The 72,089-nt window shown below is 36.9% G+C and overlaps 1 protein-coding gene and 2 pseudogenes across 1 annotated transcript; 1 reads left to right on the plus strand and 2 right to left on the minus strand.

Moving 5' to 3' along the window:
• The first annotated feature begins 2,482 nt into the window (after positions 1-2,482).
• Positions 2,483-6,153, plus strand: OTOR (otoraplin). The gene is made up of 4 exons (XM_016122010.2): positions 2,483-2,968; positions 3,347-3,486; positions 4,356-4,466; positions 5,454-6,153. The coding sequence occupies exons 1-4, from the start codon at positions 2,854-2,856 to the stop codon at positions 5,475-5,477; spliced, it is 390 nt and encodes a 129-aa protein (XP_015977496.1). The 5' UTR covers positions 2,483-2,853; the 3' UTR covers positions 5,478-6,153.
• A 9,331-nt stretch (positions 6,154-15,484) lies between these two features.
• Positions 15,485-15,603, minus strand: LOC118610473 (annotated as a pseudogene).
• A 7,613-nt stretch (positions 15,604-23,216) lies between these two features.
• Positions 23,217-23,335, minus strand: LOC118610586 (annotated as a pseudogene).
• Positions 23,336-72,089: the final 48,754 nt, after the last annotated feature.

Below are 72,089 nucleotides of genomic sequence, written 5' to 3' on the forward strand. Positions count from 1 at the left end.
TCGGTGGCAAGACCCCTGGGTCTCTGCCCCAGTAATTTAGTCAGTGAGTCTTAATTTGTGGGGTATAAGCCTCTTTTTAAATCTTATAGAACCTAGGGACTTTTCTTTTTGCCCATGTATACGCCAAAGCATACGATTTCAGAAGAATCATGCATTTATTCAATAAATGCTTTATGAGTATTTTTTCTGGGTGCTAATTGTAGAGTGATGAACAAAATAGATAAGATCTCCACTTCGTGGAACTTTGATTGTAGTGTCAGGGGACAAAACACTACCATGGACAATAAGGCATGTCACATAGTGATACATGTGTTAGGACAGCGTACCATGGTCATGTGATGAATGGATTGGATTGGAGGCATGCAGGGAGTGGTCGGGTAAACTGGTCTGTGGAGACATCTTGGCCAGATTGCTAAATGACAGCATCTGGAGGGAAAGCATCTCAGGCAATAAGCTCAAAGGGCCTGAGGTGGAAATGAGTTCAGAATTTTCAAAAGACAGCAGCTGGTATGATGAGAAGAGAGTGAGGGAGGGAGTGACAGGAGGGGCAGAGGGGCCAGATCACGGGGGGCCTTGTATGTAATGGCAAAGAGTCTGTTTCCACTTGCCCAACCTCTTGTTAGACCTTAAAGGAGTCACAGCCTCCTTTTTAAGAACTCCAGATGGAGATGCCAATTTAGGAATGCAAGGAAAAAAAAATTCTTTGGGAGATGAAAGGCTCAAAGAACACATCCAAAGATCCAAAGGAAGGAGATATGCAAGCTCAGGACAGAGCCCTTCTCTGGACTCCCAGATCAGCAGGGGCTTGGGCATAGCTGCCTGGCACAACTGCTTGCTGAATTATTGCAAGTTTAAGTTCCTATTTGCAAACAAAATTTTACAAAGAGGCCTCTTGTGTCCATCCTGCCTTTGCCCACTGCAGAATGCTAGGACATTTCAGGCCTATCCAAAATGACATCTCTCCTTTACTTCTCCACCTTTGAATGGCCAATGATGACTTTGTGTTAGCATCAGCCTTACTTTGCTGAGTTGTAGTGAGGGCTTGAGTGTGGCTTTATTAAATGTTTCACTCTGCTTTGGGGAGCCTATATACCGTGTGGCAACCTGAGTTTGTGCTGTCTGCATTTCTTAAAGTGCCTCTTAAATGGCAATTGTCTTTTAGTTCTGTGTAGAAGGCTGGCCTGAGACTGTAACAGTCTCTAAACAGCTGCCCCATCAGGATTAAGAAGGCTTAATTAATACTTTACTATTTCCAGAGATCCTCTTAGGAGCCTACATTATAGGAAGGAAAATTCACTGACATTCTGTTTTCAAAATGATTTCTAATTCATCCTTTCCTTGAAGTGAAGCAGAAAATAAAGGAATTAAAATCCCAATTCTAATTTGACAGCACATGAATGGAAGCAGCACTGAACCACAATCCCACTGGGCAACTTTTAGATTGGGTGATTAAGCAAGGTGGCTCTGGCCGTTGCTGGGCCTCAGTTTCCTCATCTATGATGAAGATATGGAATTAAAGAAGCTTCCAAATCAGGGTGAGCTGTACACGAGATCTTCCCCTGAAAAAAACACCCTTTACACACACACACACACACACACACACACAAAACTTTATCACGCACACAACTCAATCAAATTTTTGAATTATACTGTAAGTATATTGTGCTTTACAAGTCTATTCCTTGGGAAACTGTTTTGCATAAAATTATTTTGTAAGTCGAATGCTTGGCCTTAATTTTGTGTGGTGACCGTATTTGTGAAGAGGAAGGAGGAGGCGCTGCTCTGAAACCTCCTCCACCAAGTTGGCCAGGGCATCCTGACCTCTATTCTAGAAACAGAGAGGGAAGGTCACCTTATGAGAGAGATGCCAGCCCCAAACGCTATAAAAAGCAGCGATCTATTATTTGTCTCTTCTAATAGAAATTAAATCCTTGGGACCAGAGCCTTTTTTTTTTTTTTTTAATTAACTGCTATATTTCTCATGCCTGGAATGGTGTCTGGCACATAGTAGGTATTCGATAAATATTTGTTAAATAGACGGAGCCAGGTATTAGTGCTTCAACGTTGGTGGATTCTAGCAGTGCCACACTTTCCATGGGAAAGATGCCTGAGAGCAAGAAAGGGGTGGGGGTGGGAACACAAACCTTGAGCTTTACTCTTTTTCCTATGATCCATAATCCATGAGAATTTTGAGACCAACTTTCAAACGCCTCAGATGAAGGAGATGGAGAAAAATTTTTTCCATTTTTTTCAATCCGCCTTTCCTTTCCATTCTCCATTAGTAGGGTCTGAATGTGACAACTAGTGTGTTACAATCCACGTCTGCTCTAAGACAGACAACGATTACTAAAAATTCTGTCATGAATGATTTGTAAACTTTAACATCCTTTATCTATTAAATAAATCTAGATATTTAATTAGATTTGTTTAAATCAAAATCATTTGTACTACATATATAGTTCTTACATTTGGAACAATTAGCACATCTTTGCTTAAAAGTTGAAAGAATATGGGAGTTGAACTTAAAAATTGTTTTAAAGATTTAAAATTCTCAGTTCTTTCAATGATGCCCTACCAATGCAATAAACCATTGCTAAAGTGGTTTCAACAATGGTGGACCATTTGGAAATCATTCGTGTATACAAAAGACATAGAGTTTGAGCCTCTTTGGAAAATCAGATGCTAAATAGCTCTGCAGCCAAGAAGCTGTTATGAAAGCAGAGAAACAGTAGGCACCTTCCCATTGGCTGAGGGCATTTACCCAGATGTCTGGCTACACATAAAAGACAGGAACCACTGAAGTCAGCTTCCACGTCTACTTGAAGGGCGATAGTATAAACAGGAAAAAGGAAGATGGCAAGACTCTTGTTACTTTTTCTTGCAGGTCTTGTGGCCGTAGGTGCGGTGCATGGAATATTTATGGACAGACTTGCTTCCAAGAAGCTCTGTGCAGATGACGAGTGTGTCTGTAAGGACTTTTTTATGCCTTTTATTATCATCTTTCTATTAAATAACTGAAAAAAACTATCTGCTAGCAGCATTAAATCTAATTGTTTTTTGAAGTGAATCTTCTCTAATGTATATGTGTTAGCATTGTTTCTCCTGGTCTACACCTCTGGAGTCTCACCATGGAGAATTCACCTTGGCTAAGATTCTGTTGGATGCACGTTAATGCTTTGAATTTCTCACTCTTCTTTAACTGAACACAAGCTGTAAGTGGGGAGGTATTAGTCACTCTAATTTCCTAGTTTTCTGATCATGTTTTGCCTTTTTTACTGTTTTAAAATCCAGGAGCCTAAATGGTAGTCATTCAATGTATGTGTGTGTGTGTGTTTTTTTCTTCCAGATACTATTTCTCTGGCCAGAGCTCAAGAAGATTATAATGCCCCAGACTGTAGATTCATTAATGTTAAAAAAGGGCAGCAGATCTATGTTTACTCAAAACTGGTAAAAGAAAATGAAGCTGGAGAATTTTGGGCTGGCAGTGTAAGATGAGATTATTAAAAATATACACACATCTTGACATATGTTGCTCTTAATTTTTTTTCTATTACTTATCTTCAACTCATTTTAATGAATTGTTAAGGACAATTGTAGAGATGGTAGATGAAAATGCAAAAATTCATGTATATTTGTTTTCATTGCATTTCGAAGAAACACAACGAAAATGTCATAACAAAACCAAATGTAGACTTATGTAATGTTTTGACAAGAAAAATCAGAAAAATCATTGGAACTTGAACATCCCCAAATGTTTGAAATTGACTCAAAACAGCTTGAGCAGATTTGCCAGATAAAGGCATGTATGTTGGCAGTCGGTCTACATTTCAATATTTTAAAAGAAACTTTAGCACCTTCTTTAATTTCAAAGAATCTGCTTGATTTAGTTAAAATGTGCAGGCGTGGACCCTGGGGAGAGCTGAAGCGGGATTGATTTACTGTTCTCATCTGCAGCCCCACAGATAGATTCTCAAGTAACAAAGAATTAAATCTTAAATTCACTCAAGTATCTGTTCATTTAAATTTTAAAAAACTGAGAAATATGAGTTCTTTAAAAGTGTCTATTACTGACTTTATGGTTCCAAAAAGATTTCAGGCAGCTCACAGGATTGCACAAAATAATGGAATGCTAAGCTGAAGTGAGTTCAGTAAGACTGGGCCACAAAAGAACAGGTATGCAGTTTCTGTGAGTTGACTTACTTGCTGTAAGTGAACTTCAAATTTGGGACTGTGCCCCCTGAATCTGGACTAGAAAGTGAGCCATTCGCAGTTATGTAATTCTCATTAACAGCAGCGAGGATGCCTGAGGACTCAGATCAGCTTTCCTCTGACTGTTAATGCTTCTGGGCACTCAGGTGTATGGCGATCACCAGGAGGACGAGATGGGAACAGTGGGCTATTTCCCCAGCAACTTGGTCGCGGAGCAACATGTGTACCAGGAAGCCACAAAGGAAGTCCCTACCACAGTAAGTGGCTCAGACAGGGTGAGAGAAGAACTTAGATCTCGGGGTAATGCAGGCTGGAGTTAAAAATGCATCATGTGGCTTATAAGATGTATGGAGCAAAGCCCCCAGGTTCCAATGGAAATTGAGACGGTCAGGTTTGGGAGAATGTTTATACCTACTATCAATGTCGAAAGAGCATTAGACTTTCTCCACTGATCCCCTTGTTTCAGATGAGTTATTCATGTCACAAAGGAAACCAAAATAGTATTAACCGACTCTTAGTGATGGTTACATACTTATTTGCTAAAGAGTTGGGCTGGGAAAAACATCACTTACCTGTATTTAATAAAATCATAAAATCAAAATATTCTGGAAAAATCTTTGAATGCCTTATTTTTGTGGTGGATAGAGTCCACTTATGTATGAAAAATATTACACTCTTTCCAATGCCTTAGGGTCTTGTAAACCCAGGACAGAAATAAAAGATCCCCCTGGAGCTGCTTCGAGAAGTGGTTGTTTTGAAGCTATTCTCCTGGAGCTAATTGCTGTGCTAAATAACTTCAAAGCATTTCCCAGCCTTCACAAATAGGACTCACTTGTCATCACTGCTTAGCACTGAACTTGAATGAGTCGAATAATCATAAATTGAAAGCATATTTGCCTCAGCTGTAGGCAGCGGCCTAGGTTGTCTTGTACCTAAGCAAGTGTGGCACTGCTGGGAAACAGCAGCCAGTAGCTCGTCGGCATTTTGGCCCTTGTTCATGCCAACTCTGTTGTTTAATATACCAAGTGCCGGCATAGTTGGAAAAAAAAAAAAGTATATTTGAAAACCTTCACTTTAAGTAATGTTTTCTTTAAAATGATAATTATATTATAACCATTGGGGTTCAACCTTTATTTATTTTAAATCCAAATTTCCTTTTGATTTTAAATAAAGAACAGACATCTGTTTTTCTGGCCCTGCCTGCTCAGTTCAATCTATTTTTGCTTTTTTTTTTTTTTTTCTAGGATATCGACTTCTTCTGCGAGTAACAAATTAGACAAATCTTCAGATAGAAAGGAAACACCAAAAATAAAGAAAAAAGCGAACATAACCAAAAAATACATGTCTGACTTTTGCTTCCCATTATGTTACTTTACAGGAGGGCTGGGGTTTGGGGCTGGGGGTGGCAGGTAAAGGCAGGGCTTCAACTCAAGTCTTGTTTTCTGCTGGCCTGGTCGTCCCACCACCTAAGCAGGGCGGCATTTGGTTCAAGTGGACAGATTAAATGCAAATTATCTTTCAGGCTTTTTATACATAGGGATGCATATAGAAGATGGTTGGTTTATTTGTAAGCTATTCCTAAATAGTAGTTCTTCCCAGCTCTTTGTCTTCCTGTATAAAGTTGGCAGATAACAGATATTCCCTTTGGCTATGATGTTTTCTACTTACTTGTCTCTGGCCAATTGGAGTGTTATAATGTATCTGAAGGGTCTATATTATCAAGGAGTAGTATTCTAGGATTGTTACTTTTAATATTTGATGCCTTGGGATGTGAAGCTGTTAGAGAAAAATATAAGAGCTGTTTGGATTTGTAGATGTTTGGACTATGCTTTTAAATTTCTCTTTGACAAAAGTCTCAGAAATTATTTCAATTGGGTAATTTTATCCTCTGATCAATTTACTTCTCTCTACATTTTAAATATATATGTGTGTTTATATAGTCGAGGTAGGACAGTTTATGAAATATTTTGAATAAAATAGTTTCTTTTTATTATGTGCTGTCCCTGGATATTATTTGAGCCTCAAGTCAAAAGACACACACCCACACACAAAAAAATATCTGGGTTATTTCCTCTACTTCTATTTCAAGCTTGCATTTCCACTTTCTGTGCAAATTCCCCCAGTCAAGGATGATGTGTCAAGAATATCCGGTGAAGGGATGCAGCTTTTGTGGTTCCGATGGACTCACAATTTTTAAAATATATTCGACTGGAAATCTGCTTTGATTGTATATTACTAATGCAATTCTTTTGATGTAGTTATGAGTTTGTTTACACATAATTAAAATGCCTATACTAGACTAAAAAAATTACAATTTCTGAGTTAAAAAAACATTTTTCACATTGAGATATAAAAAATAGGTGGGTGGGGGGCTTTGGGAATGCAGTTTGTTCCTCAGTTTTCTGCGGTCTGGTCCTCTCACAGCTATTTAAGACAAGTTGGAGACTTGGACTCCAGGGTCGTTTTTCATGTACCCGCTGTACTTTAGGTGAATATATTTTTGCCAAATGCTTATGGAGTTCAGTCAAGTAAATGATACCCCCCTCAAAAAAAAAAAAAAAAAAAAAGCCTGAGAAACCCAAACCCACTAGTTCCTTTTTTCTATCTCACTTTATTCCATAAAAGGTTTCAGTAGCATCTAGGGCTTTCAACACAATTTTAAGGTAAGAGGCGTTTATCCTACCTCCGTTTTCATCTGCCCCTCACTTGCTGGCTCTCCCATTCCAGCTATCTCATCACTCCTTGAGACACCTAGAACCCCTGTTGTGCCTTCAGTTTCCCCAAAGTCCCCCATCTGGCCGCATGCATTCAGCCTCACTTCCCAAGCACAGGTCTTCCAACTGTAGGTTCCCTCCTTGCCCCAGTCGGCCCCTACTCACCAGCATTGGTATCTACCTAGAGAAAAGGGGATTGAGTAGTGGAGGGTTTGGGGAGCAATGAGGCCTCTGGGACCCATTTCCACTTGGGGAATCTTTCTTCCTTCTTTTCCACTAAGAGCAAGGACATCTTAACACCTCTAAGAGGCTGTCAACTGCTGAGGCTGACATTTTTGGTTCACAAGTTCAGGAGTTCCCAGGTTAAATCGGAAACTGACACCCCATGCCCAGAGGGCAAGGATAGATAAAGGAAAGAGGAAGTTCACTCCTGATCTTAGATAGTAGGTTAAGAAGCAAGGGAATTTAGTATGAGGTCTTAAGACCTCTCAGTATGACTAAGTTCAGCAGCAGTTTTTGTGCTGTAAAGGTTTAGAAAACCCTAGCATATTTCATATTCTTAGAAGAAAAAATATGTCAAAGATGTCAGTGACTTTAGCATCACCTACTCCTGACCCAAGATAAATGTGGGCATTTATTGCTGTTTGTGATTATTGGCTGAGACACTTGCATCCTCGTGGATCCTATCCAATACAGGGAAATATTAAGCTCATTTGTGTAGCATTTGAACAAATCTCTGGAGGGAATGGGTATTTAGGCTCTGAGTGGAGAGAAGAAATAGAACTGAGCACTAGGAAGAAAATCTCATTTCTTCCGCCATCAGCCTCACTTATCTAAAATGTGAAAAGAAATAAGAGACAAAATTACAGAAGTTAATACAATTCCATGTTGTACTCTTGAAATGCAATTTTTGTGACTTAAAGTCCTTTCCATGCTACAGTGTCTTCTCAGCTGTGTCACCTACAAATACCGGGCATATGAGCAATTTAATCAGGAAATGACATATTGATTCACATGCTTTATATAATCTACTCTCTAACCCATTATTAACAGAGACAGAGAATGCTCCCCAACTCATGATTTAAATATTTTTCTAAATGAAAATGACTTTTCTGTCACATGTGAGCAATTGTTTTAATCATTTTTCTCAAGCGTATGCTAGGCTAAAGCCAGTGTGTTTGGGAGGTAAAAAATGAGGTGATGCTCTTCTCTTCTCATCCTCCCTCTCTCCTTTTCTTATTTGCTTCAGCATGTGTATTTATTTTGACCAAATGAACTAGCAAAGATGAGAATGGCACTTTGAGCAATAATATGTCAAGTTTGGGAGAAAAAATGGAATTCTCTGTTCCTTCTCCTCGCCTCTGCCCTTCACGACTCCAAAATGACTTAAGGGACTTCTTATCTGTTTCTAGATCTTTTTCTGAGCTTTAAATTACTACCCTTACTGCAACCACAAATGGAAAAACAAGCAAAGCTTGAGCTTTGACCCTCAAGGACCGTACACAGACTCAATGGTTCCTGGGAAGCAGTCTCAACCAAGCTCAAAGGACAATCGAATAGGTCAGCTGGACAGACTCACAATACTGGTCTGTCCTTCAGGAAACGGTGGAGGGGTGCAGGGGCCATGCTAGGTAACATGTGTTCCCAAGTTTCAGATACCTCAAGCAGACAGATAGATACTTGTGGGAGAAAGGGATCAATGATTTTTTGAGCATCGACTGTAAACCAGTATCTTAGATGGGGTTCCCTAAAAGCAGACTCAAGATGAAGATTTATGGAAGAATAACTCCCAGGGGAAACAGAAGGGCCAGCAGGATAGGGTAGGGGGTTAACAAGGGTGAAACCTTAGGCAAGGCCTAACAGTGCTAACTAATGCCTAATCCCACTGTGACCTCAGAGTGCATGTGTTACACCTCAGAGGCTATCTGGATTTGTTCAAGGAAGCCGAGCTTCCCTCTGGCTCCGTGGTCACTGATTACGGGTTACTGTGAGGGACATGATCCCCAGGTAGTTCTGGCCCTCACTGTATATGGACAATGCAGATTCAAAGAGGCTGTAGGTGCTGAGGGTGTGCGACAACACTAAAGGGGCATTCAAGGTCATTTTGGGGAGCACTGACTTTATCTGCTATAGCCCAGCTCTGTACAGGTGCTTTTCACTTCATTTCGTCCTCCTAACAATCTGTGAGCATGCACAAGCCCCTACCACATCCTTTACAGGGAGAGAAGCAGCAATTTTGGTCTCAGACTTCCTCCCTGATATCATCTTCCATGGATTCTGAAATTTTGTGTGCAAGTTAGCTGCCGTGAGAAACTTCAGTGGGACCAGGCTGACATCCAGTGGTAAGCTTGGGAACTGGCATACAGAAAGCTATTTCTAAACAAGTAGGCAACCCAGGGTGTGAGCATCCTTCGTAGCATTTAGAATCATCAAAACCAGGGCCACGTCCTCAGACCAACTTCATATGCCCTGTCCCTCACCTTCAACACACACAGTCTTAAAACCTACTTGTCACATGGCATAGAAGAGGGGATTAATATGCATTTATTGCTGACATTAAAATAAATTCGACTGATTTGAAAATTCACGCATTAGGAAAGAGCTGACATTTTACTTTCAGACCTGTTTTGCATGTTTGCCTTGGATTTGGAGCCCTGCAGAGTTTATAGATTGTTTCAGCTGATTTAATTCATTTGCAGAAAAGCAGCAATAGCTTGGAGAGTTGAAGCTTCTCTAGAGAACAATTAACGCCAACCCCAACACCCTCCAGGGGTGTCATGAGGTGGCTGAAAGGCACAGGACTTGGTGTCCCAGATCACTCACTTATAAAGCATGGGAGCAGGGACCTGCAGCTAGACAAACTGGCTTCAAGATCACAAGCTCTCCACAAAACCAGAAAAGAAAATCTGAATTTCTACTTTGTCTAACAGAGCAATACTCTATAGGGGCGATTTTGATCCCATTTCCCCACCTCCTCCCAGAAATATTTGTCAGTGTCTGGAGACATTTTTGATTGTCATAATGAAGGGAGAGGCACTACTGGCATCGATTCGGTAAAGGGCAGCGATGCTGGTAAACATCCTATAATGCAGAAGAGAGGCTCCAACCAGGAGTGATCTGGACCCCAACGTCAACAATGTCCAGGTTGGGAAAGCCTCCTCTCTCAAGGGTGTTAGTAATCAATAAGTAAACTTTGAAAGAATGACAAATGCTAGGAAGGCCGAAGCAATTATGTGACTTGTTTTGTGCGTTTATTCTTCAAGTCCAATCTGGGGTGTAATTTGTTTTGTAATGAACTATTAGGTAGAACTGTATAGACCTGCGCATAGGTCTGTGCAAACTTATCCTGACACATGTATGCCACACCTTCTGTGTTATGACACAGCACAGAGAACCCGCAGCTTGCAACCGAGCATCAGTAATTCTCTCTACCCGATTTCAAACGCTGTCCTTTTGTTTTCCGCTCTCATTGTGTGCATTCTTATTCCTGAAGTAACATTTCACCAAATGCCCTTCATCAGCTCCAAGAGGGCTCAAGGCTCATGAAGAGCTGACACATGATGGGGGCTTAAGGCTCTTTGCATTTCTTCCCACGTCCATTTTCAGTCTCCTCTAGGAGACTGCTTAATTGCTTCTCAGGCAGCTATCACGTCCTCTTTCCTAGCTTTACAGCTTCTTCCAGAAGATGATTACAATGTTCTATTATTTTTCAAGCAAAAATAGCACTTCCTTCCCCCTTGTAATGTATGCATTGTCAATTTCAATAGCACTAGCTGTCTTTCCCTGACATGGATCTCTTTTCCCTTTATTTCCTCTCTTTTGCTATTGTCATACTGTTTAACCTTTCTTCGGAGAGTTTCCTAGGCACACTATTGTATTTATAGAGTCTCTGTACATTTGTGGATACCATTAAAATTTATATACTGCACATTTAGTCCACTGTTGACATTTCTCATTCCTTAGTGGGAGAATTTACTTAAACATTAATAACTAAATGCGTGATGTACTTTTCAGTGTGTACTTCAGTTCTGAGAAGGGGAAAAGATATCACGCAGTTCCCATCTATTAGAATTGTGGCTTTGTTTAAAAGAAGTATATAATTGAAGACCTAAAACCTAATTTGAAATTTGTTATTTTTATCTCATACTGGAAGCAGAGATGAATGTAGATTTTTGAATAAAACCTAACTTAACCCTTGTGTGTTATGGTTCACAAGCTTGAATGGGGCTTGCATAATTTATTTATTTATTTATTTTTTTGCAGTTGCTGTTGAATTTAAGTTTAAAAGAGAGAAAACACCCTTGCCCTCAAGTAACATGGTGTTGCATTTTTCAAAATAGATAATTTGAGCAACATGAGAGTAAAAGATGGCTAAAATATACACCAGAGGCTGGAATTTGGGTTTGGGTGATCAAAATCCTATACTTCCATGCTTTCTCACCTTCTGAGATGCCTGACAAGGGAGAGGGTTCCACTAGTTCAAAAGACCACGTGATTTGAAAATACCAGCTCAATTAAGCTTAACCAAGCAAGCATCAGAAAATGCCCCATCTCATAGGTTGGACTAGACAATGTGGCTCAGACTGGGAAGTCTGCATAAGGTTTCCTACTTCCTACATCCTTGAGTCTTGGTCACCTGGGTCTGTGGCACAGGATTTAACTAGCCAGATGGACAAATGCCTGACTCTACTCAACTGCAGATGGAGAAATTACAACAACAGAGAGATGTAAGAGCAGATGCCCTTGAAACCTGGTCTGTGACATCTGCATCTCTTTGCCCGATGACATTTATAGTCACAGGAGTTTTCTCTACCCTTCCAGGGCAGTCTGGAAGCATCTAAGAATGAACACCTCCTGGGAGGAGCCCTTAATCAGTCACTTACAGGTGGCGGTGTGTGATAAGTCAGCACCGCCACACTGGAGGGGATTACTCTTACCTGTGTAGTCTACAGTGTTTCCCAGATACCCAGGTGCCTTTCTTGATAACATACCCCTTGTGGCTGTCTTCTCCTTCTTGCCTCACTTTCCCACTGTCCTAGGATGTTCCTTGGAATCACCTCCCAAAGAAATTACTTCTACTCATAGCCTTCGTTCTGTGTCTGTTTTTTGAAAAACCCAGACTAAGACAAAAAGTGTGACTAGTTCTGTCCAAAGAAAGATTTGACAGAGATGAATGTCTTCCAAGCCCAGTGATCCCACCCAGTAGTGGAGCTTGGCCCAGTAAGTGTCTTGGATTCTGACCAATAGGTATGCAATTCCTTCTTCATTGTTAGTGAAAGGCAGAGTGGTAGGTTTAGATTTTTCCCTCGGGTTCCCATCCCTCCCCAAATAAAAATTTTAAAAAGCCCCAACAAAAAGCTTCCCCTCCCAACAGTTCAGGTTTATCCCAGGTGTCTCCCATTTTACAGTGGAAGATACTCTAAGTTGCCTATGGTCAGAACTGCCTGAAAGCTCATATCCCTTTAGAAAGAAAAAAGAATCTCTATTTTATATTCAAAGCTTCCTGGTAATTCCCAGCCACCCATCATTTTCAGATTCATCATACAGGACCTAATTCAAATAAGACAGTTCTTAAATTCCTCTACTTCCTGGAATGAACACGACTCAGTTATGAAAAACTTGTACTGCAGCCTTTCGGGTGTATTTTATTAAAAGGTAAGATTATGCTTGAAGCAAAGGTTAGGCAAACATTTGCTTAACACCTTAGAACTCAACAATCAGGGAACATTTTCTCTTAAGTTGGGAAACTGAATAAAATGGCTGCTGAGTGAAGAAAGGCTTTTGCTTAAAGGTCAAAACCAAAATATACTGGGAAAGGTAAAAACGGTTTGAAATAGGATTTTTTTTTAACGGAGACTGGCTCTAAGTGAAGATTTGTTTCCTCTTTCGAAGTTTCAAAAGTTCATATGTCAGTTTTTGCAACACCATTATTCTCAGAAACAAATGTGTAATGGAAGGAGTGCAGCCTCAGAGTTAAATGGGAGGAAAGCAACCGAGTATTTGGAGGAGCCAACCTCTCCCCTCCCAGCACAACCCAATAAAGAGCCCTGCTCCTTCATGTCACCTGCTCCCCCAGGCATCCCATATTTCTGATTGCCAGGCCCAGGATTTGATTTCCAAAAGGAACAGGTGGATCGGGGAATAGAGCAGCCATTTTTGAACCTGCTATGGGCCAGAAACTCTGCATTTCACAGGTGCAAATCACACAGAGAATTTCTGCCAGAGGAAGGAACTGCAGAGCTTGGCAGGTTGCTGTGGATTATACTCAGGTTTGAGAAGCTCCTAGACTTTCCTATAGCCTCACATGTGGGAGGTCGTCAATACTAGGAGCAGGCTCTAGGCATGTGTACCTCTTCCATGACCAAATAAATGAAGAGGCGGCAATGCCTTTGGTTCTTTCCCAAGCCTTTGGCTATGCTCTCCCGTAGGAAGTCCCGACACCTCTTCTCATCCCATCTGGTATAATTCGTCCCTCTCAGAAACCTGTTTAGACTTGTTACACAGTATAAAAATAACATTCCGATATACTTGATTTAACAGATGGTTATTTCTCACTGAGATTTATGGCAGGTTGTTAACTCCTCCAAGACTCTTTGGTACTAGTTACATTTTTGAAATACTGCTTTACTAGTTGGTACATAATTATTTCCCTGAAGCCCCTCTAATGTCCCTTCACTGCCACCCCTGCCTCATGAGCCTATCCCTTGGGATTGTCAGGGACTCCAACAGCTGCAGGGTTAATCCTAGAACAGCCTCTGTCCTCAGGACTCTGCTGCTCAATTCTGATGGGCTGGTGCCCACAACTCTTTGCTATACTGGTCTGGTGGAACTCAGGTCTCCACATTTCCCTTCTTCCTAGGATCTGGCACAATTTCTCACTGCTGTGGTCACTCTCTGATGGCTCAAACATATGTCACGTATTTGTCCAGCTTTTTTTGTTGTTGTTCTTGGTGAGAAGGTTGTACAATAAGCTAATTTCTTACTACTGGAAGCAAAACCATCTGTGGATTGTTTATGTGAGACAGATAAATCACTATTTGTTAAACTACTGATGGTTCAGTTCTTTGCAGCTCAATGAATTTCTAACTGATAAGTTCGCTATTGCGAGGACCATGCCATGTGAGTGATCTGTGCTCGGTTATCTGTGAAAGGGTTCAGGCATGTGGTGTAAAGAGAAGGAGGCTGAGCAGACTGCATTGAACAAAGTTGAGAAACATAAGAAGTAGAATCTTGGGAAAAGTAAGTTCTTCAGGGTAATCAGAGAAGAATAATTTGGATTTCTTCATTTTGGAAAAAAAGGGAAGAAATCTATAAAGTGTACTAACAAGATGAAAAGGTTATTAGAGAGAAAACTTTGGAAACCGCTGAGTGGTGATATTTCTAACCCAAGTTAATAACTTGCTGGAAACCCAAGAGGAAGGCATTTCATCTTAGCTTTGCCATTAAGCACAAAGCTGAAACTTTTGGTATATGATTTATAACCCTCAAATCTCTTCAGATTTCATTAAAAAGTACTAAATAAAGGCTGACACTACTCAAGATGTCACAGAGCCTGAGATATTAGAGGTAAGAAGCTTTTTCCAAGGTCAGACTCTAGGCAGCAGAGAGCCCATGGAAGTGGGTAGGGTAAAGGAGAAGAATAATCAACGCACGCACACATGCACACACACACTCACAATACGGGTAGTTGGTAGAAATAATCTACATAAATCTCATGTCCCCTGTGGCAGATTGTATTTTCCAGAGATAACTCCATCAACATGTCTCATCTCTCATGCTCTCCTTACAATGGGCACAGAGGTGTGTGTGTGGAGGGGGGGTGTTGTATCTTTATTCTTTCCCTTTGCCTCTGAGTAGGCCTGTGACAATAGTAAAGTGATGCCATGTGACTTCCAAGGATAAATCATAAAGGGCAATACAACTTTCTCTGGCTTTCTTGGAATTTTTGACCTGGGAATCCCGTCACCAGCCACATAGAAAGGCCCCTGCAGGTATTCTGACAACAGACCTAACTGACAGCTAGCACTGACCACTTGTCATCAATATCATAAGCCATGGCCATGTGAGTGAGCAAGGCTTCAGAAGGTTCTAGCTCCTAGCCTTTGCGCTACCCCAGTGGATGCCACATGGGACTGTCCCCGCCAAGCACTTCCCACACTGTGGGTTCCCAGGAAAAAGAAGTATTGTTACAAGCCATTACGTTTAAGAGTGATTTGTTATGCAGCAATAACTAGCCCTCCTCCTCTACTGCTGAGAGTTGCTCGGATGTCATTCACAACAAAGAATATACCTGAAGAGACACAGAGTCTATCAAATACATTAGCTGGTCCAAGTGAGTGCGTGAAAGCTTTGGGTGTTAACAGAACCCCAATCTGGCATGATACCTTTCCTTGTGGAGATGTTGACAGAAATGCCAAGTGCTGTTCTGGTCCCAACCTACCTACTTTCTTTCCTTCCTTCTTTCCTTCCTTCCTTCTTTCCTTCCTTCCTTCCTTCCTTCCTTCCTTCCTTCCTTCCTTCCTTCCTTCCTTCCTTCCTTCCTTCCTTTCTTTCTTTCTTTCTTCCTACAGTACCTGGTCTTCCTAGCTGGTCTCCCATCTAAGTATTAACCAGGCCCAACCCTGCTTAGCTTCTGAGATCAGATGGGATCTGTCATGTTCAGGGTGGCACAGTCGTAGACTAGCTCCAACCTTTAAATCCTACTGGTTTTAGTTTCCATGTTGGTGGCTTTATTAAGAAAGAAATATTAAAAAGTCAAGGAGTACATGACAGAGATCCCCAATTGATCCCTCACATCTGCTTTCTCCCCTTTCTTTTAGTAGCAAGTTCCTGAATTTTAGCAGTACATAGACCACTCAGAACAAAGATGCCTGTTGCAGGTGCTTGTGAGGCCTCATGCTACTACTCCTCAGTGGTCCATCTAATTTCACTGTAGCCCTAGAGATGGGTCGATGCACTGTTCCTTTGTTCTGCATCAAGTGTACATGTTGTCTTTCTACTCTTCATTCCCTAAGGCTGCAGAAAGACAGGTATAGGCATGACCCAGTTATGCAGGGGCAACTGCTCTGGGGACAGCCCTTGGTCAATGAGGGATGGAAGTTGGTGGATAAGTCCCACAACCTCTCATCTTCAGATGGAATAATTCTGAGCTATGTTTTACAATGTGTCCGAGCGAATCCTTGTAGGACCAAACCCCAGTTGCCCAGAATAGTAAACTGTTCGTTAAAGCTCCTTCCACTGGCTTTTCTCTTTATCTTGTCCACTTCCCCTACTCATCCACTTCTATCTTTTGGGATTGTCTCTCAAATAGACTGTTTGTGGCCAAGGCCTTATCTCAGTGTCTGTTTTTGAAGGAACCTAAGTTAAGACCATTACATTTTCCAGAATCCCTTGCAAAACAAAACCACAATCTGCCTGGCCTGCACAGCTACTACTTAAACTTTGATTTCTCTTTTGTTTTGCTTGGTCAACAACATCGAGATGTGACCTATTGTCTGAACTTTCTTAGCATAGCAATTACAACTGTGACTCTAGAGCCCTTAGAGCCAGACTTCTCTGTTGTACTGATCTGGTGGAACAGCTGATTCTAGCTCTGCCATTTAACAGCTATCTGACCTTGGGAAGACCACTTACCTTGCTGTGTTTGTTTTCTTATCTATGAGAAAAAGATGATGATGATGATGATAGTATTCTGACTGTGGGTGTTTGATGAGAAAAATATATGCAAAGTGGTGAGAAAAGTACCTGATAGATAACATTAAATCACAAAAGTACAATTTTATGTATTCTTAATAAAATATCTAACTACTTTCCAATGAATAAAGAATAGGTTGATTGGCATTCCTGCTCGCAGATGCACAATAGCATGAATGAATCAAGTATCAAGGTACATGCTCCCTCTCTGGAATCAAACCAGGAGAATGCCCAAACTGCAGTTAGGCTAATAATGCCCAGAAGACAATAGTTTGCTGTTGTGAAGCAAACTTCCTGAAGATTAACCTCATACAATTCCTGTAGAAATAGGCACAGGTGGAGGTCCCAAGGTTAGGAAGGAGGAACAAGTGCTGATGGTGCCAGGTAGTACCAAGGGACTCATGAAACTGGTCATGTGATCAGGAACCTCTTGCTTGGCCCTGCTTGCCATAATGTTTATGTAGTTTGTAATGTCTGTGTGACATAAGCAGAGGTAACTAACTCCGAAAATAAAGGTGGTTTCTTTGTTATTTTCCATGGGGTGCTCACACCTTGTCCATAGGTACAGAGACACAACAAGTCAGCTTGATTTCAAAGGTGCTTATTTTATCTCTGCATTAAATCCATCGAAAATATCAGCTTAGGATTCTTTGAAAAAAAATGTCATTGGACAGATCACATTTTGGAAAAAGGACTGGAAAAGACAACTTTCTTAAAAGGTGGAAGATATTTTGAAAGTGTGGCAGACAAAGCTGTAAGTGATGAATCAAAACTTAGTAGCAAAAGCTGATTGATGTATACACTCCATACTTCACTCAGAAATTTCTTCACGTAGTGGCTTTTTTTCAATAGGAGCTGGAAAACTACTTGGGCTAATGGGGTCTTACTGTTTTCATTGTGTGAAAATAATCATGAATTCATTTTTAATGCTTTGGATGATAACTAACGACAGGGTATTTACTAAGTACTAGCACTGTCTCGCCTCATTAAATCTCAAATTGATTCTATGAGATGGGTGATTTTACAATTTTCATTGCACAGATAGTAATTTTGAGGCATAAAGCTTAAACAACTTAATGACGTCACACAAGTAGGATTTGATCTCAGGTAGTCAAGCTATAAGCTCATTATCATAGCTGCTATTCTATAATAAGGCAATCGTGGATCAGAATGTATTTCATTTTAAAGTCTTTTCATTATATTTTCTGAAAAATTTGAAATTCTGAATTTAAAATATTTAAATTTTGTATTCCTACGAGACACTTAATGATCTTCTTAATTGTTTTCTATGACATATTCATTTTTCTATTCTCATTTTTATTTGAAATAAAATTCACAGAACATAAAGTTCATCATTTTAATCATTGAAAAATGTGCAGTTCCAGAGTTTGTGGTATGTTCACAATACTGTGCAATGATCACTACTATCTAATTCCAGAGTATATCACCCAAAAAGATACCCTGTGCCTTTAAGCATTACCCTCCATTCTATCATGCTCCTGGCCTTTGACTAACACAACCTGCTATTCTCCATGGATTTGCCTATTCTGGCCATTTTCTATAAATGGAATTAAATAATATGTGGCTCTCTTTTTTTATTTTGGTCTAGCATTTTCATTTAGCATATTTTCTTATAAAATTTAGGATGAGCTTGTTTATTTCTACCAAAATAAAACAGTTGAAATTTCAATGGGGATTAAATTGAATCTGTAGATCAGTTGTGAGAATATTGCCATCTTGAGAATTGTCTTCCAATCCAGACTATGAGTTTTTTTTCCCATTTATGTGGGTCTTCTTTTATTTCTTAAATAATATTTCGTAGTTTTCAATGTAGAGGTCTCGCAATTGCTTAAATTTATTCCTAGTTATTTTAATTTTTTGCTGATTTAAAAAATTTTTGATTAAAATATAGCTGACATATAGTATTGTATTAGTTTCAGGTATACATCACAGTTATTCAACATCTATATACCTAAAGAAGTGATCACAATGACAAGTCCAGCAACCATCTGGAAACATATAGCACTATCACAACATCATTGACTATATTCCTTATACCGTACACCACATCTCATGACTTATTTGTTTTATACATGGTAATTGGAACTTCTTATTCCTCTCCACCTTTTCCCTTTTGATTTTTCAATTAGACCTGACATTCAATGTTATTTTATATTAGTTTTGGGTGTACAGCATAGGGGTTAAGTTAGGCATTTATATAATGTAAGAAGAGATCACCTTGATCTAGTAGCTGCCTGGCCCCATATGTAGCTATTAAAATCTTATTGATTATATTCTGTATGCTGTATTTCACATCCCCATGACTATTTTGTAACTACCAATTTGTACTTCTTAATCCCTTCACTTTATTCAGCCAGGCCCTCTCTCAACCCTCCTCTCATCTGGCAATTACCAGTTTGTTTTCTGTATTTTGTTTTGTTTGTTTGTTTATTTTGTTCTTTAGATTACACATATAAGTGAAATCATATAGTATTTGACTTTCTCTGTCTGACTTATTTCACTTAGCATAATACTTAGCATAATATCCTTTAGGTGCATTCATTTTGTTGCAAACAGTAAAGATTTTATTTTTTTATAGCTAAGTAATATTCATTGTATATATGTATCACTTCTTTATCCAGTCGTTGATTGAAAGTAGTGCTGCTGTGAACATAGGGGTGTCTGTATTTTTCCAAATTAGAATTTTGGCTTTCTTTGGATAAATATCCATAAGTGCAATTGCTGGGTCATAAGATAGTTGTATTTTTAGGTTTTTGAGGAACCTCCAAACTGTTTTCTCTGTTTTCCATAGTGGTCCTGTATCAATCTGCAATCATACCAAGAGTGCAGGAGGGTTCCCTTTTCTTCACATCCTCACCAACACTTGTTGATTGTTGACTTATTGATGATGGTCATTCTGACAGCTGTGAGGTCATATCTCATTGTAGTTTTAATTTACATTGCTCTGATGTTTAGTGGCATTAAACACCTTTTCAAATGTCCGTTGGCCGTCTGTGTGTCCTCTTTGGAGAAATGCCTATTCAGGTCCTCTGAGCAATTTTTAGTTGGATTTGTGTGTGTGTGTGTGTGTGTGTTGGGTTGTATGAGTTTTTAAATAAATTTTGGATACATCATTGGCAAATATCTTCTTCCATTTGGTAGGTTCTGTTTTTGTTTTGTTGATGGTTTTCTTTGCAGCACAAAAAATTTTTAGTTTGATGTAGTCCCACTTGTTTGTTTTTCCTTTTGTTTCTACCACCCAAGGCTGCATATCAGAAAAAAATATTTTAAGAGCAATGTCAGAATTTATTGCTTATGTTTTCTTCTAGGAGTTTTATGGTTTCAGGTCTTACTTTTAAGTATTTCATCCATTTTGAGTTTATTTTTTGTATGTGAAGTAAGAAGGCAGTCAAGATTTTAAAATTTTTTTTTGCATGTATCTGTCCAGTTTTCCCAACACCATTTTTTGAATAGACTGTCTTTACCCCATTGTATATTTTTGCCCTTTTTTTCATGGATTAATTGGCCATCTAGGTTTGGGTTTATTTCTGGGCTCTCTATTCTGTTCCATTGATTTATATGCCTGTTTTTATGCCAGTACCATGTTGTTTTGATTATTATTGCTTTGTAGTATAGTTTGATATCAGGTACTATAATGCCTCCAACGTTGTGGCTATTTGGGGACTTTCGAGGTTCCATATAAATTTTAGGATTATTTGTTCTAGTTATTTGAAAAATGCCATTAGTAGTTTGACAGGAATTGCACTGAATCTATAGATTGTTTTAGGTAATATGGACATTTTAACAATGTTAATTCTTCCTATTCATGAGCACAGTATACGCTTCTATTTATTTGTATCTTCTTCAATTCCTTTCTTTAATGTCTTATAATTTTCCAAGTACAAGTCTTTTACCTTTTTTGGTTAAATTTATTCATAGGTATTTTATTTTTTATTTTTTTGATCCAATTGTAAATGAAATTGTTTTCTTAATTTCTCTTTCAGATAATTCATTATTGTATAAAAATATAACTGATTTCTGAATATTAGTTTTGTATCTTGTTACTATCGAATTCATTTATCAGTTCTAATAGTTTTTTTGATGAAAACTTTAGGGATCTCTCTATATAGTATCATGTTATCTGCATATAACAACAGTTTTACTTCTTTTCCAATTTGAATGTTTTTTATTTCTTTCTCTTGTCTGATTGCTGTGGCTAGAACTTACAATATTATATTGAATAAAAATGGTGAAAGTGGACATCCTTGTCTCTTCCTGATTGTAAGGAAAATGCTTTTAGCTTTTTCTCATTGAGTATGATGTTAGCTGTGGGTTTGTTACACATGGTCTTTATCATGTTGAAGTGTGTTCCCTCTATTCCAACTTTGCTGAGAATTTTTACCACAAACGAATGCTGGATTTTGTCAAATGCTTTTTTCTGTATCTATTGATATTATCATATGATTTTTATCCTTCATTTGTTTATGTTGTTTATCATGTTAATTTGTGGATACTGAAACAATCTTGCACCTCAGGAATAAAATCAACTTGATCAAGGCATATGACCTTTTTAATGTATTGCTTAATATGGTTTGCTAATATTTTGTTGAGGTTTTGCATCAATATTTATCAGGGTTATTGGCCTACAAGTTTCCTTTTTTTTTTTTTTTTTTTTGCAAAGTCTTTGGCTTTGGAATCAGGGTAAAGATAATGTTGATTTTCTGTCTGGAATATCTGTACATTAATGTTAAAATCCCCTGCTATAACTGTATTGCTGTCAATTTCTCTTCTTATGTTAGTTAACAAATATTTGCTTTCTGTATTTAGGTGCTCCTATGTTGGGTGCATAAATATTTACAAGGGTTATATCTTCTTGTTGGATCGATCCCTTTATCATTATGCAATGTCCCTCTTTGTTTCTTCTTATAACCTTTGTTTTAAAGTCTGTTTTGTCTGATATCAGTATTGATAACCTAGGTTTTTTTGTTTTCGTTTGCATGAAATATCTTTTTCCATCCCTTTACTTTCAGAATGTGTATCTTTCCATCCTACGTTGGTCACTTACAGACAGTGTAGTATGGGTCTTGTTTTCTTATTCATTCAGCTACCTTATATCTTTGATTGGAACATTTAATCTATATACATTTAAAGTAATTGATAGATGTGTAGTCACTGCTATTTTATTACTTGTATTCTTGATTTTTTTTTCTTCTTAAAGAAATTTCTTTAACATTTGTTGCAGTACTGGTTTGGAGGTGATAAATTCCTTTAGCTTTTTCCTATCCGGGATGCTATTTATATCTCCTTCAATTTTAAATGATAGTTTTTCTGTGTAGAGTTGTCTTGGTTGTAGTTCCTTACTTTTCATCACTTTGAATATTTCATGACAATCTCTTCTGGCCTGCAAAGTTACTTTTGAGAATTTAGCTGACATTCTTATAGGGACTTCCTTGTAGGTAAACCAACTGCCTTTCTTTTGCTGCTTTTGAGATTCTTTCTTTTTCTTTAATTATTATGTGTCTTAGTGTGGGACTCTTTGGGTTCATCTTGTATGGGAGTCTCTGCAGTTCCTGGACTTCTACGTCTATCTTTTTCACCAGGTTAGGGAGTTTTTCTCTCATTATTTCTTCAAATAGGTTCTTAATCCCTTGTTCTCTCTCTTCTTTTTCTGGTACCCTAATGATGTGAAAGTTGTTATGCTTGATATTGTTCCAGAGGTTCCTTACACTATTATCATTTTAAAAAATTCTTTGTTCTTGTTACTGTTCTGATTAGGTGTTTTCTGTTACTTTGTTTTCTAAATCACTGATTCAATCCTCTGCTTCATTACATCTGCTGTTGATTCTTTCTAGCATATTTTTCATTTCAGCCTTAGAAAGAGCCTTAGAAGATATGGGTGTTATGAAAGTTGGGTAGGGCAAGTTCTCAGCAAGTCACCAGTGTCACAAGTCACAAGTGGTGTTTAACAGATAAATGCAGATTCAAATTTCATGCCAGTGCTGAGTCTGGGGCCACTCCACAAAAGTCTCAGAGTCCACCTCCGTCAGCTGCTGCCCTTCCAGCGCCACAGACCCCCAACAATCATCCAAGAAAGACTGTAGCATGGGCTGACATTGCCTATCTGCCAGCCAGGAAAAAACCTCTTGTGGTGTGCAAATCAGGTGGGGTGTAGTCCCATGGAGTCACTACCAGGCCAATGAAAGTTCAGATTTGGCCATGTTGTGGGGAGGGCTTAACACAGGAATGATGATATCTGCCTGCTGGCTATATGGGAAGAGGGCTCAGAGCAAGGACAATGATGGCATTCCCTCCAAGCTTTGCCCTGAAGCCACACAACATGGTCTCTCCTTGTATGTTTCTGGCACCTCCCAGCTACTGTCCTTGTGCCAGAGCCCAGGATGAGCTCCTGGAAGTGAGAAAGTCTGTATGCAGGCCATTTAAGGAGACACCTGGTTTTCCAGAAACCTTCTGTCTAATCTGGAAAGATAGAATCCTAGCTGATTTTTACAGCTAGATGTCGTGGGGCTGCTCTTCTTGCCACTGGTGCTCCAAGATGGGGAGCTTCACTCTTCAGTGAGGAATTGTTATAATTTTTTTAAATGCCTACAGCACCTGGTCTTCCTAGGTGGTGTCCCATCCAAGTACTAACCAGGCCCAACCCTGCTTAGCTTCTAAGATCAGACGAGATCGGGCACATTCAGGGTGATATGGCCGTAGTAGTCTTCAGTAAGGACTTTTGCAGCTGAGATATCTCCCAATTCTTGATCACCAAGTATGGGTCCGGGGCTAATCCATTTTGTAACTCTGCCCCTCCTACTAGTTTCAAGATAGCTTCTTTTTTATAACCTTTGTTATAGGGCTTCTGTTGCATAGTCTTCAGATGTTTCTTCAGGTTGATTGTTCTATATTTTAGTTGCAATTTTAATGCAGTCATGGGAGGTGGCAAGCATAGCATCCACCTACTCTGTCATCTTGACCAGAATGAATATTTTATTCTTTTTGATGATATTGTAAATGAAATTATTTTCTTAACTTTATTTTGGTTTGTTTATTGTGAATATATAAAAATGCAATTAATCTTGTATCCTGAAATGTCAAATTCATGTTTAGCAGTAATAGTTTTCTGTGGGTTATAAAAAAGTGTTTTTTGTATATAAGATTATGTCTTCTAGAAAACGAGATAGTTTTACTTCTTCCTTTCTAATCTAGAAATGTCTTTTATTTATATATCTGGGATCCCAGAGTTATTTAATAAAGTTTGGAATGAAGATTTGTTTTGATAACTTGGCTACCCAAATAGAAGAGAAAGCAGGTGGGACATAAAAGAGATATGCAGTCCTTTAGCTTCCTCTCACGGAGCTTCCATTCTTTAAAAAAAAATTTTTTTAATTACAGTTAATATACTATACTATATTTGTTTCAGGTGTACAGCATAGTGATTAGACATTTATATAATTACAAAGCGATGACCTGGACAAGTCTACTATCCACCTGACATCATATATAATTATTACAATATTATTAACTATATTCCCTGTGCTGTATTTTACATACTATGACTGCTTTTAAAACTGGCAATTTGTACTTCTTACTTCCTTCCCCTTTTTCACCCATTTACCCTAAAACCCCTTCCATCTGGCATCCATCAAAATGTTTTCTGATCTATGAGTTTGGTTCTGTTTTGTTTGTTCACTTATTTTGTAGAACTTCCATTCTAATGCGAGGAGACAGATAATAAAGAAATATTAAACATTTGATTGCAAGTCAATAAGTATTAAGCATTTATGAAAAAAATAAAGTAGGACAGAGAATAGCAGATATTTCCTGTGAATGGTCATAGAAATAGTCTCTGAAAAAGTGCTATTTGAACAAAAGTGTTGGAATTAATCACCTAAGTATCTGCAGGCAGAGCACTGAAGGTAGAAGACAAAGTGAGGGCAAGGGGAGGAGCATCATTCTGGGTGTGGCTAGAGCACAGAGTCAGGAAGCGTGGTACAGTGGGAACCCGATCATGGAGGGTCTTGTAGACCATGGCAAAAATTCCGGATTTATTCAACCTCCATTCTCCTATCTCTCCCACCTATTCAAAGTTTATATCTGCCAATGTTTACCTTTCCCCACTCCAGGCATATAATCAGAGGTTCCTCTCTAAACCATTTGAACAATAAGTCTAAAAGCAACTAGGAGAGCTGGGACAGGTGTTGATACTTCAGAATAAATATATTACTATTATGGAATTTGGGAAACCATAAGCATAGTTATATATTATCGTCACTCCAGAGTTTCGTGGATAATAAGTCTCATGCATATTCACTGAGGTACCAGCCATCTTTCCTTCATTTTAAAATATTAATAAAATCCAAAATTAAATAGACCCTGGAAGAAAACCCGCAGCATGAAAATGAAGAACTGAGTTTAACAGAGGAACTATTCACAGGAGAAGAGAAGTAATTGTGAAACCTGAAGAGATGGTAAAACAAACTTTATTGTTAGCAGAGAAATTAGAAGTGACATTTAATAGAGCAGGATTAAGATGCTACTAAAGTGAAACAAAATAATAAATTGTTGTTGGAAATTAAACATTGTTATTGATATTTTTAAAAATATTTAGAATTTTGGAAAAATAAGTTAAAGGCATGATGCAGAACACAGAGAAGAAAATATGAGATGTAAGATAGAGGACAAATTCAGGAGGAACAAATGGAAGAAAATGTCCCAGAGTTGATCAGAGACACATTCTTCAAACTGAAGGGCTCCACTGAATACTGGGCAGAATAAATGATTAAAAGCTCAATTTTACTCACATTGCTGTGCAATGTCAGAACATGTAGGATAAAGACAAAATCTTGGAGATGAGATAAAGGAATAAAACCTGGTTTGTCACCAGATCTGCAAAATGGATTCTGAGAGCTCTAGGCTTCTACTCATAGCTAAACTAATTATTGATTGTAAGTCAAGTTAAACTTATTTTCAAACATATATAGTCTTAGGAAACTCCATGTATCTGTTCTGAAGAAGTTACCTGGATATTTACTTCAAGGAGAGAATAAATACCAAGAGAGAGGAGGATGTGGTATACATAAATTAGAAAGTCATCCCCAAAATCAAAAGAAATTTTATCTCAGAATGATAGTTATAGAGCCCAGAATGAAAATTGTCTAAATTAGAACAGAAAAGTGGAGGGCTCTAAAAAAAACTTTCTTCAAACAAATGAAATTGATTAAAAACAATAGCCAAAATAAGTGAGATGCTGATATTTACATTACAATGAAATACCATTCTTTCCTCAGGAAGTATATAAGACATTTCAAATGCAACATGTTCCAAACTAAAAGTCTGATATTCCCCATACTGAACTTGAAACCTGCTCCACCTTCCAGCTTTCTGCATCTCAGTTGTTGGCAACATCATCCTACCAAGCTCTCAGGCTGAAAGTCTTGGAGTTGTCTTTGAGTCCTCTCTTTTTCACCACACATCCAATCTTCCACGAAATCTCATAGGTTCTGCCTTAAAACATATTCAGAGTTGGAATGGTTTTCACCATCTCCACTACTCCTACTCTGGTCTGAGTCACCACTGTTTTTCACCTGGTTCTCTCTAATGGCCTCCTAACAGAAATGTTTCTACTCTTGTCTTCTCTTACAATCTAGTCTCAGTGCTTCAGGAATATCATGTCATTCTTCTGCTCAGAACCTTCCAGTAGCTCTTCATTTTATTAGAGCAAGAGCCAAAATTCTTACAATGGCTTAAAACTCTGTGCTTGATCTAGCCCTCTGTTATCTATCTCTTACTTATTTTTCCTTCATTTACTCATTTCCAAACACACTGGCTTCCTTACCACTCCTCAAAAGGTATAAGACACACCCTGCCTTAGGGCTATTGTATCAGTTATTCTTCCTACTTAAATGTGTCTGTTCCAGATATCCATGCATTTAATTCCTATATCTTTAAGGTTTTGTGCAAATGTCACCTTCCAAATGAAGCTTATCCTGATAATCATATTCAAAATTGCATATTGTCCACTACTTCAGCTATCTCAATCTTCCTTTTTCCCCTCTACTAACATTTTATATGATTTATTTATTATGTTATCGTTTATTGTTTTCTTCTCTGTAGAATGTCAGTTCCGTGAGGTTAGGAATTTTTGACTATTTATTTCTTGCCTGACACTTGATATATATTCAATACATACTTTTAAAATAAATGTTTGAGCAATTAAAAACAGAAAAGCATTGAGAATAAGAAAATCATATAAAAAATTGTGTAAGAAAGTCATGGTCCAAACATGCATAAAGCTAAAATTTGTCATGATAAAAAAAAAAGAAGAAGAACGTAATAAGGCGATTCATTAAGCCTCAAAATTTATGTTCTCCTTTACTTAAAACAGTTATAAAACAGGAGAAAATAGAGATAGTACAATGCATGGCTCTCTGATAGAAGAAAAACATAGTTGTAATATTATAAATACTTAGACAATTTTATAATTTTAAAATATAGTATGAAAAAAGAATGAAATTTAACTAGGGTCAAAAATAATGTAAATTTCATCAATCTTGAGAGTGCACAGCTATAACTAATAAAATTTGGGAGGTTAAAGAGAAAGGTGGAAAGAAGTAAAGTGGGCCCTAATGACTTTGTCTTCTACACACACACACACACACACACACACACACACACACACATCTAAGACATACTTTTGAAGGCCCTTAAAAGAAGAAAATGTCCTTTTAGATACTAGGTGACAAATTTTATTTATATAAGTTTTGCCATTGCTTATTCAACCTGTACTTTTATTTTCTTCAATTTTATTTTATTTGAAATCATTTCTCACTTAAACATAAAGTCTTCATATAACTGAAACAGAAAAAATAACTATTTTAGCCATGAATGGGAGTTGTTTCTAATGTTATTAAGTTGGTTTGATTTTAAAATAAAATTTAAAATTATCAACATAATAAAGATAAACCAAACTAATTTATAAAAATATATACATAATGATTAATGTTTCTCTGAGAAGACTGACTCTCTTTATGATAGGTCAATATCATAAATACTGAGTCAATAATAATGAGTTAGCTTGGCGATATCAAGAAAATGGTAGAAAGTTGGGGTAGCTAAACTTATATTAGTCAAAATAGACTTTAGGAAAAAACTGTAATAAGACAAAAAAGTTCCTTATATAATGATAAAGGAGTGGCTCCAATAAGAGGATAAAACATTTATAAATATTTATGCGCCCAACATGGAAGCATCTAAATGTATAAAGCAAATACTGACGGACTTAAAGAAGGAAATAATAAGAGGGAACTTTAATACCCTACTTTCATCACCCAGGAAGAAAATCGACATGAAAATAATTAAATTAAACCATACTTTATTCAATTGGACCTAACGGACTTACATGGAACGTTTCTTCCAATGGCAGCAGAATACACATTTTCCTTAAGTGTACATGGAATATTCTCTAGGATAGGTCATTTGACAGGTCACAAAACAAGTCTTAGCTTTTTAAAGAATATTGAAATCATTTCAGGTATCTTTTCCTGACACAGTGATATAAAACTAGAAATCATAGAAGGAAAGATGAGAAACTCACAGCTATTGGAAATAAAAGAATATACTATGAACAACCATCAGGTCACAGAAGAAACCAAAAGAGAAACTTAAAAATCTTAAAACTAATGAAAATGGAAACACGACATACCAAAACCTATGGGATGCTACAAAAGTGGTTCTAAAAGGAAAGTTTATAGTGATAAATGTCTTCATTAAGAAAAAAGAAAGATCTCAAACAACCTAACTTTAGATCTCAAGGAACTAGAAAATGTAGAAAAATTAAGCCCGAAGTTAGCAGAAGGAAGAAAGTAACAAAGATTGGAGCAAAAATAAATGAATTTGGAGATCAGAAAAATAATCGAAAAGATCAACAAAGCTAAGACCTGGTTTTTGAAAAGATAGCCAAATTGACACACCTTTAGCTAGACTAAGAAAGTAAGAGAAAAGATTCAAATAAAATCAGAAACGAAAGAGGAGACATTATAACTTATACCACAAAAATACAAAGGTTACAAGAAAATACTATACCAACAAACTGGGTAACCTCAGGAAGTGGACAAATTCCTAGAAATGAACAACCTACCAAGACTGAATCATGAAGAAATAGAAAATTGGAACACACCAATAATGAGCAAAGAGATTGAATCAGCAATTTAAAAAAACCTCCAAACAAAGAAAAGCTCAGGACCAGATAATTTCACTGGTGAAATCTATTGAACATTTAAAGAATTAATGCCAGTCCTTATCAAACTCTGAAAAATTAAAGAGAGAATATTCCCAAACTCATTTTATAAGACCAGCATTATCCTTATACCAAAGCCAGATAAGGATGCTATAGGAAAAGAAAACTACAGAATAATACCCCTAATAAACATAGATGCAAAAATTTTCAACACAATATTAGTAAACTAAATTCAACAGCTCATTAAAAACGTCATACACCGTGATTAAGCAGGATGCAAGGATGGTTCAACATACCAAATCAATAACTGTAATACATTACATCATTTGAATGAAATATAAAAATCATGTGATAATCTCAGTAGATACAGAACAAAATTTCAACAAAATACAACATCCTTTTGTGGTAAAAAAACACTTAACAAATTGGGTATAGAAGGGACATAACTCAACATAATATATGACAAGTTCACAGCTGTTATACTGAAGGTGAAAGTTTGAAAATTTTTTCTCTCAGATCAGAAACAAGAGAAGAGTGCCTACTCTCACCACTCCTATTCAACACAGGACTGAGAGTCCTAGCTAGAGCATCAGGAAAGAAAAAGAAATAAAAGCCATCCAAAGAAGAAAGGAAAAGGTAAAATTGTCTTTGTTTGAAGACGATATGATTGTAATATAGAAATTCCTAAAGACTTCATCAAAATACTGTTAGAACTAGTTTGTATTTACCCTAGCATTTTAATCCTAACACTTGTAAGTTGCTTATATATACCTATATTCTTAAGTGTTTTTTGGACCGAATAACATTTTGCTGGTTTTTCATTAAATTATAAGTTGAATAAAATCTTTGGAAAATGTTTTAAAAAACCAGCTCCCTCTCACAACAAGAACAACAAAAAACTGCTAGAACGAATCGACGAATTCTGTAAAGTTGTAGGATACCAAATCTACATACAAAAATCAATTGCATTTCTACACACTAAAAGTGAACTATCTAAAAAGAAATAGGGATAACAATCACATTCACAATAACATCAAAACAGTAAAATATTTAGGAATAAATTTAATCAAGAAGGTGAAAGATCTATACACCAAAAACTATAATTCTTTGATAAAAGAAATTGAAGAAACAAATGAAAAGCTATCCTGTGTCCATGGATTGGAAGAGTTAATATTGTTAAAATGTCCATGCTATCTAAAGCTATCTAGAAATTCATTGTAATTCCATTTCCTGATTTCAAACTATATTACAAAGCTATAGTAATCAAAATAGTACAGTATTGGCATAAAAAATAGACCCATTGACAAATGAAATCGAGTTGAGAGCCTAGACATAAACCATTGCATGTATGGTCAACTAATATTTGACAAGAAAGCCAATAATATTCAATGGGAGAAAGCTATTCTATTCAATAAATGATGTTGGGAAAACTGGGTAACCATATGCAAAAGAATGAAATTGGATGCTTATCTTATACGACTCACTCAAAGGAACTCAAAGTGGATTAAAGCCAAACATAAGACATTGAACGATATAACTTCTAGAAGACATAGGGGGAAAGCTTCTTGATTTAGATCTTGGAAACAAATTTTCGAATATGCCTCTGAAAGCAAGGCACAAAAGCAAAAATTAATAAGTGAGAGTATGTGCAACTAAGAGGCTTCTGACCAGAAAAAAAAAACAATCAACAAAATGAATAGGCAACCTACAGAATGGGAGAAAATATTTGCAAATGTTCTATCTGATAAAAAGTTAACGTTCAAAATATGTAAAGCTATCATACAATTCAACAGTAAAAACTCAAACAATTTAATTTAAAAATTGGTAGAGGAACTGAATAGACATTTTTCCAAAAAAGACATAGAAATGTCCAATGGGTACATGAAAAGGTACTCGACATCAGTAATAATTTGGAAATGCAAATCAAAATTGTACCGAGATATCACTTCACATCTGTTAGAATGGCTATCATCAAAAGGACAAGAGATAACAAGTGTTGGTGAAAACATGGAGAATAGGGAACCCTTGTGCTCAGTTGGTGGAAATGTAAATTGCTGCAGCCACTGTGGAAAACATATGGTGTTCCCTCAAAAAATTAAAAAGAGAACTACCATATGATCCAACGATCTCACTTTTGGGTATATATCCAAAAGAAATAAAAGCAGGATCTTAATGAGATATCTGCATCCTCATGTTTATATCAACATTATTCATAATAGCCAAGAGATAGAAACAATCTAAATGTCCATTCATAGGTGAGTAGATAAAGAAAATGTTGTATATACATACAAAGAAATATCATTCGGCCTTTAAAAAAGGAAATTCTGACATATGCTACAACATGGATAAACCTTAGAGACGTTATGCCAAGTGAAACAGGGCAGACACAAAAAGACAAATACTATATCATTCCACTTATATGAGGTAACTAAAGTAGTCAGAATGATAGAGACAAAATAAAGTGGTGGAGCTAAGGGCGCTGGGGGGTGGGGATGGAGAACTGCTGTTTGATGGGTATTGGGTTTGAACCTTGTAAGAAGAAAAATTTCTAGAGATTTGCTGAACAATGTGCATATAGTTAATAACACTGTACTGTACTCTTAAAATTATTAATATGTTTTTTTAGAAGAAATTCTTAGGCAGATAGAAAAACTTTTTCCCTTATTTTATTTTGTTTTGATATCAATATATAGCTATAAGTGCAAAAATATAGATTTGCTTCCCTCTCATGTCTTTTTACATAAATGATACTTTACACAATGATTATAACATTGTTTTATAAATATATCTTGGAGATTATTTCATAACGCTAAGTAAAAATACCATTCTTTAAAAAAAAGTTAGATTGCTGTAGCTTAGTTTAAGAGAAAGTATTAAGATAATTCCATTTTTTTTAGCTTCAGCATAAACAAGATCGATAATCTCAGCTCACATTTGTATGTTGTGAAAAAAGAGTATATTTATTTAGTTTCCTGTTCTAATAAAGTTGGAACCTAAGAATTAAATCTTAACCAAAAAGGATAGAATCTTTATTGACATGTTCTAAGTTCTCTGAAAATATAGTTAGAGGAAAATTGGAACATTTTATGATCGAATACTTAGAAATGCTAGAAAAATATATGTATCAAATAGCTCTTAAAATGTGTTTACAATTTCCCGAGAAAGTGTAGGAAAAACATCTAAGGAACAAAACGAATAGGGAAACTGAAAACCAGGTGCTAAGTAGAAAGTGAAGCTTCATGGGCCTTAGGGTAATCAAGCAATGTGTTTTTTAATGGCTATAAGATACTCATAAATGATCTCTGATCTTTGTCTCCTCTTTGGAGACTTGGAACTTATACTTGTACACAGCCAGGATTTTTGAAGAGCTATACCTTTGGATTAGGAAAAATTTCTAGTCTATTTATTAACAAGGCAATAATTACAATAAAAAAAAAAAAGCAGATGAGTTAACCAATGTATTAAAAACATTCAAGGAAAGAATTAGTAAACTGGAAAATCATCTATAGTGCAACATATTGTTGCTAAGTTCCTTGCTACTAGAGATCACTGCCTAATTAGGAACCGTAGTTTGTTGCAGCACCCGCTGCTGCCACCACCACTGCACCATTGCTATTGTCATCATTAAAATTGATGTCACTGTTGTTGCTTGAGACTCAACTTGAAACTGAAATTTAGAAGAATTTATCCCCTCCAACTGCTTTCTAATAACTTGTCAGTGTTTCTCCCTACCAGAATTTAAGTGGAAGCCAGCAGGGCAGGTAAGGGAGTCTAGCAATTGTGATTGAAAGGATCTAAAATATTTGGCAAAGCATAAATGTGTGGGAGTATGAATAGGACAGAAGGCAAGTGCATGGCACTCTCAAAAATTATCTCAAACTCTTTGCGTGAGGAAAGGTATGTAGTAATTGAGACCTAAAAATAGTTATATAGTTATAGTTTGGCAAATAAAAAAAACTGGAAAGAGAGCGTACAGGAGGTAGAGATACAAGTGAGTCAAATCTTTCATATCTTAGCTGGAGCTAATTAACAAAAGATGGTGAATCAAGACGGTGACATAATCACTTCATTTAAAAAAGTGGACTTAAATCACTGCTGGGCTAAGATAAATGATTAAAGGTTATTGATTCTTCAAGTGAGATGAGGAGTGGAAAGATCTGGGTCAGGAGGCTGTTGGTTTTCAGTTTAATCTTTCTCTGCTACTTAAATTTTCAGCCCTATTTATGTGTTAGTTTGGAAACCAACAAAAAAAGCACCCAAACTAAAACTTTAAACATAAAGATATAACAATTCACAGTATGATTATAAATATAGGCAAATTTTGTTTGCTTTTGGAGATGACTCTTAAAATAATTTGTTTGTTGGGAATTCAAAATCATGTTTTGATTTTAATGATTCTCATTATATTTTATCTCAAAATCTATGTTATTAAAAAATGAATGAAGTGTGTGTGTGTGTGTGTGTGTATTAGTAGAGTATGATAAATGAGCACACTTGAATTTGGGGAGTTTGAATTTCTTTAGTAGATCATTCTAACTACTGAGTTTTTATTAGCATTGTTCATGTTTCCTTAGAGAGAAGAAGGATAAGTGAAAAGTGTAATTTAATACATGGCTTTCAGAAAGCACAGGCAGGTGTAACAGGGCCAGGAGGTGAAAGCATATCAGGAACAAGCCAACTAATTTACACTTCCTCCAGTTCTTCCTCCCTCCCTCTCATCTCTATTCTCAGCCTGTCTGCTTCATTATTATTTCTTTGCAGACATTTTTTTCTTCTCTGACTCTCAGGATTCATGGCTAATAACGAAAATGTCACAGCTTAAGAATTTATAAATCCTGTGATTAAATCATCAGTAAGGATTTATGGCATCTCAGAATCCCAGTTCCAAATTCTTACAAAAGAAACTATCCCAATGGCCCACTTTGATTTCATTGGTAAGCCTGAACCCAAATATATATGGCTATCTAGGGTGGTGGTGGTAGTAGTGGCTTTGCATGCTATAAACAGAGCAGAACTGGGTTCTTCCACTTCTATATTACTTAGGTGTATGCATAGACAATGTTGATGGCCCAGCTCAATCTGGGCAGCTTTCAGTTTGTCTTCTTGTAATTTGCTTAGTGTATGGGCGATTTATGGGTTGCAGTGTGGTGGGAAAAGTCTGATAATTTGTGGTTAGTGCATGCAGAACTATGTTTGAATATTTAAGCAGTATCAATCTGAGGCAGAGCAAGGCATGATTTAAATCGTGCTATAAAGATAATTTTATTATCTGTTGTACTGAAGGCAAAATAGATCACTTGTGTTTTTAGAGGATAAGAAAGCAATAAATACAGTTTTCAAAATCTGACTTTTTTAAACTCTAAGGCTCGAGGTTTGTTTTTATTGCCTTTATTTCAAAGCTGAGGAGATAGAAAAATTTAGAGGGGTTGAGAGGCATGAAAAAAGTTAGTTCTTATAGAGGAAATACAACTATTGAAGATAGTCTTAAAGACAGGAGAAGTCAATTTCTTATATATGTCATAAGTAGATAATTCTAGGTATTGAGGAAGGAAAGAACAATTATTGAAATGTAAAAAGAATTAAGTAAAGGTCTGAGAAGTCTGTTTGGTCCAATTTAAAAAAATAAATAGAAGAAAGGAAAAATCAATACATATTTATATTCCTCGAGTTCATCAAGAAAAAAAGTAATTGGTGGAAACAAAAAGTTTTTAAAGAGAAACAACAAAGAGAAAAACATATTTCTCCTAATATAAAAATAAATTGAAGAGCTACACAAATTAAAGTAGTGTCGCACTGGTCAAAACCTAACAAAGAGCTCAATAAAACAAAATAATGAGTCCCAAGAGTGACCCAAAAATGTGAAATATACTTAAAATAGTTAATAAAGGAAATATTACAAATCAATGATGAAATAGCTCAGGGGGGAAAGTTAGATCCTTGCTTCACATTATATGTCCAATAAAATACATTCAGAAAGAAACAAACAAAGGAAAGAAGTAATACTTTTAAGATAAACTAGGAAAATAGTAGACGAATTTTAGCTAGATTTAGATGGGAAATGACTTCCTTAGCTTAAAAGCCAGGAAAGATATCACACTTGCTCAGCTTTACCATGTCCCTCTATCCAGAGGAGACCTAACAGATCACAAAGTGAAAGCCAACTTCCTTTCACCAGAAGAAATTGTCTCCTAGGCCGGTTTGAATTGGTAGGATCAAGTCCCGATGCCTTAAAATAGTGTTTCTGGCATGGTGATCAGTAGACCAACTGCATCGGAATCTCCTGAGGTAAATTGTTCATGAATGTATGAATGAAGAAAAGAAAGACAATTTTTTTTAAGAGATTAAAAAAATTCAGATTTTTAGACATGCTAATTTAAAATCTCTGGCAATACAGCTCAGGACTCTACACATTTTAACTTATATTTTAAACATAATATCAAGTTATGAGAACTATCAGCTTACAAAAATAACGTTGTTAATTAGGCTAGAAGGAAGGGATTTTAACAGAGATTTTAGAACATTCCATGATATCTGTATTGTGACATCTCAGAGATGCCCAAGAAAGGCAGGTTATCTGAGTATGACCTCTCCACCCAATTCTAATATCCTGTGCCATTCTGTTTGAGTTTGCAGTGTGTACTTGGCATATTTGGTTCAAAATCAGTTTTGCAAAGCGAAAAGAGAAATCTCTCAATATAATGTCTAGGAGGATTTTCCATCATTTGGAGAAAAAGCAGTAAATTGGTTGTTATTTGTTATCACTGGTTTCTGCTGACTATATCTGGAATAACAAATTGTCTCAATCAATCTTCGTTTCGCCTTCCTTTTGATAGGTTAGAAAGCCAAACATTATATTTTTCAGGCTTCTTTGCTGTTGGAATGCATGTTTGAAAATTAGGTACTTTTAATTAGATTGACTCACTGATATTTGTATCATAGGAGTGTAGTAGAGGCCATCTTTCTGCACGCACTGTTGGCGAAACAGCAGATTCTGCGGTATCTCTTTAGTATACTTTCTCCAGCTTCTTAGCGGTTTCTTGATTTTAGGAGTGGTCTCTGAGGAGGTAGTTCCCCCAATAGGTTAGTTCTACAATGTTCCAACAACCAATAATCCCTGAAGCCCAGTCTAGAACTTGCTCCTTGATGACTTTGAGTTGTGAACTGAACTTTTCCATGAGACATCATTTTTACTTTAAATAACAATGGATAAATAAAGTAAGGTTACTCAGATTTGGGTATTATGCAGACATTTTTTCCAAAATACAGAAGATGAATCTGTGATTTCAAAGAAAGTAACTTGATACTTGTTGCTAATGATAAAATTTGAGGTTTGAAGCAAAAATTAAAATTTCAGGAACTTAAAATTTTCTCAACTTAAAAACTGTTTTCAAGTTGACAAAATTGGTGGTGAAATTATTAAATACATTTTCTTCTGCTGTGTAATGTAATGTAATATGTTAAAACTTAAAAGATCTACATAACTCAGCAGCCAGTATTTTCTAAATGAACAAAAGAAAATGTTACAAAATCATGCATGGATATCAATCCAAAATGTGAGAGTAATCAATAGATTTTAATGTAACAGAGAAGGAAAAGTTAGTTGATATGTTTACAGATTTCACAGAGCAACTAAACTTTAGGAAACTATTACTCATCAAGTTTTGACGTAGCACCAAAAAAGAATAACCAAATTATTTTAAAAGGCTATATATCTGTGTGAGGCTGGATTTTCTTCATGTACTTCAATCAAAATGATGCACTGAAATAGGCTAAATGTACAAGTGAACATGAGAATCAAGATGTCTTTAACTAAGTTCCATATTAGATATGTGAAAAGTTAAAAAAATGCAATTATTTTCACTATTATTTTGTTTATAAAACGATGTTCCTTTTCATAAACAAATTTAGGTTAATATGTAATTATTGGCATTTTAATACATAAATAAATATTAACATTTTTGTTTTAATTTATAATATTATAAATAGTGATTGATATGGTCCACTTGCACTAAAGTTCTTTGGAGTCTTCAATAATTTTTTAACTGTTTAATCTATTTTACTTTTTAATTATGATTGGCATAAAAATTATATTAGTTTCAGGTGTACAACTTACTGATTAGACATTATATAACTTAAGAAATGATCAAATAAATCTAGCACCCATCTGACATAATACGTAATTATTATAATATTATTGACTATATTCCTTATGCTATACTTTTACATACCCATGACTTTTTTCTGTCTTTATTTAATTATAATAGACAATAAGGTGTCTGTATTTTCATTGTACAATTCAACGAGGTTTTTTCAATTATAGTAGGCATACAATAATATACCAGTTTCAGTTGTATAGTATAGTGATCAGAGATCCACGTAACTCAAAGAGTGATCACCTCACTAAATCGAGTACCCTTCTTCCCCCTTACATATGTATTACAACATAATTAACCATCTTCCCCATGCTGCACTCTACATCTCCATGTCTATTTTGCAACTATCCATTTGTACCTCTTAATCCCTTTTCCTTTTTTTGTCCCCCCAACCTCCCCTCCCATCTAGTATCCCTCAAAATATTTTCTGCATCTACAAGCTTATTTCTGCTTTTGTTGCTGTTGCTGATTTTGTTCTTTAGATTCCACATGTATGTGAAATCATGTGATATTTGTTTTTCTTTTTCCAGCCCATTTCATTCAACACAATACCCTCTAGGTCTATCAGAGCAATATCTTTTTCCATTGCCTTCCTTTCAGTCTGTGTGTATCTTTTAATCTGAAGTGAATCTCTTGGAGGCAACATATGTAGGGATCCTGTTTTCTTATCCATTCAGCCACTCTATCTTTTGGTTGGAGCAGTTAATTCTTTTCCATTTGAGGTACTTGTTGATAGGAATGTAGTCATTACCAATCTTGAAGTCCCTCCAACATTTCCTATAATACTGGCTTGGTGGTGATAAATTCCTTCCACTTGTTTATGTCTAGGAAGCTCTTTATTTGTCCTTCAACTCTAAATGATAGCTTTGCCGGATAAAGTATTCTTGGTTGTAGATCCTGGGTTTTCATCACATTAAACATTTTGTGCCAAGCCCTTCTGTCCTGCATAGTTTCTTTTGAGAAATCAGCTTCCTGTCTTGTGGGTGCTCCCTTGTTTGTAACTGTCTGCTTTTCTCTCACTGCTTTTAAGATTCTCTATTTGTCTTTGACCTTCGGCATTTTAATTACAATGTGTCTTGGTGCAGGCCTCTTTGGGTTCCTGGTTTTGGGGACTCTTTGAGCTTTCTGGGGTTGTATGTCTATTTCCTTCACCAGGTTAGGGAAGTTTTCCATCATTATTTCTTCAATAGCTCTTTAGCCTCTTGTTCTTTTTCCGGTATCCTTATGACATGGATATTTTTACCTTTTATAGTGTCCCATAGACTCCTTAAATTATTATTATAGTCCTGGTTTCTTTTTTCTTGCCATTCTGATTGCATGTCTTTGGCTTTCCCATCCTCTATATAGGTCATTTGATCCTCTTCCTTATTCACCGTGTTTATTCCATTTAATATACTTCTCATCTCAGATAATGTGTTCTTCATTTCTGACTGATTCTTTTTTATAATTTCCATTTCCATTTTTATGTTTTTTTAAATCTCTTTTTGAAGTTCTCACTGAATTCATCTACATTTCCCATAATTCACTGAGCATCTTTATAACCAGTGTTTTGAACTCTGCATCTGTTAGATTGCTTGACTCCATTATTTCTGCATCTCTGTTCTGTTCTCTCACATAGTTTCTTCTTCTTTGTCTTCCTATTTTGACTGCCTTTCTGTGTCTGTTTCTATGTACTAAGCAAAGCTCTTAAGTCTCCCAGTCTTATTAGTGTGGATTTGTGAAGTAGGTGTCAAGAGGGGTTCAGCTGCAGGCCAAATTTAGTCCCAGCCTTTGCCTCTCTGAGGCAACCTGTTAAGATTTAGCAAGCAATCCACAGATGCTGTGCTTATAGTTGCCTCAAAAGGCCACACTAGAAACTGAGGCCAGCTGCGACCACTAAGAGTCTAGGTGCTGCTCAGCAAGGGACACCTTAATAAGCAAGGACACACCTCAATATGGCTTGGATGGGGCTGTGAGTTTGGGGAGGTGGAGTTTCAGAAAATCCTCTGGGTAGAGTGACCTCTGTTATCCAGACCGATAACGACTCAGCTATGGTGGCACTGGGTCCACACACTGGGAGTGGGGAGGGCTCAACAGGAACAATGTATACTGCAGACACTCTGGACAGAATAAATTTTCCCGTGGCCCTCATTCCAACACTTATAGTGTCCCTCTATAAGTCCCTGGTGCCCCCTGCACAGCCAACCAGTGCTGGTGCTCAGAGCGAGCAGGTCCATCATCACAAAAGCCCACACACTGACGCCCTTTAAGAGGCATCTGCAGCTGCTGGCTCCTGCTGCTATGGCCTCTGTTTCAGTCAGGAGATTAGGACCAGGCAGCCTCACATCGTTGCCTATCCTACCTTCTGCTGTTGCAGGGTGATTTCTTAGTTCTCTTCCTAGTTGTATGCCTTGTTCATCTAGATCCCAGGTGCATTTCCTTGCTGTTCGCTTCTCGTTTCTGTCATAACTTTAATTTGGTCACCAGAGGGATGAACAGAGGCTCTATCATCTACACCATTTTTTTTTCTGATCCTCTATTCCAGGGTCCTCAATAATTTTTTAGAGCATAAAGGGGTCCTTTGAACAAAAAAACTTGAGAACTCATTTTAGAGTGTGCCGTTCAATACCACACTTCACCAGCAGATGCCATCACTAGTGCACGTTGCATGCACCCCTGTTGTGGCTTAAATTCGAGACTTCAGTTTCTGCAGCACATAAAGTGACTTGCACCAAAAATTTAATGAGTCTAGAATTTTATACATAAGTCGATGGTGAGGAAGGAGACAAAGGAGAAAGAAATATTATCTCTAAGTCTTAATAAAACCCTAGAAGAACTTGTGATCGTATCTAGGGAGGAAAAGAAGAAAAATCAAAGGGAGGATGGTTTGAAAGATGAGGCGATGAATCAAGCATGGTTTGGTGGCACAGCCTACACCAGTGAGTGCTGGCCGGTCTACATCTAAGCTGGAGAGCATCCAGGATTCCCAGCTGCTAAATGAGATCAGACTTTTCCACTGCTCTGGTCACTTTTTACATGAAGAGAGTAATTACCTACTGTAACCTTCAAGTTACTGTGAGACTTTGCCTTAATTCTTTGCCCACCATACATCTCCCATTGTCCACAAACTCAATTTCTCCCACCAAATTCACAGAAGTAGTTCTCTGTGTAATACTTCACAATCCTGTAGCAATGCTATACAGAGAAATGACAATTTCCTAATATCATAAAAAATTATGTGATATATTATATATTCATGCAGTTTGTTCCTTGGGAAGTCAGTTCTGAGAAACTATGTCATTCCAAAGTCATAGTACCCACCACCTGTGGGCACTATTTCTTGCTGTGGTCGTTGTAGGCTTAACTTTGTAAGGTCTCCATTTCTAATCAGCCAGTCCCATGAGTGATGCTTTAAACTGCCAATTTCCCTCCGTGTATTGATGTAAATGCACTCAGTGATAATTCATCCCCTCTCACTTACGTGAAAGGTGAAGATACTACTGTACTGCGTGTCAGTGCTGGAGCAGAGCCACTTCCTTTCAAACTTTCTTTTTTGTTTCCTCTTCTACATCCGAATCCCTCCTGGTGTGCTGACCTGGGTCTCACTATATTCCCTACCCCACCCCGATTTTCATTTCTTCGCTTTCTCGAGGGAATCCGTGGACCTTGTGCTGATTTACCACCCTCAGCCTTGCTCTGGATGACTCAAACTCTCCTCGTACCCACTGCCGTATGAGGAAAGGCAGTGGCTCTTCCTTCACCTACTGAAGAACCTTGTATAGACCTCGCATATATGAGAGAAAAGACTTTAATTTCCTGGGATAGATCATTTATCACAGTCTCTTTTTAAATAAAAAGGGCTATGTAATGAACCCAACAAGCTCAGGGGGCCACATGGCAGGCCTGACTCGCTCAGTGACCAAAAGTAACCACACAGGAGGGTCTGATCACAAATTCCTAACTGAGGAGGTCATGGCTGGAAGTCACGTCCCAGGCTTGTATCTTCCTTAGCAAAGGTCAATCTTTACCTTATGTGAGCCCTGTCCATTCTTCATGGCATCTAGGATAACATACCTTCATAATGTCACAGTCATTTTCTTTTCCAGACCCCTCAAAGGCACAACTGCTGGCACCAGAGCAGACCACCAGAGCACGAGCTACAGAACCCCTCATTGTCATCTTGTTTCCTGCATACTATCTCTATGTGCTGTAAATGTTAAATGTTAAATATCCTGTACCCACTAACATAAAAAAGTACTTTTTTCTCCATTTTGCTTTTTTATTGAATTCTAGAGATTTCCCTGCTTCGCTTTCTTCGACCTGCTTAATCTTCCACCAATTGATTTCACGTATCTTCCGTAACTTGTCCCCTTGGTTTTTAAATGCATTAAGAAAAACCTGAAAACTTCCATTTTCTGGGGCATTTTCTTAATTTGTTGAGATCTTGTTTCCAGGCATGTCCTCAAAATTTTGGCTTAGACAAACTCCTGTAAAATTTTTTTTATAGGCTGGACATTCTTTTGTCAACAGTCTCTATTCTGCCTTCCAGTGATCCAGGTAAACTAGCTTGACCATCAATGCCATAGCTGGTTAGCATCCAAGACCCAACCTAAAAGACTAAGAATTTCTGGAGGCTTAATTTTATGGCGTCTTCTCTGCCTCCAGGTCCTGGCTTCCCGTATCCAGCCTTTGTTTTATCCCATAATATATAAAACTCAATACCTTCTTTGCATTTTACCAGGAGCCTACCCACTCAAAGCACTGGCGAGCACTGGGCACTTATTGGAACATTTTACAGGAGTTCAGAGGAGGACATTGATAGAAACAGCTTGGCAATGGAAAGGCGAGCATTACCATTTCCTCCCTTCACCTGGTCCCTTGCTTTTTTTTTTTTCCTCCTCATCCTCCCTTTGTTCTTGTCTCTTTTCTGATCTCTCCCTTTTCTTCTAGGAGCCATGAGTGCTTTTCCTTCTTTAGGCTACTTTTGCCTTTTTCTTCTGTCCCTCGGCTTGAGTAAACAAACAAACACTTTAGGTCTCACTATCTACCCTGGGATGTATTGAGTTATATTCGAAAAAAAGAGAAGCTCTTTTTGGATAACTGATGACATTTTTTTCTACCTATTATTATTTAAGCTTGCAATTTCTATTAAACTGGGTTCTCTCACATGCAGACCTCAAGTCAAAAGTTTTCACGAGAGTAGCTTATTTGGGAAGTGACAGTGATGAGAAGAAAAGTGAAAAGGGAACAACCGGGCAATCAGAGCACTTAGGAATGAAGGTGCTAGAACACTCATGTGCAAGTTTTTGTGTGAGATTTCTCCTAGCATAGAATGCTGGGTCATATAATAGATTTATGTTTAACTTTTAAAAAACTGCCAAAATTTTCCACAATGGTTTTAACCTTTTGCACCTACACCAAATGTGTGTGGGACAGATGCAGCTCCTCCAAGATCTGTATACCGAAAATTATAAAGCATTGCTGAGAGAAATCAAAGAAGATCTAAATAAGAGGAGAGACATACTAGGTTCATGGGTCAGAAGACTGAACACTGTTAAGATGTTAATTTTCCCCAAACGGATGTACAGATTCAGTGCAATACCAACCCAAATCCTAGCAGACATAAGCCAATTTCAAAATGCATATGAAAATGCAAAAGACTTAAGACATAAAAAAAAACTTTGAGAAAAAACAATGAAGTTGAAGGGCTAATGTTACATGATTCCAAGAATTATAAATGAGGGCACTGTTTTTAACATTCTGATGCCCAGGCCAGGGCGGAGCCCAGCAGCAGGAGTTTTGGAAGCTCCCCAGCTGATTCCTCCGTGCAGCCCACACGGTCAAAAGTTTTAGATTCTTAAGGGAACGTATCTCATTTAACCTCTAGAGGGCATCCTAGGCTTAGGACTGCACTGTATCTAACTAGATGGATATTCACCCCGACATTCCAAAGCTCCTTCCTTCCTTCCTTCCTTCCTTCCTTCCTTCCTTCCTTCCTTCCTTCCTTCCTTCCTTCCTTCCTTCCTTCCTTCCTTCCTTCCTTCTTTCCTTCTTTCCTTCCATTTTTTGTTTTCTTTCTTCCTTTTTTCCTTCTCTTCTTTCTCTTTCTTCCTTTTTCTCCTTCTGTTCTATGTTCCTGTCCTTCCTTTCTTTCTTCCTTCCTTTCCTTCCTTTTCTTCCCTTTTTTCAGATAATAACATCATATGGGGGTGGGAGAGAGGAAAGAATAAAGAAAATGAGACTGATGATCACTATAGCTGGTAGCACTTTTTTTTTTTTTTTTTAATACATTACGTATTTACCAAGCATGGGGATTGAGGACACCTTTATCTGTTCTCAATTCTGTATTGATGACATCTTGGTATGAGAAGAATCGCTCATCACTTACACATTCTAAAATCGTCTTGGTGGCTGATCAAATTTTAGACTTAGCCTGGCATTTAGAACCTTATAAAACTTGGCTCTAAATTAACCTTCTAAGCTCTTCTAAGCTCTTCCATGCCCTTACACATATCTTCTGTTTTAGACACATGGGTCTAATCTAATTACTCTTTTCCAGCCTTGAGGTCCTGCCCCCTCTGACCTTTGAGTTCCCTAGGTAGGCAATGCTTCAGTCACACCTCCCCAGGATGCTGTCCAGTTCTCTTCAGTCCTCAGGGATCCCTCCCCCTTGGAGTCCTGTAACGCTCTTGTCAGGACACTCATTAGAAACTAGTTGTACATTGCCCTGGATTATCATACCTTCTTGTAATTTTGAATCATTCCACACCCTTTCTGACTGACTATATTATATGCTGTTTGAGTCCTGGGACCCCATCTTTAATTTAATAATTACTGGTAGTGCTTCCATGTGGATAGTGATTGATATTTACTTAATGAAGACATTTTGTTATGATTGGATGAACTTAAAATAGTTACTTGAGAAAAAGACCACATTTTACCATTTTTTCCTAGTGCTCAGCATCCTGCCTAGAATCGTATAGGCACTTGATGCACAATTGTTGACTTAGATATATGTGTCCACATTTAGCATTTCCTTGCCTCAAGCTGAATTTCCTTCCTCCTCCTCATTTTCCTCCATCTCTAACTTTTAAAGAGACAACGTGGTGCACTCTGGCTCTGGACTGCCATTTCTCTCTCCTTTTCTGCTCGTCCTCTCCTCTCTCTTCTTACACATGTGCTTCTGTGACATAATAAGAAACAGATATTTGGTCTCTGGCCCCAGTTCCTGGCACAGAGCTTCTAAAACCCTGTAATTTCCTGAGTGATAGGATACTAGGAGCATCTTTTGTTCTAATATTTGGTTTTTGAACCCAGTTCCTGAACATATAACTCTGGAACCTTTTGGTATTTCCTAGGTGATGGGACCACTTTTTGTTCTAAGGAGGCAACTTTTGATGGGCTCCTGCATGGTTCCAGGATGGGGGCTGGTCACCAGAAAGACCAAACAGTGACTAGCAGCTTGGGTCATTCAACCCCATTCTCCATCCCCCAGGAGGAGAGACTGGTGATTGAGTTAATAATAGATCATGTCCATGTGATGAAGCCTTCATAAAAAATTCCTAAACTAGGGTTCAGGGAGTTTCTGGGTTGGCAAACATACCCACATGTGGGAAGCATGGTGCCTCCCAATTCCATCGGGAGAGAAGTTCCTGAGGTCAGGACCCTTCTAGACCTCTCCCAATGTGCTTCTTCTTGGCTATTCATCTGTATCCTTTATCATGTTATTTTTAATAAACTGCTAAATGTAAGTGTTTCTCTGAGTTCTGAGAGCCATTCTAGCAATTTATGGGAGTGGGTTGTGGGTGAAAAGTACAGGTGGCAATCTGGGGCTGCAACAAGCATCTGAGGTGGGGGCAGTCTTGTGAGGCTGATCCTTTAACATATGAGGTCTATGTTAACTCTGCGTAGTTATGTCAGAATTGAATTAAATTGTAGGACACTCAGCTGATGTTTGGAGAATTGGAGAATGCTCTGTTGGTGTGAAGAAAAGCCCTACACATTTAGTGTCAGAAGTATTGTGAGTAGAAAATGGTTTTCTTTTAGCTTCTTTATTAACACATCAAATAACAAGATTGAAATAGTGATGAGCAGAAGTCATACTGAGACATTTGCAACAACCCTAATACAGTCTGCACATAGCTGTGATTTTATTGGAGGCAAAGTCACAAGTACTGTCAATACTACTCTGCTTCGTCAAACTACATTCATGATTGAACAAAATGTTAAACTGCAATAGAATTTAATAAAATTAAGATCTAACTTTCCCCATATATGTTCATAAATCCTCTCAACTCCCTCAAGAAAACTCTGGTGACAGGGTAGGTCTATGGTCTCCCAGGTTAAGAAAATTCCTTCTAGGATATGTTAAACCAGGGGTCCCCAAACCCCAGGCTATAGACTGGTACCAGTCAGTGGCCTGTTAGGAACAGGGTCTCACAGCAGGTGGTAAGTGGTAGGAGAGCAAGCAAAGTTTCATCTGTATTTGCAGCCGCTCCCCAGTGCTAGCATCACTGCCTCAGCTCCACCTCAGATCACCAGGCATTAGATTCTCATAGGAGTACTGGTCCCTGGTGCCAAAAGTTTGAGGACTGCTATTAAATGAATATTTTCTTTAGTGGTCAAATGAATAAATGAATCTCTGTCTCTCTGTCTCTCTGTCTGTCTCTCTCTCTCTCTCTCTCTCTCTCTCTCTCTCTCTCTCTCCCATCCTCTCTCTTTTCTTCCTCTATCTCTTTCCTTTCTTTTTTCTTCTTATTAAAAAGATCATATCTTCAGAAAAGTTTCTAAGGTATCTTTGAGGGTACATCATATTGGAAACCTGAGTACTTCTTGAACTTAAGCGTGCATCAGAATCACCTGGAAAGCTTGTTAAACCCAGATTACAGGGTTCTGCTACTAAAGCTTCTGATTTGGGCAGGGCCTGAGAATCTGCATTTCTAGCAAGTTCCCAGGTGTTGCTAATGTTGCTGGTGTGGGATGCCTGTTTGAGAGACACTCCCTTTTACAGAATTTGACATTCTGACATTTTGGTGGTTTGCATTGGTAAGTAACTTTCTTGGAAAGAGAGTTTGATGCAGCCAGGGCGAAACAGGAATAGCTGTTCCTGTGTGATCATGAAGCACAGGAGGTGGGAGAGAAGCACAGGAGGTGGATAAGAGACACAGAGTGAGTGTTCTCTTGGATATTCTGTCCCATACCTCCTGGTTCCACTTCGGTTTGACAGCAGCTGCTCTAGTTAACCTCCAGCATGCTTACATTTTCCTAAGCCAGAGACTCTCACCTGCACCACCAGAGTCTGCTTCACTACACGCAGGAGAAGTGATGTCCTTGGTGGCAGCCATCTACCCAGGGGTTCATGGAAATATTCTCCAGCTTCCCTGTTCTTGGCGTGGTCTCGGTGGCTTTGCAAAGACTCTCATCTGGCTTGAGGCCCTGCTGCTCACATCGGTAACCCACTCACTAGCTCTCACTTTAACAGCCATTTCCACTTTCCCTGTCTCATTCTTTTCTCTTCTCTTCTCTCTCCTTGAATTACCTTCCAAATAAAACTACCTGTTCCCAAGTGCTTGCCTCAGAGAATGCTTTAGGGGAAACCTAATCTAAAATGTGCATTCAAATTCTCACCTACCACTTACCCTCTGGGCAATGGATTAAGTTGCATGAGTCCAATTTCCTTATTAGTACATCTGGGACAAAACTACCCATTTCCCAGTTTTTGTAAAATGGACCCTAACCCAGTGCCTGGCACAGGGTACAGGGGATCAGTAGATGATAGTCTCCTTCTCCCATGAGGTTGATTGTGTCTGGTAGGAAGAGGGAAGAAGGCAGAGGAAAGAATTAATTTGTTAGACCCATGAAACTCGCAGCCAAGGGCGTTCACCTCAGCCACAGTTTTGTGGATGTGAGTGGGCAGACTGTGAAAATGTAGCTCTCATTCTTAGGGAACAAGACTGACAGTAAAATGTTTGTGCTGGCCTTGGATGCTTTGAGCCATTGTGTTTTTGTCCTGGGATTAAACAATTCTCATCCGCCTTCTTCCACAAAATATATTTGATGTTAGCTGTTGAGTTTTGGGTTGAGACGATTACCTCATGATTGTATTATAACATTCTTCTTACCTTTCCATCCATCTCAGTCCAGGAAGTGGGTTTGTCTTTTATTTTATTTTATTTTATTTTATTTTATTTTTTATTTTTATAACTTTATAGCAGAAATATTTATGATATGACTGGCATTCACTGGTTTGTTAAACTGTGGACCTCTTAATTTATTTATGATTTGGCTAAAATCTGTAGAATAGAAAGAAAAAATATCTTTAAATTAATTTCAGAATTCTTTGTTCAGTAAGCTTCTGCCCTCCTAGCCAATACCATGTGAAATAGAATCCGGGCAAGAGGCACTTGGGGGAGAAAATTGATATCGGTCACCCCTCTGTTCTCCATCTACTTTGTGTGATGCTTCATGCAGGCTCTGTCTGTGGGCATATGTTTCTAAATACATTTGCTGCAGACAGATACATCTGGAGGATAGAAGTAGAACAAGACACACAGAGAGACAATATGAAGAAAGAGCGAAATGCAGGAGAAACTAAACAAATACAAATTTAAAGTGACAAATCAATTTTTTGTAATTAAAATAATTTAAAAAGTCAGTTTCTATGATTTCAAATTCAAAAGAGAGCATCCTTGTTCTAAGAAAATTGTATATGTAATTTGATGCTTGGAGCTGTGGACACAGAAGTGAGCTTTTCCAGCTGATATTCTACCCTTCAACTCTGACTCGCCAAAGAAGCCAGCACAAACCCACAAACCAGTGACCAGTGCTGTTCGTCTTTCTGGCTCCTAGAAGAGCAATGAACTATGACAGTGGGTTAGGGAGATCGGGGCCAATTTTAAATAGATAAGTAGAATTTGAGATGCAGACAATTAAAAGCTAAGAAGCTGAGGTGAGTCAATATTCCCCTCTGATTATGGCAGCCTAATTCCTCAAGCACAGTAGACTCCAAGCCACTTGTGTCTAGGATTTACATCTGGTACATTGTGATTTTTGCACAATACTTCCAATACCTTGAAAAGATTTTTTTTCTTTATATAAATAGTGTTAACATTAAGATTTCATTGCATGACATCTTGGTTATGTAGTGCATGTGTAAGTGTGTGTGTGTGTGCGTGCATGCATGTGTGTATGTGCACGTACAAGCAAGATGTCAAATCTCAAATATATATCTATATGTATACACACATACGCACAGTGAAAGAGAGACAGAGACTTAAACACAGAGCTCAAAAATTTGCATTTAATTCAGTTGGCCAAAGGAATCACTAAAAGTTTTTGAACAGCATACTGATAAAAATTAGCATTTCCTTTCAAGAAATTTACTGTAGTAACAAATGGAATAATTATCTAAAATTGGTGGTGATATGGTTGGTGATTAGAAGCAGAAGGAATAGTTTGGTAGCTTTTGAAAATCATCTGGATAAGAAATAAGGAGAGTTTGTTCAACACTCCCAGCATTTGTAACAGATACGAACAGTGCACTTGTATGACCTGGCCATTCCCCATTAGAATGATAGGAAGGAACCACAGATGTTTCAGAAATGTGATGTCTGTCAATCTACCTCTGAGTCAAGACCTCATTAAAAGATTACTACATCCAGTTATTTAGAGTGTTAGAAAGGACTCTAGGGGAAATTATGTTGTGTCCTCCGGCCCCTTCTTACTGCCTAACCTGCAAAAGTTCCCACATGCAATAGGACTTCTTCCTTATAGGTAATGAGAGTGAAGGATCTGATTCTATATGAAAGTATTTTGTATTCTAAATAAAGAGGGGAGCCTTTTAATTTTGAATATACTCTGTTTAAGATAGAATTTGGTTTCATTTTATAAGATCAGCTGAATTATCTGAGAGAGAACATGGCCTCCTTATCTTTAGTGTGAGAATAAGGTATTTTGGATCCAACAGGAGACCTTAACTTTAGCCCACATGTTCTCCAGGGAGAGAAGAACCTAAGGAGAGAAGAGAGTGTCAGCATGAATGTCTGGAAGGCTGTGGCCTCAGGGATATAGCCTGTGGATATACTGTGTATTTTTTTTTTTACCCTTATTAAAGGTGTATTTGCCTCTAGTATAAATTCTTTCTGAGCCTCACCTGTGGTGATTCCATTCCCATTATACTATTCTGAAGATTAACATTGGGCAACCCTCATCACTGGTGAATTCTCATGTTAAGGAAGTACAAAGTGAGCCAGGGTGGGACTGGGAAGCACTGGAGATAGGGATTAAACTCAAGCATAAGTCTAAAGCACTTTTGGAGCCATTGCCTGATTATGGGTCATTGGACAGAACAACCACCTGTTACCCAGTGAAAATAGAATGGCCAAGGCCAGGATACCATGACATTCAAAATGCAGGGGTGGCTCTAGCACACATGTATACAGTGAGCACTAGCTGTACTTCTTGTATCTTGTCTGAGGAATGCCTTCTGTTTGCTCTCTCAGAACATCTGGGTTGCAAAAATAAAATTGAAATGTGCTCTGTTCCTGTTGAAAATTACTCTCTTTTGAGATTTTCCCTTTTGCGTATCTTCCATATCTTTAAACAAGCACCTATTTCATTATGTCAAGAAGTGCAGTTTACACTTAATCATCTTTGGTGTTTCTGACATGTTTAGGACATTCTGTTTAATTGACCGAAACACAGAGGTTGTAAATGTTTGGGAGGCTATCTTCCTCCTCATAAACCCATGGGCCCACTTCATGAAGGGCTTCCATTTAAAGAGCTTAGTTGAGCCTTACCTTGTCCTGTGAGGTTAGTATTATCACCTCTGCTGAAGAGGAAAATTACTTTCTGTTCAGAAATAAACAAGAAACTTTTTTTTATTATTGAAGAAAAAAATGTTTGATAATTTCTGTACCATGTAGCTCTTTAACTAGATGTAGCAAGATCCAGCCTTGTCCTTTGGAATGCTGGGTTAATTCTTCAGACACACACACACACACACACACACACACACACACACACACCTCCAATCATCTAACTGGTTAACGATTTGCTTAGGGTCTTCTACCAGAATTTTTGAATAAGACTCTTAAGATTTTGTACCAAGATGGAATTTGTTTGCAAAGGAGAGAGTAGATAATTCTATATTGGTCCAGAACATATCATAGACTAATGAGATTTAAACGTATAATGTGAAAGAACTTTCTTAAAATGATGACATAACTACATATTCATAGTACACTCAATATTAAAAACAAACAAACAAACAAACAAAAAACAGTTTCCAGAGCAGTCTTTATGGTATACCATTTTTATAAAAAGGAAAACTTGCATATATACACAATAAAAATGTTTGATAAGACTGAGTTTAAAATAATGTTTTTCTTTCTTTTTATTAATCTATATTTTCTAATATTTATCCACAAGTCTGCATTTCTTGTGTCATAAAAATAAAGTAGAAAAAGATAATGACTTATTAACAATCAGAACTATTTCAAGGTGGAGCAAGTTATAAAGCAATGAACCACCCATCACCAGAGGTGACGGACAGAGGTATGAAGGTTAAGTGACAGAAATTCCATAGGAGGAGAGCCTTCTACTTAGTTATCAATGGGAGAAGATGGACCTCTAATTCCCAGCTCAGTCCTAAGGTTCTATAACTTAGAATTCTTCTCATGTGGGCTATTTTTCAAAGCCAATTATAAATATTCTGACAATCATGGCTCCTTAAAGTGAAGAGAGTGCTAGAATATTTTTAACCAGTGTTAAATTTAAAATATCCTCAAAATGTATTTTGTCCTATGTGAGCAAAGTGAAAAAGGTCCGTTTTGTGTAGGAGCTGGGCTGGTTGCATAGTAACTGTCAGCCCCCACCCAAACAGACCTGCCTCCTCCTGGCAGCACCATTTCATCATTCCTGGAGTCAAGCCAAGTTAGTAGCTTCTTAATGGCAGATTGCTAACGTCTCTTTCTACAAAGTAAATAAAATAATTGACAAATAAAGGATAACCCAGATTTTCCTAACAAGATCTGGTCTATCCCTTTTTATTTTTTTAACCTAAAAATATTTTAAGCGGCAGTGATCTTCCTACCCAGACAGACTTATAAAGGAAGGAAAAGATCCCACAACAGGGCCTGTACATGGGGAAGCCATTAGAACAAAGCATGAATTTCAGTTCAGCTACTCTGGCTGGAGCAAACACCTTTCTATAGAAATGAGAAAAGCTATTCGTAGAGAATCAAAGCAATGCTTCCTAGTGGGGCAGACATGAGCTAGGGATCTGTACAAGAGATTTTAATCATTTCATGGGTCACCTAAGTCATATTATAAAATGAAAAGAACTCTGTAAATAGAAACACCAGCTCATAAAGCCCCATAAATAAAAGGCAAAATGCTGAGTATATTTTTTCCACATTCTTCCTATTTTTTTTCCTCTTAGGATAATTTGTTAAGCAGAAGGGACCTGAAGAGCTAGCTCCATACCTGCAGTTCCTTTAGATATTCAGCAGTTCTCTGCTTATTCTGAGTAATCTATCAAAAATAATAAGGAGGTTGACAGGTGCTGCTGTGCAGAATATAGCCAGCAGAAAGGGCATCTCTCCTTAAGTAACCCCATTCTTATTCTGGGAAAACTTCATAAGAAAAATAATTAAAGTTCGACAAATAAGAGGTATTTTTTGCATCATAGTTTTCCTTGCTATTTTTGCTATCTTTAGGCAGGAAAGGGAGTGTGACACTTTTTTATTAATTACAGGATATTATATTGGCATCTTGTGTCTAGTTTTGACATTGGGCTTTTCAACTGCACAGGGCAGTGAGGCTTTAAAGCCCACATCAATTTTAACTATGTTCACCAGTTGTCCCAAACCAGAATTCTGACCCAAGTTTCATTCTTTTGGTGTGCCCAAGTCTTTGAAGGTGATTTGTTTTCCATTTTTCCCCTCTATATACAATGTATTGCATAGACAGCATTATAATAGACGAGCACCTTTTGTTCTAAACAAGGGAATATGATATTACTCTACAGTATCAGTTATTTTTATATTGTTCTCTCTTCTGCTCCTTATGTATATTATGTATGCTGCATATGTATTTTCAAAGATAGACATTTGTAGAATAATCCAACTGTTGATGGTTTTATATTGTTATTTTCACTTAAGTTTGGGTCATAAACACTTTTCCCATTTATAATGGTTATTTGTAATTATTCTGCAACATAATATCATAAGGTATGATGTACCTTATTTTCCTTATCCTTCTTTTATTGAAATTTTGGATCATTTTATATTCACACTATTATATATATGATATAAAATTTTCTGTTTTCATTTTAATAAAGACACAGCTATCACTTGACTCTCTAAGGGGTTACTATAGTACTAAAGATAGGACTCTGTGTAGTCATTGGTTAGTGTCCTTTGTACATGACTAAAATGCCATTAGCCTGTTATGTTTGAGGCATATACTTTCTGCTGATTGGCTTTTTGGGAAATTAGAATTAAAACATCGCACCATTAGTGCCTATTATGTCTGAAAATGAAGTTCATTTTTAAAAAGCCATTTAAGAAGGAGAAGTTGGCTCATGCTCTTGGAGGCACCAAAAATTGGAAATAGGCATTCACCCAAGAACATCAAATGATATTGCTGTGTGTAGAGGCAGCAGAGAAAAAAATGATGTAGATGATAGAGGCTTTGTTCATTCCTCTTGCGACCAAATCAAAGTTGTGACAGAAACACAGAGTAAAGAGCAAGTAAAGTCATCTGGGATCTAGATAAATGGAAGGACTACAACTAGGGAGAGAAATAATTAATTAACCCGCAAAGGTGGAAGGTAGGAGGGGGAGAAGGCACGGGACTGCTGGGTACCGAGTGGCTGAGTGGGACAGAGGCCATGGGCAGCAGCAGGAAGCAGCTGCAGACGCCTCTTAAAGGGGCCGTGTCCATGAGCAGATTTTTGCGGTGATGGACCTGTTCTCTCTAAACACCAGAGCCAGGTCTGCTGCATGAGGGGATGGGGCACCAGGGACTTACAAGGAGACACTGTGTTGTCAGTGTGAAGGCCAGGGGTTGAGAAGCTTTCCCAGGTAGAAGTGCTGGCAGCATCCACTGTTCCTTGTTGAGCCCTCCATGGCTCTCAGCGCACTGACCCCGTGCCACCATAGCTGAGACATCATCAAAGGATTCCCTGAAACTCCACCTCCTCCAACTCATGGCCCCACCCAGGGCACATTCAAGTGTGTTTTCAGCACGTCAGGTGTTCCTTGCTGAGCAGAGCCAAGACCCACACTGCTGGCGGCTGGCCTCGGTTTCTGGTGTGGTTTCTTGAGGAAACTATAAGCATATCATCTGTGGATTGCTTGCTGGATCATAACGGGTGGCCCCAGAGGGGCACAGGCTTGGGCTAAATTTGGCCTGCAGCTGAACCCCTCTCAGGACTGTGCCACTGGATACCTACTACACAAAGCCACATTAATAAGACTGGAAGACTTAGGAACTTTGTTAGTTCATAGCAACTGACACTGAAAGGAAGCCAAAATGGGAAGACAAAGAAGAAGAAACCATATGAGAGATTAGATCAGTGATCTAGAAATAATAGAGTCAAGTAATCTAACAGATGCAGAGTTCAAAACACTGGTTATAAAGATGCTCAATGAACTTATGGGAAGTGTTGATGAATTCAATGAAAACTTTAAGAAAGAGATTAAAAAAACATAAAAATGGAAATGGAAATTTTAAAAGGGAAGCAGTCTAAAATGAATAACACATTATCTGAATTGAGAAGCATATTAGAGAGAATAAATAGAGTGGATAAAAAAGAGGATCAAACCACTGATATAGAGGATAGGGAAGCCAAAGACACTCAATCAGAACAGCAAGATAAAAGAAGCCAAGACTATAGTAATAATTTAAGGAGCATATGGGACTCGATTAAGGTAAAAATATCTGTGTCATAGGGGTACCTGAAGGAAAACAAGAAGTTGAAGGGCTATTTGAAGGAATAATGATGGAAAATTTTCCTAACCGGGTGAAAGAAATAGATGTACAACCCCAGGAAGCTCAAAGAATCCCCAAAACCAGGAATCCAAAAAGGCTCACACCAAGACACATTATAATTAAGATGCCAATGTTTAAATACAAAGAGAGAATCTTAAAAGCAGCAAGAGAAAAGCAGTTAGTTACCTACAAGGGAGCACTTACAAGACTGGAAGACGATTTCTCTAAATAAATAAAACAAACAAATAGATAGATAGATAGATAGATAGATAGATAGATAGATAGATAGACAGACAGACAAACAAACAAACTATGCAGGACAGAAAGGCTTGGCACAAAATGTTCAAAGTGATAAAAACTCAGCATCTATAACCAAGAATATTTTATCCAGCAACGCTATCATTTAGAGTTGAAGGACAGAATAAGAGCTTCCCAGCCAAAAAAAAGTGAAAGGAGTTTATCACCACCAAGCCAGTATTACAGGCAATGTTGGAGAGACTTCTTTAAGAAGGAAAAATATGAATAAAGAATGGTAATGACTACATTCCTATCAACTAGTACCTGAAATGGAAAAGAATTATCTGCTCCAACCAAAAGATAGAGTGACCGAATGGATTTGAAAACAAGACCCCTACATATGCTGCCTCACTTCAGATTAAAAGATACACAAAGACCGAAGGGAAGGAGATGGAAAAAGATATTGCCTTGATGGACCGAGAGGGTATTGCATTGAACAAAATAAGTCAGATTAGAGAAAGACAAACATCGCATGATTTCACGTATATGTGTAATCTAAAGAACAAAATAAATAACGATAACAACAAAACCAGAAATAAACATAAAAACAGAGAATATTTTGAGGTCTGCTAGATGGGAGAGGTGTTGGGAGGGATGGCGAAAAAAGGCAATGGGATTAAGAAGTACAAATGGGTAGTTACAAAATAGACATGGTGATATAAAGTGTAGCATGAGGAAAATAGTTAACAATGTTGTAATAAATATGTAAGAGGGAAGAGGAGTACTAGATTTAGTGGGGAGATCACTTTGTGAGTTATATAGATCTCTAATTACTATGCGGCACAACTGAAACTAATATTGTATACCAATTATAATTGAAAAAACTTATTGAATTGTACAATGGAAACATGACCAACTGTTTATTATATTTCAATAAAGCTAAAAAAAAGCCATTTAAGGAAATCAAAAAAGACCTTGATTAACTAGAACATTTAAGCGGAGAGTGCTCCAATTAATGAACTTTTCTAATTAATTAATCAAATTGAATGATATTTGCTACTGCTGTTATTATTAGCTGATATTTACATGGAAGTTAGAGGTTAAAAATAATTTTCATGATATAATATTTTAACAGTTATAACTTGGGTTAGTAAAAAATACTTGTTCCTTCTTTTTCTTGGTTCCCAACATTGCGTGTAAAATATTTATCTTTCTTCGTGTCGTGTCAGTGCCACAAACTCTCTCTCCTGGTGAATATAATTCAATCCTTTTGAAAGGTTGACTTTTAGAATCTTCTGGTATCATTCTGAATACCATGCGGGTGTAACATGGTCCATGCAATTGGATTAGAATGTTTTGATATGGTGAAACTTGAAAATTATTTACAGGACCCAAGGCACTTCTTCGTGTGTATGACTGTTTCAACAAAATTCTGGATATGATATTTGTGTCTGTTTGCTCTTTCTCTTCAAAGTGGTTTGCCACAAAAATTTCAGGTCATCAAGGACTTCATTATTTAATATCTATAGAGCTCTAGAACCCAACTGTGAGACTGTGATGATTATCTAGGTAAGGAATTTAAAGCCCGGAGGAATCATGAGTTTCCTTCAAAATTGGAACTTGACTTAAAACCCTAGAGTTGTGAATCATTACCCAGTGCTCTTTTTCTACTTTGTGGTTGTATTTAAAGTTTTATTGCATATACTCTTGACTCTTTTTTGACACAGCCAGGAACAGCTGATGGAGTACCACTTACAACATTCACAGATCTTTTTTTTTTTTTTTTTTTTTTTGCTGTCCACTTGCTTAGCAGGACAGTATTAAGTAATAAAGCAAGAACACTTGATTTACTGTCATTATTTTGCTAACTTTTCATTGAATATCTACATTATGTTAGGATATGTGCTAAGTGCTCAGAACACAAAGACAAAAGACACAATAGTGAAGCAATTTGGTATGGTAATCAAACAGACCAGGGCTCAAATCCCAGCTCTGCTATTTATTAGCCATAAATTTCAGGAAATTACTTGCCTCTCTTCTCATGCAGAGAGTAACAGAAGAAAGTCCAGAAGTCCCATTTATTGTCCTCCAGTGCTCCATATACCTTACCTTATGTATTGATAAATATTTCAGTCCATGAGTTTCTGAAGGGTGGGAATTTCAGCCTATCTCACTTCAAGAACATGGTGATGCTTGACTGTCTTCTTTGATGAGAAGAATGAGTAGTGTGATGACAGAGGACCACTCCAGAGGTTGGAGAATTCAGCAACAGACTGGAGTCAGTCTGTTGCATAGCATTGGCCCCAAGGAGGGTAATTGCTTCTGGTGCCAATGATACTGTCCTTTGGGATCATTACCTGTCTGCCAAAAACTCTGCAGGCATATTGGGCCTGATATCTTCTTGAATGAGTATAACCCAGAGACATTGTCTTCTACAGAGCCCCTGGGATTTGAAAGGATTCTGTTCCAGCAACTATCCTTGTAGTAGCTAGAAGTGTAGACATGTTCTTGACTTTCTTTGGTTGCTCTCTACAGAGGTAGATGAGTCAAGTAATTTTTGAGCTTTTTTAATTAAGTTTAGGGAGGGTAGAAGAAGTTTATATTCCTTGGACACCTATTATAATTGTTCCTTCTACAAATTTTGAGAAAAAACTACCTCATCTCTTTGTGTGCAGCTTTGGATGGTAGAGTGAAGGTCTGAGCTCGAAAAAGGAGTGCAGGGCCTCCTAGGGATAGGAGGAACTCCTGTTTTCTCAACTTCCAGATTGGAATGCCAGTCAGGGTAAATCAGAATAATAGGCCAAACCAACAGAAATAAAGGCCAAAAAGCAAGGTACGATTATCTTATAGAGTATGTGGATGGTTGTTCTGGGTTCCAAAAGTAACCATTGAATTGAATTAAAAATTAACTCAGTATTTCTTGGACTGAAGTGTCATATGTTTGGAGTGTCTTTGTACTAGGAGAGGTATAGTCTTTTCCAGGATGCTGATTCATGAGCCATGTCTTTCCACTAACCACTGCCCTAGGCACAATGAATTGTTGATAGATTCATGCATTCATTCACAAACATTCAAAGACCACTTCTTCTGTAACATGTACTAGTAAAAGAATAACCAATATAATGATAAACTGATAAGATGTTACAAGAGTATGAGGTACATGGAAGCAGGCCAAAATTTACAATATGGTGCAATAAATGTTACCAATGGGGCAAGAACAGCACGGTTGTCTCTTTTTCAGCCACTTAGATGAGAAAGAAGGCTCAGTATGGAATTTATCCAAAAATCAGTGTGGAGACTCCATTCTCCAACAGGTTAGTTAAGAAAAATGTCCCTTGAACCCTGATGCTTAATCTTTCTTCAGGGTTTGAGAGACATACTAGTGTAGTGATAAAAGCCTGAACATTAGAGTCAGAGAGATCTGAGATCATTACCTGGTCTTGTCGCTTATTAGCTGAGGTGAGTGATTAAACCGTCTTGAAACTCAGGGCTCTCATGTGGGTATAAAACTACCTCTCCTTCTGGTTTTAAGATAGAGATGAATCTGTGTAAGAGCATTCTTAATATTTTTGTTGTTATTTCTATTCCCTTTACTTCAGATATAACAAGAGGAATAGAAAATGAACTGAAAACTTTCTTAACTCCCAAGGACGTGCTTTTGTCTACAAATCGAACATTACCTAAAATCTGCAAAAGTGAAAAGAGAGAGATTTTAACTCTTTTGAGTGGGTTGAGGAGTGAAGAGACTTTTCCCTTATATTCAAGCATATCAAATGCTGACTAATAGAAAGTTTAATTATATTTGTATGTAAAGTTAAATGAGTCATGACTCAGGAAGAAATAGGTAAATGAGTGATTGTGAGACAGGCAAATATTTCTGTGTATTCCTTTCTACTTCTTTATTAAATGAGTCACAGAAAGGAAACATAAAACTGACTCCACAGAGGCCAGTCTGTAATAAAAACCCAAACCAAAGTTTAATGATAAAGAAAAAAGTATTATATATTACTCTCTAAAATGGGAGCTTGACGATACAGTTGGGGCTGGTGTTCACCATTTTCAAAAGCAAGAAAAAATGAGCTACAACCTCTCTTTATTCTCAAATAATAAAGAACGAAATTGGGGTTGGAAAGAAGGCTTTCTGAAGTTGATTAACTCTAAATGAATGCAATCCTTCTGTGCAGCCTCACACTCTACATAGCAGCATCTCAGCAGAATTGTAGTTTAGATGGTTCTAGAGATTTATTTCTATGCAATAAACAATCCCAATATTAATGGCTTAAAACAAGTAACATATGATTTCTTAGGTCAGTACTTTAGGAAATATTTGTTTGGGTAATTGTTCGGTTTCATGTGGCATTGACTAAAGTCATTTTCTGGTATTCATCTAGCAGTAAGGCTAGTCTAGAGGGTCCAAGGTGATTTCACTCATGCATATGGCTTCTTGGTTGGGGTGGCTGGAAGGCCGAGATCCACTGAGACTCTGGAATGAAACACATACACATGGCATATCCTGAAATGGTCTCAGGGCAGTCATATTTCTTCTATGGTGGTTCAGAGCTTCTGGAGTGAGGACTCCAATAACATGAGTGGCTGAAAGCATTTACACGTGGAAGCTTAGCTCATAAATCCCAGAACATCGATTTCAGTACATTCTATTATTGGTCGAGCAACTTACTCAGGAAAGCCCAGATCCAAAGGGAAGGGTATGAGACTTGACCTCTTAATGAGAGGAGTAGCTCAGAACTTGTGACCATCTTTATTTGATTATATAGACTTACAAGTGGGTTATAAATGCTAAGGACGCTTTAGAAAATTAAGTTCCTTTTTATATACTATTGTTTAGCTCTGGATAAGCACTTTTCTGTGCAGGCTCATAGCCTGTACTATAATTATCTGTAAGTCTCTGCCTAATAGTTTTCTCTGGCCACTGGAGTTTCCTCAGCTCTGGCTGGAAGACCTGAGTGCTTAATGCTTACCAATGATGGATAGAAGACAGAGGATAAATATTATTGGGATACAGAAAATCTTTATGCTGAACTCATTTATCCCTGAGGCTGTTCAGAATCCCTGGCACACAGTGTTAAATACAAGTATGTTAATGAACACGCCTAGTTAATGAGCTCCCAGATCAAGAAACGAGATGTTAATAGCCACACCCAGAAAACACCATGTCTCCTCTCCTAACTATAATCCCTCTCCCAAGTGCCACCACTCCCCTGAATTCCAACCCCATAGATTAGTTTTCTTTGCTTTTGAATTTTGCCAAGGTGGAATCATATAGCATGTACTCCTCCATGTCTGGCTTTTTTTCACTCAACATTAGATTTAAATTTCTGTTTAAATCCTTGATACATGCAGCAGCTTATTCATTTTATTATTATATAGTGTTCCATTGTTTGACACACCACGACTTATTTTTCAATCCTATTTTTTAAAATGTTGACTGACATTTGAGTGGATTTCTGGCTTGGCTCTTATGAATGCATATTTTGGTGGAAACATAGACATTTCCTTTGGGTATGTACTGAGTGAAATCTCCCAAATCTTCTTTGGAAATGTACTTTCTCTTCCTTTCCATCCAAAAGACTTTGGCTCATCTTTGCATATTTGATTTCATCTTTCTTGAGCCACTTCAGAACTTTCTGGCTCAAATAGATCCCTCCTCCAATCCATCTGTTTACATTTTCATCATGGTTACTATCCTAAAACTGGTATTGCTTGGGTGCTACTATTCTAACCCCAAAACATCTGGTGGCTCTTGACTGTCTTCAAAACAGAGAGCAATGCTGAAGGTGTTCCGACATCTATCTCTGACCAATCTTCTCAGTTTCCACTAACCTACACATCCTTTTCTACATTTTTTATCAGTCATATGATCTATTTACAGTTTTCAAGCCATACCACTCCCATTTGGGGGGTTATCTTCTCATCTTAACATACTTGCTTTTCATTTCCAGTCTTAAAGTTTTAGATAAAAATCTATCTAGCACAAAATAGTATTTGTTGTAGAATTATGAGAGTGTATACTTAGATAACTAAAACGCATTGCCAACTCTTGATCAACCTCATTCCTTACATGATTTTCCTTCACCTCCCCTATTTCAAAGACACCTTCGGCTCCACAATTTCAGGAGCTACCTTAGTGCCCTCTTAACCTCTTACTCTCCACATCAAAGTCCTGAGAAAGTTCTGAGTGTCTGCTGTCTCTGCAAAACACATCCATGTTCTGACTCTCATCTCTCCTACCCTTTTCAGTCTGGTACCAACCTCAGCATCTCCAGCTGGACTATACTGGCACCTTCTTGTCTTCCTTTCTGATTCGCTTGCTTTATCTCTTATTTTCCATTAGTCAATTTGCTACAGCAGCCTGAGTGATTTTTTTAAATGAATCAATTCATGTCATTCCATAATTCTTAAACCATCATGTATTTTCTATTTTACTTCAAATAAAACCCAGCTTCTCCACTGCTGTGTAGAAGTCTTTACAACTTACTTCCTCTTCCTAAATCTTACTTTCTCTGAGATATCATCTGAGCCTGCACAATTCACTCTTTATCCTCTTGCCCTGCTTTACTTTCTAGAGAGCTCTGATCATTGTCTGTAATCATATCTGTTTATTTTTGGTTTCCTCTCACTAGAATGTAAACCCTGTGGGCAGCACTTCATCTTGGTTCTCGCCTCACCTCCCAGTGAATATAATATTGCCTGACCCATAGTAGGCACTGAATAAATACTTGTCAAATGAACAAATATGTGAATGAATGAATGAATGAATGAATATACAAATGAAAACACAGCACCTTAATTCCTCCACTCATGTCAAGACTTAGGATAAAGGCTCTCATTCTCCTGCAGTCTTCCACAATGCCCTTGTGAGATAAATTTGCTTCTTCCTTTGAAGTAATTTACACAAATTTTTATTACTTTATTCTGCCTTATAAAAATACTTGCTTACTTGACTCCATCCCCCATAAGTTATAGGCTCCTGAGTGCAGGGACTCTCTATCTTAGCCATCTCTGTATCCTAAATAGGCTCTGCCAATGAGCTTCTAAGCTTCATGTCTCAATTAAGTATTTAACTGACATTAAAGAGTTTTATTCATTTAAAGAGATAGTTAGTGTGTTTGTGAAAGATTAGAAATATTGAGGGTGTTAGCATTGTCAGATATCTTTTTTTGTGGCCTTCAGGTCTCTTCCAATACTTCCACCAGTTAAGCTTTGCATAAGGAAGTTTTTTTGCATCAAGAAAAATTGACCCTGTGCCAACTGTTTCATTTCCAGATAAGAAAAAGTTGAGATCCTGTTTTGAAAATTGGATTGGAAAGACTTAAATTTAAATGTATAATATAAATTAAACCATATTTTTCTCTTTATTGGAAATTTGAAGAAAGAAAAAATGCTGTATTGATTAAAAGCCTCTGACCTGGTAGATAGGCTTTTAACTACAGTTGCTCCCCGACCCCCAACGCCCCCTGCCCTTATCCATGGTTTCGCTTTCTATGATTTCAGTTACTTGTGGTCAACTATGATCTGAAAATGCTAAATGGAAAATTCTAGAAATAAACAATTCATAGGTTTTAAATTGCACATTGTTCTATGTAGCATGATAAGATCTCATGCTATCTAGCTCTGTTCTGCCTGGAATGTGAATCATCCTTTTGTCCAGCCTGTCCACACTGTATATGATATCCACCCATTTGTTACTTAACTATCTTGGTTATCAGATCAACAGTCACGGTATTGCAGTGATTCAAGTAACCCTTATCAGAAGGTCAATACTAGGCTAATGCCATATCACCATGCCTACCTTATTCACTTCATTATATCATATAGACATTGTATCGTCTCATATCATCAAAAGAAGGGTGAATAGAGTAGAATAAGATATTTTGAGAGAGACTACATTCACATAACTTTTATTACATTATATTGCTATAATTGTCTTATTTTATTATTAGTTATTGTAGCTAATCTCTTACAGTGCTTAATTTATAAATTAAACATTGCCATAGGCGTGTATATATAGGAAAACATATAGTATATATAGGGTTCTGTACTATCTATAGTTTCAGGCATCTTCTGTGTCTTGGAATGTATCCCCTGTAGATAAGGAAGCCTACACTATAACAAAATCAGTTTTCTAGAGCAATATTTTATCCACAAGAGGGGAAAGTGGTTCCTAGATTGGATGTTGTTTTCTTCTCCTCCTCCCTCTCCTCTTCCACTTCCCCTCATCACCATCTTCCTCTTCCTCTCCGGGACGAGCAAGATCTTGCGTTCCCTCCTCAGGACGGTCGCAAGACAAGCCCTATCCTAGAACCTGCTTACTGTACCTCTTTTCTCCCGATGTAATCACCTACCTCCCATCATATCCATCTTCGTCCTCTCCCCACGTCACCACTTCTCCCCTCCAATATCTCCTCTTCCCGTCTTCTTCCTCTTGGCCAGCTTCAAATATTTTTCTCTTCGCTCCTCCCCTTCCCCCCTCCTCCTTCCCCTCCCCATTCTTTCTCCTCCTCCTCCTCCTCCTCCTCCTCCTCCTCCTCCTCCTCCTCCTCCTTCTCCTTCTCCTCCTCCTCCTTCTCCTCTTAACAAATCCAAAGGTCCACTTATCATCCTAGGATCTCTAACACTGGAATTGTATCTCAATTACTGATTGAAAAAGTAACCACAATAGAAAGGGCACAGCATCAACAAAACACACCTGTGTTTCGAAATCTTCTATCCAGCCTAAGAAGATGAAAGTTGTTAATGTGTCCCGTGTTATGGATGAACTATTTCTGTTGTTCGTGATTCTAAAACGAGGTGTCTGAGATGTCTCTACTTGTTTCATGTGGACTTAGAAAAAAGGCGTCCAAACGCAATGTCACCTTGGCATAGTATGAATGAAAATTTATTTATTTTTAATAGCATTTTTTAATAATCAAAGGGAATAATAGAGGTACAGGAATATCATTTTCTCTTTTAAGGTTTTCTAATAGGACATTTTATGAGAACTAAAGATGCTTTGTACAGAAAAAAACTAATAACTAACTTTTTAAGCCACATTTCAATTATTTAAACAATCAGCTAGGATTTTCTTTTTCCCCTTTATTATTCTGCCACCTTGTAATAAGACAGATAATTAGATTATCAGAATAACAAAAAGAAGCCTGAGACAAAATCTTATTAAATTACAAATTCTTACATTACTGCAAGTATATATAAAAAGGAGCAAGCAGATATTTTACATAAATTTCTTTTGTCTCATGTTATTTTGCAGATAATAACTTTATAAAATTATTCAAGACATACAGATATGCCTAAAATTTTAATAATATATTTAAATTCCTTTAATCATATCTCTAAAGTCAAATTAGTGCATTTCTGCTAAACTTTAAAAAGAGTGACAATGGCCTGTCACAAGAAATGTATTGCAATAACAAACATTTATTTGCAGAAGTTTATCCTAAAGTTTAGCCTTTACAATCAAAGGACCTAAGTGTGACATGATAAGTACACATCTAGTGGTTCAAAGCAAGTCTTTCCTTTGATGACAGACACAATTTGTTCCAGTCTGGCTTCATCATTTACTAACCACATAAACTTCTCTGTATTACTTGGCTTTGCTTATAGTTTTTGGTTATAAGCAGCAAGTAAGAGTCTGGCTTATTCAGACATAGAAGGAATTAATTAGAAGGATAACAGGTGGGAAGTCTGGAAAACTAGGGAGAGAAAAACAGACAAAAACAGGGAAACTAGGAAGCCAGAACCATGGCGAGGTCCAGCTCCAGTACGTTCATTGTGGGGCTGCTATCATGATGCCTGGACACTGTTGGCCACCCTTGCACCAGACACTGCCATAGTTACCCATGACATGAATGCGATACCAGGGAGACCTTGCAGTGTGAAGAGTGACAGGTTCAGTCTTTGGTTCTCTTCTCATTATCATCTCCACTCAATTCCTTTGCAATCTCACCTGGTCTTGTGGCTTTAAATATTACCTTATAATGCTAACTCCCAAATTTATATCTCCATTTCACCTTTTCCCTGAACCTAAGACTCTTATCCAATTACTTATTCAACATCTCCACTGGGACGTCCGAGAGAGAATTCAATACACTAGGTCCCAAACTGAACTTCTGTTCTTTTCCTCCTCCTCCAGCTTGTACCTGGTCAACCTCATTTCGGCTAAGGGTCATTCCATCCTTTCACTTTTTCACTCTTCTTTTTCTTACATCTCACCTTCAATCCATTAGGAAATTTCCCTGGTTTTGTATATAAAATATCCCTAGAAGCTAACCTCTACTTTTCTCCTTGACTACTCCCACTCTGATCTGAGGCACCATCGCCTTTCATCTGGATTATTGTACTAGCCCCCTATTCAGACTTCCTGACTCAATCCTTGACCCACCCACCTTCACCACATGCTACTCTTAGCATGAATCATGGTTTTGTGTGAATATAATTTTCATCTAACTTAATTGAATAGCTAGAAATAAGATTTCTGGATTGTATGATAAGTGTATATTTAATGTGATAAGAAACTGTTGAAAAGGGGGAGAGGGCTTTCATGAAGAGGATCTAAGATAATATACAAGGATTTTGCATAGTAACACAAACACAGCAAGAGCTCAATAATAACCATAATCTACAAAAAGAAAAAAGAAAAAGAAACTGCCAAACTATTTTCTATTTTGCATTCCCTCCAGCAATGTATAAGAGTTCTGATTGCTTCACTTTCTCTCTGTCATTATTTTCAAATTTTGTCTTGTTTTGTTATTCATTTCAAGTAAGTGTATGGTGATATCTTATTGTGGTTTGAAGTTGTATTTCCCTAGTGACTGATGATCTTGAGCATATCTTCATATGCTTATTTGCCATTGCATATCTTCTTTGATCAACAGTCTACTTAAATCTTTTTCCCGCTTAAAAATTGAGTAATTTTATTATTATTGATTTTGAGAGTTCTTTATATACTTTAGATGTAAGTCTTTTATCGGATATGCAATTTACAAATGTTTTCTCTCAATTTGTTGTCTTTTCATTCTTTTAATAGTGTCTTTCACAGAAAAGTTTTTAAATTTTGATAAGGTCCAATGTGTCAAATTTTGTATCATGTCTTTTTGTGTTGTGTCTAAGAAATCTTTGATTAACACGAGGTCACAAAGATATTTTTAGGAGTCTTATAGTTTTTAATTTTACATTTAGGTCTATAATCCATTTTGAGCAATGCAAATTTTATAGCAGATTTATTAATTATTGCTATAATGGAAACAACCCAATATTTTTCAACTGGGGAATAGGAAAACAAAGTGTGGTATATCCATACGATGGATATTTTTTTAAAAAACCTTGATACATTAAATGCATGGAGGAATCTCAAATCTGTTATGCAAAGTGAAAGAAGTCAGGCCTACAGGTTATAAACTATATGATTCCATTTATTTGATATTCTGGGAAAGGTAAAATTATAAAGACAGAAACAGATCAGCGACAGCCAGTGACTGGAAATAGGGGAGAAGTTGACTAGAAGGGGATATGGAGATTTGGGGGGAGTAATGAAATTGTTTTATACCTTGATTGTGGTGGTGATTACAAGACAACATATGTTAGTCAAAACTCTTGTACCCCCCTCCCCCCGCAAAAGGATAAACTTTATACCATGCAAGTTATACCTTAATAAAAAAATCTGAAATAAATTCTGATTTAGTAATCATAGTAATAATATTAATGATTGATAACAATAATAATACATCAGATCATGTACTGCTTGTCTCAAAATCCTTTCACTTGGAGTTAAAACTCAAACCAATACATGAATATGTCCCTACTAGATTTATGCTCATTTAGTCCTTCTTCAGCCACACTGGCATCCTCAAGGCATTTGCACTGACTGCTGCCTTGGGGTGTTTTTTTTCTTGGAATCATTGTTTCTAGTATGCACATTGAGGTGTACTGGGACACTGAATCCAACTCATAGAGGTTCTGAGGGATATCTTAAGAAATCAAGAGAAGAAAATAATGGTTGAAAGTAAAAGGATGGATGGGAGGATAAGTGGAGACAGATGGTTACTAGACTTCTCAAGGTGATCTCATTGTAGTGTATAAATATAGTATCAAAATGTTGTACGCCTAAAACTAATATAATATTGTATGTCAAATATAACAAAAATAATTTTTTTAAAGTCAAGAGAAATACAATAACTAACATCTGCTGGACCTCCCTCAAACTACTAATTTATTAAGGTACTTAGTTTCAGCATTAGATTGTGCAATCTCACTTTTGATGACATCACAGTTGTGAAAAAACTATATAAATCATGAAAGTTAAAGAGCAAGCACTGAGTGAAAGTCAACATAAGACAAGAAATGGTAGTGTCTGTGTCTAATCCAATTCCAAGGATCAAGAAGCTGTTCCATGCTCACAGGACATCTTAAAGTAAGCTCATAGAAAGTAATTGTGATTACTTAAGGATGAAATAAAATTTTTAGTTTTTCCTCTTTAAGATAGTTAAGTAACCATGACAACCAAGTTTCTTCCGTAGAACAAATCCTACTGTCACTACTTCTTCAATCTTTAGCGATGAGTGATAGGATCACCCCCTACCACCACCACCACCACCACCATTTGAATTCATACAGCACAGGCTTTCCTGAACTCAGGGAGAGGGAAGAGACACTGAATAGTCAAACTAAAAAGACAAGGATTCGTGCTATGACATAAACTTTCCATGCTTTAATTTACTCATAGATTAAGTGGAGCTATCAATAGCACCTAACTTTTCAAGGGTATTTTGAGAATGAAATGATCTAATGACAAGAAAGCAGATAGCAAAGTGCCATGTGCTCAAAGTACTCAAAGTCATATGAATGGGTATTTTATCTTTAGGATCAAAATAGCCCATCCAAAATGTTTAAGAGCTATGGATTGAGGAAGTCATGCAAAACATAAAAGGTCTCATATCTTATACACTCCTCAGCCTCCTTCAGAGTTTCACTTTTCTTAAGATCCTCATTAAATGGTAATATTTCTTTTTAGACTTGTAAATTTAAAAAGTGAAATTTAATATTTTTTAGCTTTTTGCAAGTTACATTTAAGTGTTTATTGAGTAACTATTCAATTCAAGTGAAGTATAAGACTATCTCCTTCACTGAACATCTTATAATTCAAAAGGAATGCTAATTCATACAGAGTAGAATCTGACCTAGTGCTCACGCATGACCATAAGTATTGGCAGTGGTTGCAAGAGTAGAAAAAAGCTTTTAGTGACAAGCTCATTCTTACGATGGTTCTTGGATACAATGCTGTGGCATTTGGGCTGTTGATTTGTAAGGTGGAAGGTAACTTATGACATTAAGGTGTATGTATTTGAAAATAAATGAGACTGTCAGCAGCTCACCTGTTTCTCTTCTGTACACATTCCGGTTAATCCTGGACTGACTTTTCCAGTTTTTATTGGGCCTACTACTTTCCTGATGCACTGGACACAAATTGCCATGTTTAATTTGGTTGGTATGCCATCAGGATTATTGTATCGCCTCTTCTTCCTTGCTCTCCCAAAATTGTTTTTTGTAACATTTTAAATTGTGATGTAGTTTTCTCTTGCTCTATGTGATATTCAAGTTACCTCTTTCTTATCTCCATGTTCCTCAAAGACAACACTATTCATATATACACCATTGAATCCTCTGATGTGTGTGGCAACTGTTTCATCCATTTTTGGCGATCATTAAGAATTCGTTGCTTATAGGGGAAGAATTTATAGTCTCTCTTGTTAGCTGACTTCTCTTCTCTGTGATATTTCCAGAATTTGAGCCTCTACTTACTTTGCTGTTTTATTCTATCGCTCCCTAACTCAAAGCCTTACTAAAAAGATTCCCAGCTGCTTTAAAAAAATGCTTTGAGTAAGTGCCAGAAGGTACAAGTGGCATTTACTCAGAAAATATTTTTAGAGCAGCTCATGGTGTTTACATTTAGAGCAATAATTGAAGGCATCATTTTCAAGTCAGAAGCAAGTAAACAAAAGGGTCTTCTCAGCTTGAGATGGGTTGTTTTTCTAAAACATTTGTCTAGCCTGGAGAACAGCAGTATTAACTTATTCTTGCCCTTCACCCTCTACTTGACACTAGCAGCCACATTCCTACTTAGGAGAAAACCAAAATAGTTAAATAGTTTGAATTTAATTTTTTTTATTTTTAAATTAAAAACATTCAGATGAGGTAACACAGAACAAAATATGAAAAGTGAAAATGTTATACAGGGGAAAGTAAAACTATTTCCCTCTCCTGTCTAGTTTCTTTCCCTAGAGACAAATACTATTAATAACTTCTTCAGAAGTCTTCTTGATAAATTATACATATACATATTTTACCTATATGTATTTTATTTAAATGGTATGCTTCATCATGTGTCTTGTTGTTTTCAATTAAAATTATATCTTGAAGGTCCTATTACATTATCATATACAGACCTGATATATTTTTTGTAATGCTGGCATAACCTTTCATCATGCAACTCAACTATCATTTATTAAATATGCCTCCATTGATAAACATTTATGTTACTTTACTATGACAAGCAATGCTACAATTAATATCTTTGCACATGTCAGTTTACATATCTGTAAAATATATAAAGATGAATTTTTAGCATCATATTTCTGAGTCAATGGGCATGGAGCCAACATGATTTCAATAGATACTGGACTCATTTGCATGCCCACCAAAAGACCTCTTTCTCCAAATCTTCCCCAAACCTGTTAACAAACTTGATCTTACCAATTTGATAAATGAGGAAATAAATTAATTGCAGGTTAATTAGCATTTCTCCCATTTTGAATGATGTTGAACATTGTTTCACGTGATTATGGAGCTTCGAGGCTTCCTAACATTTTTGCTCTCTCTCCTTCATACTTTTTTAAAATTAAACTTACTGGGATGAAGTTGGCTAATGAAATTATACCTCATTCATATTTTCTATGTTTTGTTGCTCCTTTGTTGACTCGATTTTTAGGATCTCTTTATATATTAAGGAAAATAGTTCTACTTTGATATGGGCTGCAAACTTTTTCATAGATCATCATTTGCATTTTGACTTTTTAAAGAATACTTTATGATGCTGAGATTAGGATTTTTATCTCTTCCTCCTCTTCCTCCCTCCATTCCTCTTTCTAACACTACTTCTTCTCTTTATTCCTTTTTTTCTTTCTTCATGCTTAAAAGGACTTCCCCCCTTCCATATTATGAAAACCTCCCATGTTTTACTTTAGTGCTTTTGAGACTTTGTTTCTACTTTGTTTCACATTTATATTTTTTATCTATTAAAATTATTAGGTACAGGCAGAGACATAAACATGCAACTGAAAATCTCTTAGTTTCGCACCATTCATGGATAATTTTTTCCCCATTAATAGGCAATATCATCTTTATCATATGCCAGCTCCCAGTAAAATCTGGATTTACTTTGCAACTTTTTTCTATTTCATGTGATCTTGGATATGAAGGTTGCATTGTACCTATAAATATGTTCTAATATCTGGTTGGGATAGTTCCCTTCATTAACATTCTTGTTATTTTTTTATATAAAATTTAGAATAACTTCTAAGTAATTTAGAATTCATTCTTTTAAATAAATCTTTTTGGTGTATTTTTAAATGAATTAAAATATGTTACTGATCCTTTCTGTCACCAAAAAAAAAAAAGGCAGGATTTATCTGTTCTTTTGCATTTTAATGTTTCTTCATAGAAATTTTGTAATTTTGTTGAGTTTATTTCTACACATTACATATCCCTTCTATACTTTACCTATATTAGTGCTTTAATTGGGGTATTTTCTTCTTTCTAACTTCCATTTGATTGTTGTTTGTGTAGGGCAGAGTATTTTTGTATATTAATGTATCCGGACAGCTTACTGAATTCTAGTTCTAATAATTTACTAGTTTATTCTTTGTGCTTTCTAGGTATACAAATTATATAATACATAATTAATAATAATTTCACCATCTCTTCTCTAATTTTTAAATATATCTTATTTCTTTCTCTTGTCCATATACAATACTAGGACCTCCAGAACAATGTTAAATAATAATAGCAAATGATGACATCCTTGCTTTGTCATACTTTAAGTATTTTCCCACTAAATATGATGTTTCTATGTTTGTATAATATAAACAATATTATGGATGTAGTCTCCTAGTTCTGTTTAATTAGCTGCTTGATTATTAGTAAGAATAGATATTAAATTTTATTAAATGCTTTTCAGCATAATATAGTCATAGTTTTCTTTTGATTTATTAATATGTTGAAATATATTAATCTCCTAATATTGAGACACCCTTGAACTTCTACAGTAACATACTTATTCATGTGTTATGGCTCCTTATATAGGCTTTCAGCTTCTATCTGGTAATACGTTATTAGGATGTATGTGTTGAGATTTGGCATCACTGTTATCTGTAAGTAGAATTTAGAAGTTTTCCTTTTTTCAATGGTTTGATACAAATTAAATACATGCTGAAGTATCTATTTTTTAGTGGCTTGATAGAATTCCTGTGTGAATAGCCTCAAACCTTGAACTTTTTTTTGAAAAGACATAGTTCTTTGAGATTTTTCTCAATTGTTTTCATGATATTTAGTCTACTAAAATTTCTAAGTCATTTAGGGTCACTTTTGATTATTTACGTTTTCTAGAAAGGCATTAATTTCATCTACATTTTGAAATTTTAGAGTTGAACAAAGAAATCTCTTATTAGTCTTCAGATTTATTTTCATTTGTCTTATTTACCTGTCCTTATTACTTATTTTGACTATTTTGTGCCTTCTAATTTTTTTGGATGGAGTTAGTTAATAACATCTATTTTACTGTATTCACCTCCAAATAATATCAGTTTTAAATTTATCTACTTATTTTTATGTTTTCCAACTTATTAATTTATTTTAAATTTATTAATTCCTTCATTCTGATTTTCTTACATTATTTTTTTTTCTACCTTCATTAATTTTCCCCTTCTTTCTTTAGGTATATGACTGCAAGTTGTCCTTTGAAGACTAATTCAGCTGATTCCAATAGGTTCTGCTATGTATTTATATTTACCTATAGTTATCTATACCTATACTTTTATACACTATATCTAATACTTAATCATATCTATACTTACATTCATATTCACATTTAGTTACTAATAAGGAAATTATTTTACTAACACTTTTTTAGACATTTAGTAATTTAAATTTTGATTTTCTTTTTAATGTAAACATTTTTAAGCAGTATTTTTAACTCTTACATAAATGAGCTTTTATCACTTTTTAGAAAATTAAGTGTTAGTTATACTGCTTCATAGTCTGAGAATGTTGCCTATACTTATTTTTAAGCTTGCCTGAGATTTTGAGAGTTTCATGAACACATGAAAAAGAGGTGAATTCTGTTTTGTAATGTATATGTTTTCCCATTATCATTTTTGCCCCCCTCAGATGTAACCTTGTTCTAAATTTCATGTTTATAATTCCTATGTATGTGTGTGTATGTATATGTGTATACATAAAAGGTAAATATTATTCTCACAAAACTTGTCCACATTTATATAAATGGTATCATATTTCTCTATTTTTTGACTTGTTTTTAAACTTGTTACATTTCGAAAATGTCTATGTTAATATACATAACTTGTCTGTATTCATTTTTATTATTGTTGTTTTGCATTGTTTAAATATACATTGAATTATTTGTTATTTCCCCACTGTAGATGGACACTAACTTGCTTCCAATATTTCAGAAATTATAAACAATGCTGATAAATTTTATTTTGAATATTTTGTAGTTACTCTTAACTTGAAAAAAACTTATGCCTAAGTGTGATCATTATCCGTTTTCCTTTCTCAAGCAATGCA

The sequence above is a fragment of the Rousettus aegyptiacus genome, unplaced genomic scaffold, assembly GCF_014176215.1.
Source record: "Rousettus aegyptiacus isolate mRouAeg1 unplaced genomic scaffold, mRouAeg1.p scaffold_m13_p_12, whole genome shotgun sequence".
Taxonomy (NCBI): Eukaryota; Metazoa; Chordata; class Mammalia; order Chiroptera; family Pteropodidae; genus Rousettus; species Rousettus aegyptiacus.

What these genes read in the sequence shown, in the direction of transcription:
- OTOR (XM_016122010.2), top strand. Translation starts at nt 2,854, where the DNA reads ATGGCAAGACTCTTGTTACTTTTTCTTGCAGGTCTTGTGGCCGTAGGT. An exon ending in GAGAATTTTGGGCTGGCAGT is followed by an intron (nt 3,487 to 4,355) that starts GTAAGATGAGAT and finishes CTGGGCACTCAG; the next exon opens with GTGTATGGCGATCACCAGGA. An exon ending in CAAAGGAAGTCCCTACCACA is followed by an intron (nt 4,467 to 5,453) that starts GTAAGTGGCTCA and finishes TTTTTTTTCTAG; the next exon opens with GATATCGACTTCTTCTGCGA.